Source organism: Daucus carota, chromosome 2, assembly GCF_001625215.2.
Source record: "Daucus carota subsp. sativus chromosome 2, DH1 v3.0, whole genome shotgun sequence".
NCBI lineage: Eukaryota > Viridiplantae > Streptophyta > Magnoliopsida > Apiales > Apiaceae > Daucus > Daucus carota.
Window position 1 is genome coordinate 20,855,139 of NC_030382.2, and position 72,089 is coordinate 20,927,227.

At 32.2% G+C, this 72,089-nt stretch overlaps 1 long non-coding RNA gene across 1 annotated transcript; it reads left to right on the plus strand.

Annotated features, from left to right (window-relative positions):
* Positions 1–37,703: 37,703 nt before the first annotated feature.
* LOC135150146 (uncharacterized) lies at positions 37,704–48,989 on the plus strand. The gene is made up of 4 exons (XR_010288443.1): positions 37,704–37,856; positions 38,458–38,555; positions 48,552–48,621; positions 48,704–48,989. It is a non-coding gene; the product is annotated as an uncharacterized LOC135150146 (long non-coding RNA).
* The last annotated feature ends 23,100 nt before the right edge of the window (positions 48,990–72,089 follow it).

Genomic DNA, 72,089 nt, shown 5'->3' on the forward strand with positions numbered 1-72,089 from the left:
TAAAACTAATATGTTAACATTGTTAAAGTTGTTTTCTTCTCAATCATGTCTAAATAATTGTTTGTTACTTATGAGAATATGTCTTCCAAAAAGACCACCATGTCTATGCTCAAACTTTAGAGTCTAATAAGACTCCATCTAATCCACCTGGACCAGTTGATCCAGCGATTACTCAGATGCTACAAATGTTAGTTCAACAAACTGCTATGTTAGCTTAGCTGCAGCAGTTTCAAGAGCAACAGAACCAGCAAGAGTAAGAACGAGGAAAGTAGCAACGACATAAGACATATATACATATGATAACTTTTAAGGCATTCCAAGCGGTGAATTCTCCTGATTATAATTGTTTTACTTAATTCCATTTAATTGTCTTATTAGCATAACTGTTATATTATTCGCACCTATTTTACACTTACATTCTACATGTTGTACTCAATTCATTTTGTCATATCTTGTACAGAAAAATTTGATCTGATGAAAAGTTTTCATTTGTTTTGTAAAACTAATATGTTAACATTGATAAAGTTGTTTTCTTCTCAACCATGTCTAAATAATTGTTTGTTACTTATGAGAATATGTCTTCCAAAAAGACCACCATGTCTATGCTCAAACTTTAGAGTCTAATAAGACTCCATCTAATCCACCTGGACCAGTTGATCCAGCAATGCTACAAATGTTAGTTCAACAAACTTCTATGTTAGCTAAGCAGCAGCAGTTTCAAGAGCAACAGAACCAGCAAGAGTAAGAACGAGGAAAGTAGCAACGACATACGACATATATACATATGATAACTTTTAAGGCATTCCAAGCCGTGAATTCTCCAGATTTTAAGTGGTCACCACATCCGAATGATGCCAAGATATGGCCAAAGACAGAATTTGCCGGTTATTTTCTAAAACATGAAGCATATTATTGGTGGGATTCGGTGTAGGCAATGGTAGGTACGACGGAAGTTTCATGGGAAAGATATAAGGAATTTCTGGAAAAAAAGTTTCCTCATTATATGCAAGATCAAATGGGGATAAATTTTTTGGAGCTCAAGCCAGGTAACGGGATTGTTGAAGAATACGAAGCTAAATTTATAGAAATGGCAAGGCTTGTGCCAGCGTATGTGAGTACTCAAAGACAAAAAGGCAAAGAGGTTTTAACATGGGCTAAAGGCATGACGAGCTATTTTAGAGTTAGATAACCATGTTGCATTAGTTCAAAAAGTGATGATCATAGAAGTGGAGAAAGAGAGAGATGGGAAAAAGAGAAAGCCACAGGCCGTTGAAGGCGAGGCTACGTTAGGAAGGTACCAAGGGTCATTATCTATTAATATGATTTATCATATTGTTATTGTGATATAAGGTTGGTGATGACCAAATCTTTGACCCGGATTTGGAGGGCGTCACATTTAACAAAGGTGACCCAAACAAAGTATGAAATTTTAACCACATCAGCATATCTAGACAAATGCCATACCATGTACCTATATATAATATCTTCATAAATCTACACAACAAAGTATGTATACTATTAAGGAATGAAAAAATATATTTATGTTATAATGTTATAACTAAAAGTTTATGTTATACTACCTGGAGGATATAAATTTAGAGAAAATTGGAGCATTTTCTTCATTGTTTATCATCACAAATAAGAGGATAGTTGCTGCAAAAAAGCAATGAGCCACATGTATATTAAAATGTTTAAGGTGTAATATTCAAATGTAATGGTACAAAGTTTAAACACAATAAAAATAAGTGAAAAATTAATAAATAACCTATATAACACATTGATAGACTCCTTATTTACTTATGCTATCTATTTTGCTTGCATAGTGGACATAAAAATAAAAAGTTTATACCACTATTGCAGTTTTGGATATTGTATAATGATGCAAAGAAGCATTATTCATATTCTTTTACCGATTTTTTTTCATACTAATAAGAATCAAACACATATTTATAATAAATTTATAAATATAATATATTAAAACTAAAATTTAGAAAAATCAAGTTCTTATATGAATATATCAGGAGTAGATCTAGATCACAACAAAATCATCACATATGTATAGGGTAAATATACAATTATTAAGTAAGAGATACACCAAAGGTGATATATCTAGCTACTAAAATGAAGAACAACTAACAGGCATATTTACCAAGCATGAGGACCATATATATTATATGTGTTCATGTGGTACATTTAAAATTGTAAAGAGTATATACGTATACCTGTATAACAAGGAGCAGCACAGTGAGATGGAACCCATGAGAGGAGAAGAGATCTGGAGGGGCCTCTGTGAAGAGATCTGGAGAAGGATTAAGGTCAGATGGAACCCATAAGATGATGAGAAGGGATGTGGAGAGGCGGGCTGCTACTTAGATTAGGGTTTTCCTCTCCTAGGTAATTATAAGTACCTCCCAAGGTGGGCTGGGCCTAGTCACAAAAAAGTTTGTACTTAGTTATATTATTTAATAATAAAAACCCAAATAATGTCCAATTAGATTAATTAAGTGTCAATGCAAACTATTGGCAAATTTTCTGCTTTATAAACCATCTATTTTATATAAGTGTCAAACTATCCAAACAATCATAAATTAATATTGATTAATAGAAAATAAACTATATGTTTATTATTAATAATTTTTAAAAAAAATTAAAATAACCTTATAGGTTAAAGTTCGTATTGGTTAGTAATAATATGTTACTATTTTTGAAGATACAAATAAATTATATTGTAGAAATTTTATCATTTAAATTTTAATATATTCGATTTATGGAAAATTTAATTTGAAAATTAAGTTCTTATAAAATATGATAACAAGTTAATCAATAATTAATAATACATAATGTTCATTACATAAAAAAAAGTCTATTACTAGTTAAATTCAACTAAAACTTATATTAGAATTATTCTCTCTCTATCTATCTATCTATCTATCTCTCACATACATATATATAAATATCATTAAGTTATATATAATTAGGCTCATGATCAAATAGAAACCACTCTTAAAATAAAAACTAGAAATAAGTTTTCCTACCACTATTTATAACTACGAGTATCACTAATTTATACGGCACTAATCACTGTTTTTATACAGTATGTGAACCGCGATTTTTATTATCAAAATTGAGAAAATCTACTTATCTAAACTATTGATAATCGATTATAGATGATCAATTTCAACAGTAGTAAGGTTCTTGGTGGTAGGAAGCCGCAAGAGAAGTTGTATGATGATGGTAAGTAGTCGTTAGTTTTGTAAGTTATGATAGAAAGTGTATGTGATTATTGGTGATGATAGACAATGGTGGCAAGTCATAGAAAGGTGTTGTAATGGTGGTAAGAGGTCCATTACTACGATTTGGGTGAAAATGATGGTCATATACGTTGCATATATGTGTATATATATATTTATATTCGTGAGATATGCTATATATAAATTAGAGATATATTATCTACAAATTAGTGATTTTGTAGTTAAAAATAGTGATAAAAACTTGTCCAGAAACTGGTTTTTAGTTTTTAGGCTAATTTGGTTTCTATTAGAGTAGGACTCTATATAATTAAATAATCATAATTTTTTTTAAAATAACAAAGAGAAAATGAAATATTTTCAAGTAATAAATAATGTAACTACAACATATTTACAATGGTCAGAAATACCTTACAAAATGGTTATAATACCATCTATAATACAATTTTAGATTAATAAATTATATTGTTTTTGGATTTTGAATTTAAATTTAATATTTCGAAAAGTGGGGATGTTAGTTTCACAAGCTAAGCACTTGGCTTCATCTCTACATAATAAAATGCCTACGTTTGAATACATATCCCAAGTTTGGAAAGCCCCTCTAGACAAAAAGAGTTGGACTTCTGAATTTCTACTTTTTTGTGCAAAACATGAAGATTTATTTTAAAAAATTTATATTTGTGGTATGGAGATATAGAATGGTATAAAGGATTATGATTAATTTAGAAGTAAGATTTAAAAAGGTAATCATAGATTTATGAAAATTCTTTCAAATAAATTTATGATAATATTTAAAAAAAGGAAAGGATTAAGATTATTTAACTCGAATTTTAATGGATTGGTAATAATCCATAGATTTTAATGAATTATATCTGATTTTAATTTTATGCGGATTTTTGAATACTCAAAATCTCAAAAATTATGATGGAATTTCAAACACTATAAAATAGCCCGAACAATCTCATAAAATTCATGTTTTTTAAGTATAATGAAAATTATAATAGAATATAACTAGATTTTATTGGATATAATAAGATCCCAATTGAATACCCCCAAGATTTAGATGCAATTTTAAAAATTCGAGTTAAATATACCAAGATTATGAATGATTTTTTCTTAATCTCAATTGAATAACCCTATTTAATTCTAAAAGTAAGATTTTTAGAAGGAAATTAAAGATTTTGGAAGCATTTTTGAAATAATTTTAAAGATAATGTTTAGGAAAAAGAATAAAAGATTAAGGGGGTGTATTAAGATGAAAGAAAGTTGTTTTTTCTATTGAGACATTTTTTCACGAGTTTTCAATTTTAGATTAAGTGATTTGTTATTTTTTGCTTAATATATATTCAGTTTATTTCATTTGAGTCGGATCATAAATTTTGACGAGGTCCTATTATGGACCACTTTATATATTGACAACTTTTCTCCAAAATAGAAATTTTTTTAATTAATTTTAGACCGCATATTCAATTAAGATTTTAAATGTACGAGAGTAATTTATTTTTTTTGCCACTAAATGTAAAAGAATATTGGACGTATTTAATTGGGATTCTATATTATGCAACAAAATCTACCGGTATTCATTAACGATTTTAAATTTTCCTTAAAAATTTATGATATTTAGTTGAGATTGTTTTAAATCCATCAAAATCTGTTGGTGAAATTATACAATATATTTTAAGATTTGTAAATGTTGTACCATATTTTATCAAAAAAACATACAAACTCAAATCAGATACAATTTCTTAAAATTCATAGATTAAAAATAATCTATGAAATCCTACTTGAATACACCCTCTTCATACTGCACCCTTAAGATGTTGGTGTGCCAACTGCACCCAATGCTAACTTTATTTTTTGGCATTTGTCTTTATTAAGTATGCCAAGAGTTTCACCGGAGCCCCATACACGTCCAACGGAAATACTGTGAAACCTTATAACCTAGGTCTCCCCTGGTTATTATCCAATTCATTGCCTCATTTTCGACAAGGCCAAACACCATATGTGATGCTACTCAATCACTCCAACTTTCCTGCACTAGTAGCTTTTGCCGATTGTGCAATTTTTCAAAATTTAGTCATAGTTTGATAATAACAAATAACAAAGATTATTCTATACTTGTACTTACCAAAATTTCAAATACGGTTACACCACTTCTAGGTTCTCGGTGAAGAGGAGTGTCGTGTATGGGATCATATGCATTCCCCTTTGCAAACAAGTCCCACTGTTGATCATCAAATATATGGATTCAGACTGAATGTCTTATAATTTTGTAAATAATCTTCGACATTGAGATTTGAGACTCGTGCACCACTAATGACAAACAAAAAACTCTGAAACAATCATAGTACAAATATACTTACCTCCGTTCGTGATCTGTTACTGCTGAAGAAATTAAACACCATTTTAGGTGGAATTGGTAGGAAAAAAGAGCTCGAATCACTTAGCAGGTTGCCATGTGGTAGGCCAGGATCATCGATGAATCTTCTGCTCATCAACTTCACGTTTTCACCAAAATTGCCCTGCAACTCAGTCAATTTACCAGCCTTTGGACCGGTAATCCCAAAATTGCACTGTTATCAGAGATCTTGTTTGAATACTTTTACATAATTGTGGAATATATAATTTTATTTTAAAAGAAGCCAATAACTAGAGAAAGTAGGAAGGAGAGAACCGTGCATTTTAAACTGTATCTACACCTAACAAGTGATGTAACTAGATGGAAGAACCCTGCATTTTAAACTGTATCTACACCTAACAAGTGATGTAACTAGATGGAAGTCATAAAGCCATTGTTGTTTTATGAGGTGATCTCCTCTATCTGCAAATGAAGAGGGTTTATAACCAACTACATAACTGATATTATCTTCTCAAGTCCAGCTTTTAATATTTACAATGATTGCCAATTAACAACCAAGTATAGAACTACAAAATCCATTACTGTATGGTTATGTAAAATTTTAGGCAGTATCTCTCCAATAAGTGACTATACAGATATTGTAATTACAAATATAAAGACAAATGATTAATTAATAATTTATTGGACACAGAGTGTAATTTTGCTCAGTGTAGTTTTACTAAACTAACTAGCATCAAATCCGTAATTACAAATATAAAGACAAATGATTAATTAATAATTTATTGGACACAGAGTGTAATTTTGCTCAGTGTAGTTTTACTAAACTAACTAGCATCAAATCCTGCAGAGACTTCTGAGTCTAGTTTTACTAGTTTTGGATTTCAAGTTTTTAAATTATTTAAAAATATAATTATTTAATAAATTTTATATTTGAAAAGATTATTCAATTTTAGTATTATTATTTTGTTCAAAATTAATTAGTTTCAAATTTATTACTTTCATAAGAATAAATTATTCTAAAAAGATGATATAAAAATTAATATTTTTTCCCAAATTTAGTGTTTTCATGTTTAATAGATTAATTTTATAAATTAATAATTTAGAATTAATTATTATAATATTGTTTTCTTCTCAACCATGTCTAAATAATTGTTTGTTTCTTATGAGAATATGTCTTCCAAAGAGAGCACCATGTTATAGAGTCTAATGAGACTACATCTAATCCCCATGGACCAGTTGATCCAACCATTAATTACTCAGATGCTAACAACTGCTATGTTTGCTTAGCCGCAGCAGTTTCAACACCAACATAACCAACAAGAGCAAGAACAGAGTAAAGCAACAACGACAGAAGACATATATACATATGGTAACTTTTAAGGCATTCCAAGCCGTGAGTCCTCCTGTTTAACCGGTCACAGATCCGGTAGATCCCAAAATATGGCCAAATGAAATGGAGATGTCCTTTGCCCTACTGAAGGAGGGATAATCAAAAGACAGAATTTGCGAGTTATTTTCTAAAACATGAAGCATATAATTGGTGGGAGTCGGTGTATGCAATGGAAGGTACGACCGAAGTTTCATGAGATAGATATAAAGAATTGATGTAGAAATATTTTCCTCATTATATTCAAGATCAAATGGGGATAAATATTTTGGAGCTTAAGCAAGGTAACGGATTGTGGAAGAATACGAAGCTAAATTTACAGAACTTGTAAGGCTTGTGCTTGTGAGTACTGGAAGACAAAAAGGCAAAGAGGTTTTAGCACCGGTTAAAGGCGCCATGAATTAACGGGTTAAACCTTGCATATATATATATATATATATATATATATATAAAATCTTTCTTGTGCAATTATAATTGTTTTACTTCCATTTAATTGTCTTATTAGCATAACTGTTATATTATTCGCACCTATTTTACTCTTACATTCTACATGTTGAAATCAATTCATTTTGTCATATCTTGTACAGAAAAATTTGATCTGATGAAAATTTTTCATTTGTTTTGTAAAACTAATATGTTAACATTGTTAAAGTTGTTTTCTTCTCAATCATGTCTAAATAATTGTTTGTTACTTATGAGAATATGTCTTCCAAAAAGACCACCATGTCTATGCTCAAACTTTAGAGTCTAATAAGACTCCATCTAATCCACCTGGACCAGTTGATCCAGCGATTACTCAGATGCTACAAATGTTAGTTCAACAAACTGCTATGTTAGCTTAGCCGCAGCAGTTTCAAGAGCAACAGAACCAGCAAGAGTAAGAACGAGGAAAGTAGCAACGACATAAGACATATATACATATGATAACTTTTAAGGCATTCCAAGCGGTGAATTCTCCTGATTATAATTGTTTTACTTAATTCCATTTAATTGTCTTATTAGCATAACTGTTATATTATTCGCACCTATTTTACACTTACATTCTACATGTTGTACTCAATTCATTTTGTCATATCTTGTACAGAAAAATTTGATCTGATGAAAAGTTTTCATTTGTTTTGTAAAACTAATATGTTAACATTGATAAAGTTGTTTTCTTCTCAACCATGTCTAAATAATTGTTTGTTACTTATGAGAATATGTCTTCCAAAAAGACCACCATGTCTATGCTCAAACTTTAGAGTCTAATAAGACTCCATCTAATCCACCTGGACCAGTTGATCCAGCAATGCTACAAATGTTAGTTCAACAAACTTCTATGTTAGCTAAGCAGCAGCAGTTTCAAGAGCAACAGAACCAGCAAGAGTAAGAACGAGGAAAGTAGCAACGACATACGACATATATACATATGATAACTTTTAAGGCATTCCAAGCCGTGAATTCTCCAGATTTTAAGTGGTCACCACATCCGAATGATGCCAAGATATGGCCAAAGACAGAATTTGCCGGTTATTTTCTAAAACATGAAGCATATTATTGGTGGGATTCGGTGTAGGCAATGGTAGGTACGACGGAAGTTTCATGGGAAAGATATAAGGAATTTCTGGAAAAAAAAGTTTCCTCATTATATGCAAGATCAAATGGGGATAAATTTTTTGGAGCTCAAGCCAGGTAACGGGATTGTGGAAGAATACGAAGCTAAATTTATAGAAATGGCAAGGCTTGTGCCAGCGTATGTGAGTACTCAAAGACAAAAAGGCAAAGAGGTTTTAACATGGGCTAAAGGCATGACGAGCTATTTTAGAGTTAGATAACCATGTTGCATTAGTTCAAAAAGTGATGATCATAGAAGTGGAGAAAGAGAGAGATGGGAAAAAGAGAAAGCCACAGGCCGTTGAAGGCGAGGCTACGTTAGGAAGGTACCAAGGGTCATTATCTATTAATATGATTTATCATATTGTTATTGTGATATAAGGTTGGTGATGACCAAATCTTTGACCCGGATTTGGAGGGCGTCACATTTAACAAAGGTGACCCAAACAAAGTATGAAATTTTAACCACATCAGCATATCTAGACAAATGCCATACCATGTACCTATATATAATATCTTCATAAATCTACACAACAAAGTATGTATACTATTAAGGAATGAAAAAATATATTTATGTTATAATGTTATAACTAAAAGTTTATGTTATACTACCTGGAGGATATAAATTTAGAGAAAATTGGAGCATTTTCTTCATTGTTTATCATCACAAATAAGAGGATAGTTGCTGCAAAAAAGCAATGAGCCACATGTATATTAAAATGTTTAAGGTGTAATATTCAAATGTAATGGTACAAAGTTTAAACACAATAAAAATAAGTGAAAAATTAATAAATAACCTATATAACACATTGATAGACTCCTTATTTACTTATGCTATCTATTTTGCTTGCATAGTGGACATAAAAATAAAAAGTTTATACCACTATTGCAGTTTTGGATATTGTATAATGATGCAAAGAAGCATTATTCATATTCTTTTACCGATTTTTTTTCATACTAATAAGAATCAAACACATATTTATAATAAATTTATAAATATAATATATTAAAACTAAAATTTAGAAAAATCAAGTTCTTATATGAATATATCAGGAGTAGATCTAGATCACAACAAAATCATCACATATGTATAGGGTAAATATACAATTATTAAGTAAGAGATACACCAAAGGTGATATATCTAGCTACTAAAATGAAGAACAACTAACAGGCATATTTACCAAGCATGAGGACCATATATATTATATGTGTTCATGTGGTACATTTAAAATTGTAAAGAGTATATACGTATACCTGTATAACAAGGAGCAGCACAGTGAGATGGAACCCATGAGAGGAGAAGAGATCTGGAGGGGCCTCTGTGAAGAGATCTGGAGAAGGATTAAGGTCAGATGGAACCCATAAGATGATGAGAAGGGATGTGGAGAGGCGGGCTGCTACTTAGATTAGGGTTTTCCTCTCCTAGGTAATTATAAGTACCTCCCAAGGTGGGCTGGGCCTAGTCACAAAAAAGTTTGTACTTAGTTATATTATTTAATAATAAAAACCCAAATAATGTCCAATTAGATTAATTAAGTGTCAATGCAAACTATTGGCAAATTTTCTGCTTTATAAACCATCTATTTTATATAAGTGTCAAACTATCCAAACAATCATAAATTAATATTGATTAATAGAAAATAAACTATATGTTTATTATTAATAATTTTTAAAAAAAATTAAAATAACCTTATAGGTTAAAGTTCGTATTGGTTAGTAATAATATGTTACTATTTTTGAAGATACAAATAAATTATATTGTAGAAATTTTATCATTTAAATTTTAATATATTCGATTTATGGAAAATTTAATTTGAAAATTAAGTTCTTATAAAATATGATAACAAGTTAATCAATAATTAATAATACATAATGTTCATTACATAAAAAAAAGTCTATTACTAGTTAAATTCAACTAAAACTTATATTAGAATTATTCTCTCTCTATCTATCTATCTATCTATCTCTCACATACATATATATAAATATCATTAAGTTATATATAATTAGGCTCATGATCAAATAGAAACCACTCTTAAAATAAAAACTAGAAATAAGTTTTCCTACCACTATTTATAACTACGAGTATCACTAATTTATACGGCACTAATCACTGTTTTTATACACTATGTGAACCGCGATTTTTATTATCAAAATTGAGAAAATCTACTTATCTAAACTATTGATAATCGATTATAGATGATCAATTTCAACAGTAGTAAGGTTCTTGGTGGTAGGAAGCCGCAAGAGAAGTTGTATGATGATGGTAAGTAGTCGTTAGTTTTGTAAGTTATGATAGAAAGTGTATGTGACTATTGGTGATGATAGACAATGGTGGCAAGTCATAGAAAGGTGTTGTAATGGTGGTAAGAGGTCCATTACTACGATTTGGGTGAAAATGATGGTCATATACGTTGCATATATGTGTATATATATATTTATATTCGTGAGATATGCTATATATAAATTAGAGATATATTATCTACAAATTAGTGATTTTGTAGTTAAAAATAGTGATAAAAACTTGTCCAGAAACTGGTTTTTAGTTTTTAGGCTAATTTGGTTTCTATTAGAGTAGGACTCTATATAATTAAATAATCATAATTTTTTTTAAAATAACAAAGAGAAAATGAAATATTTTCAAGTAATAAATAATGTAACTACAACATATTTACAATGGTCAGAAATACCTTACAAAATGGTTATAATACCATCTATAATACAATTTTAGATTAATAAATTATATTGTTTTTGAATTTTGAATTTAAATTTAATATTTCGAAAAGTGGGGATGTTAGTTTCACAAGCTAAGCACTTGGCTTCATCTCTACATAATAAAATGCCTACGTTTGAATACATATCCCAAGTTTGGAAAGCCCCTCTAGACAAAAAGAGTTGGACTTCTGAATTTCTACTTTTTGGTGCAAAACATGAAGATTTATTTTAAAAAATTTATATTTGTGGTATGGAGATATAGAATGGTATAAAGGATTATGATTAATTTAGAAGTAAGATTTAAAAAGGTAATCATAGATTTATGAAAATTCTTTCAAATAAATTTATGATAATATTTAAAAAAAGGAAAGGATTAAGATTATTTAACTCGAATTTTAATGGATTGGTAATAATCCATAGATTTTAATGAATTATATCTGATTTTAATTTTATGCGGATTTTTGAATACTCAAAATCTCAAAAATTATGATGGAATTTCAAACACTATAAAATAGCCCGAACAATCTCATAAAATTCATGTTTTTTAAGTATAATGAAAATTATAATAGAATATAACTAGATTTTATTGGATATAATAAGATCCCAATTGAATACCCCCAAGATTTAGATGCAATTTTAAAAATTCGAGTTAAATATACCAAGATTATGAATGATTTTTTCTTAATCTCAATTGAATAACCCTATTTAATTCTAAAAGTAAGATTTTAGAAGGAAATTAAAGATTTTGGAAGCATTTTTGAAATAATTTTAAAGATAATGTTTAGGAAAAAGAATAAAAGATTAAGGGGGTGTATTAAGATGAAAGAAAGTTGTTTTTTCTATTGAGACATTTTTTCACCAGTTTTCAATTTTAGATTAAGTGATTTGTTATTTTTTGCTTAATATATATTCAGTTTATTTCATTTGAGTCGGATCATAAATTTTGACGAGTTCCTATTATGGACCACTTTATATATTGACAACTTTTCTCCAAAATAGAAATTTTTTTAATTAATTTTAGACCGCATATTCAATTAAGATTTTAAATGTACGAGAGTAATTTATTTTTTTTGCCACTAAATGTAAAAGAATATTGGACGTATTTAATTGGGATTCTATATTATGCAACAAAATCTACCGGTATTCATTAACGATTTTAAATTTTCCTTAAAAATTTATGATATTTAGTTGAGATTGTTTTAAATCCATCAAAATCTGTTGGTGAAATTATACAATATATTTTAAGATTTGTAAATGTTGTACCATATTTTATCAAAAAAACATACAAACTCAAATCAGATACAATTTCTTAAAATTCATAGATTAAAAATAATCTATGAAATCCTACTTGAATACACCCTCTTAATACTGCACCCTTAAGATGTTGGTGTGCCAACTGCACCCAATGCCAACTTTATTTTTTGGCATTTGTCTTTATTAAGTATGCCAAGAGTTTCACCGGAGCCCCATACACGTCCAACGGAAATACTGTGAAACCTTATAACCTAGGTCTCCCCTGGTTATTATCCAATTCATTGCCTCATTTTCGACAAGGCCAAACACCATATGTGATGCTACTCAATCACTCCAACTTTCCTGCACTAGTAGCTTTTGCCGATTGTGCAATTTTTCAAAATTTAGTCATAGTTTGATAATAACAAATAACAAAGATTATTCTATACTTGTACTTACCAAAATTTCAAATACGGTTACACCACTTCTAGGTTCTCGGTGAAGAGGAGTGTCGTGTATGGGATCATATGCATTCCCCTTTGCAAACAAGTCCCACTGTTGATCATCAAATATATGGATTCAGACTGAATGTCTTATAATTTTGTAAATAATCTTCGACATTGAGATTTGAGACTCGTGCACCACAAATGACAAACAAAAAACTCTGAAACAATCATAGTACAAATATACTTACCTCCGTTCGTGATCTGTTACTGCTGAAGAAATTAAACACCATTTTAGGTGGAATTGGTAGGAAAAAAGAGCTCGAACCACTTAGCAGGTTGCCATGTGGTAGGCCAGGATCATCGATGAATCTTCTGCTCATCAACTTCACGTTTTCACCAAAATTGCCCTGCAACTCAGTCAATTTACCAGCCTTTGGACCGGTAATCCCAAAATTGCACTGTTATCAGAGATCTTGTTTGAATACTTTTACATAATTGTGGAATATATAATTTTTTTTTAAAAGAAGCCAATAACTAGAGAAAGTAGGAAGGAGAGAACCGTGCATTTTAAACTATATCTACACCTAACAAGTGATGTAACTAGATGGAAGAACCCTGCATTTTAAACTGTATCTACACCTAACAAGTGATGTAACTAGATGGAAGTCATAAAGCCATTGTTGTTTTATGAGGTGATCTCCTCTATCTGCAAATGAAGAGGGTTTATAACCAACTACATAACTGATATTATCTTCTCAAGTCCAGCTTTTAATATTTACAATGATTGCCAATTAACAACCAAGTATAGAACTACAAAATCCATTACTGTATGGTTATGTAAAATTTTAGGCAGTATCTCTCCAATAAGTGACTATACAGATATTGTAATTACAAATATAAAGACAAATGATTAATTAATAATTTATTGGACACAGAGTGTAATTTTGCTCAGTGTAGTTTTACTAAACTAACTAGCATCAAATCCGTAATTACAAATATAAAGACAAATGATTAATTAATAATTTATTGGACACAGAGTGTAATTTTGCTCAGTGTAGTTTTACTAAACTAACTAGCATCAAATCCTGCAGAGACTTCTGAGTCTAGTTTTACTAGTTTTGGATTTCAAGTTTTTAAATTATTTAAAAATATAATTATTTAATAAATTTTATATTTGAAAAGATTATTCAATTTTAGTATTATTATTTTGTTCAAAATTAATTAGTTTCAAATTTACTACTTTCATAAGAATAAATTATTCTAAAAAGATGATATAAAAATTAATATTTTTTCCCAAATTTAGTGTTTTCATGTTTAATAGATTAATTTTATAAATTAATAATTTAGAATTAATTATTATAATATTGTTTTCTTCTCAACCATGTCTAAATAATTGTTTGTTTCTTATGAGAATATGTCTTCCAAAGAGAGCACCATGTTATAGAGTCTAATGAGACTACATCTAATCCCCATGGACCAGTTGATCCAACCATTAATTACTCAGATGCTAACAACTGCTATGTTTGCTTAGCCGCAGCAGTTTCAACACCAACATAACCAACAAGAGCAAGAACAGAGTAAAGCAACAACGACAGAAGACATATATACATATGGTAACTTTTAAGGCATTCCAAGCCGTGAGTCCTCCTGTTTAACCGGTCACAGATCCGGTAGATCCCAAAATATGGCCAAATGAAATGGAGATGTCCTTTGCCCTACTGAAGGAGGGATAATCAAAAGACAGAATTTGCGAGTTATTTTCTAAAACATGAAGCATATAATTGGTGGGAGTCGGTGTATGCAATGGAAGGTACGACCGAAGTTTCATGAGATAGATATAAAGAATTGATGTAGAAATATTTTCCTCATTATATTCAAGATCAAATGGGGATAAATATTTTGGAGCTTAAGCAAGGTAACGGACTGTGGAAGAATACGAAGCTAAATTTACAGAACTTGTAAGGCTTGTGCTTGTGAGTACTGGAAGACAAAAAGGCAAAGAGGTTTTAGCACCGGTTAAAGGCGCCATGAATTAACGGGTTAAACCTTGCATATATATATATATATATATATATATATATATAAAATCTTTCTTGTGCAATTATAATTGTTTTACTTCCATTTAATTGTCTTATTAGCATAACTGTTATATTATTCGCACCTATTTTACTCTTACATTCTACATGTTGAAATCAATTCATTTTGTCATATCTTGTACAGAAAAATTCGATCTGATGAAAATTTTTCATTTGTTTTGTAAAACTAATATGTTAACATTGTTAAAGTTGTTTTCTTCTCAATCATGTCTAAATAATTGTTTGTTACTTATGAGAATATGTCTTCCAAAAAGACCACCATGTCTATGCTCAAACTTTAGAGTCTAATAAGACTCCATCTAATCCACCTGGACCAGTTGATCCAGCGATTACTCAGATGCTACAAATGTTAGTTCAACAAACTGCTATGTTAGCTTAGCCGCAGCAGTTTCAAGAGCAACAGAACCAGCAAGAGTAAGAACGAGGAAAGTAGCAACGACATAAGACATATATACATATGATAACTTTTAAGGCATTCCAAGCGGTGAATTCTCCTGATTATAATTGTTTTACTTAATTCCATTTAATTGTCTTATTAGCATAACTGTTATATTATTCGCACCTATTTTACACTTACATTCTACATGTTGTACTCAATTCATTTTGTCATATCTTGTACAGAAAAATTTGATCTGATGAAAAGTTTTCATTTGTTTTGTAAAACTAATATGTTAACATTGATAAAGTTGTTTTCTTCTCAACCATGTCTAAATAATTGTTTGTTACTTATGAGAATATGTCTTCCAAAAAGACCACCATGTCTATGCTCAAACTTTAGAGTCTAATAAGACTCCATCTAATCCACCTGGACCAGTTGATCCAGCAATGCTACAAATGTTAGTTCAACAAACTTCTATGTTAGCTAAGCAGCAGCAGTTTCAAGAGCAACAGAACCAGCAAGAGTAAGAACGAGGAAAGTAGCAACGACATACGACATATATACATATGATAACTTTTAAGGCATTCCAAGCCGTGAATTCTCCAGATTTTAAGTGGTCACCACATCCGAATGATGCCAAGATATGGCCAAAGACAGAATTTGCCGGTTATTTTCTAAAACATGAAGCATATTATTGGTGGGATTCGGTGTAGGCAATGGTAGGTACGACGGAAGTTTCATGGGAAAGATATAAGGAATTTCTGGAAAAAAAGTTTCCTCATTATATGCAAGATCAAATGGGGATAAATTTTTTGGAGCTCAAGCCAGGTAACGGGACTGTGGAAGAATACGAAGCTAAATTTATAGAAATGGCAAGGCTTGTGCCAGCGTATGTGAGTACTCAAAGACAAAAAGGCAAAGAGGTTTTAACATGGGCTAAAGGCATGACGAGCTATTTTAGAGTTAGATAACCATGTTGCATTAGTTCAAAAAGTGATGATCATAGAAGTGGAGAAAGAGAGAGATGGGAAAAAGAGAAAGCCACAGGCCGTTGAAGGCGAGGCTACGTTAGGAAGGTACCAAGGGTCATTATCTATTAATATGATTTATCATATTGTTATTGTGATATAAGGTTGGTGATGACCAAATCTTTGACCCGGATTTGGAGGGCGTCACATTTAACAAAGGTGACCCAAACAAAGTATGAAATTTTAACCACATCAGCATATCTAGACAAATGCCATACCATGTACCTATATATAATATCTTCATAAATCTACACAACAAAGTATGTATACTATTAAGGAATGAAAAAATATATTTATGTTATAATGTTATAACTAAAAGTTTATGTTATACTACCTGGAGGATATAAATTTAGAGAAAATTGGAGCATTTTCTTCATTGTTTATCATCACAAATAAGAGGATAGTTGCTGCAAAAAAGCAATGAGCCACATGTATATTAAAATGTTTAAGGTGTAATATTCAAATGTAATGGTACAAAGTTTAAACACAATAAAAATAAGTGAAAAATTAATAAATAACCTATATAACACATTGATAGACTCCTTATTTACTTATGCTATCTATTTTGCTTGCATAGTGGACATAAAAATAAAAAGTTTATACCACTATTGCAGTTTTGGATATTGTATAATGATGCAAAGAAGCATTATTCATATTCTTTTACCGATTTTTTTTCATACTAATAAGAATCAAACACATATTTATAATAAATTCATAAATTTATAAATATAATATATTAAAACTAAAATTTAGAAAAATCAAGTTCTTATATGAATATATCAGGAGTAGATCTAGATCACAACAAAATCATCACATATGTATAGGGTAAATATACAATTATTAAGTAAGAGATACACCAAAGGTGATATATCTAGCTACTAAAATGAAGAACAACTAACAGGCATATTTACCAAGCATGAGGACCATATATATTATATGTGTTCATGTGGTACATTTAAAATTGTAAAGAGTATATACGTATACCTGTATAACAAGGAGCAGCACAGTGAGATGGAACCCATGAGAGGAGAAGAGATCTGGAGGGGCCTCTGTGAAGAGATCTGGAGAAGGATTAAGGTCAGATGGAACCCATAAGATGATGAGAAGGGATGTGGAGAGGCGGGCTGCTACTTAGATTAGGGTTTTCCTCTCCTAGGTAATTATAAGTACCTCCCAAGGTGGGCTGGGCCTAGTCACAAAAAAGTTTGTACTTAGTTATATTATTTAATAATAAAAACCCAAATAATGTCCAATTAGATTAATTAAGTGTCAATGCAAACTATTGGCAAATTTTCTGCTTTATAAACCATCTATTTTATATAAGTGTCAAACTATCCAAACAATCATAAATTAATATTGATTAATAGAAAATAAACTATATGTTTATTATTAATAATTTTTAAAAAAAATTAAAATAACCTTATAGGTTAAAGTTCGTATTGGTTAGTAATAATATGTTACTATTTTTGAAGATACAAATAAATTATATTGTAGAAATTTTATCATTTAAATTTTAATATATTCGATTTATGGAAAATTTAATTTGAAAATTAAGTTCTTATAAAATATGATAACAAGTTAATCAATAATTAATAATACATAATGTTCATTACATAAAAAAAAGTCTATTACTAGTTAAATTCAACTAAAACTTATATTAGAATTATTCTCTCTCTATCTATCTATCTATCTATCTCTCACATACATATATATAAATATCATTAAGTTATATATAATTAGGCTCATGATCAAATAGAAACCACTCTTAAAATAAAAACTAGAAATAAGTTTTCCTACCACTATTTATAACTACGAGTATCACTAATTTATACGGCACTAATCACTGTTTTTATACACTATGTGAACCGCGATTTTTATTATCAAAATTGAGAAAATCTACTTATCTAAACTATTGATAATCGATTATAGATGATCAATTTCAACATTTCAACAGTAGTAAGGTTCTTGGTGGTAGGAAGCTTGTATGATCATGGTAAGTAGTCGTTAGTTTTGTAAGTTATGATAGAAAGTGTATGTGACTATTGGTGATGATAGACAATGGTGGCAAGTCATAGAAAGGTGTTGTAATGGTGGTAAGAGGTCCATTACTACGATTTGGGTGAAAATGATGGTCATATACGTTGCATATATGTGTATATATATATTTATATTCGTGAGATATGCTATATATAAATTAGAGATATATTATCTACAAATTAGTGATTTTGTAGTTAAAAATAGTGATAAAAACTTGTCCTGGTTTTTAGTTTTTAGGCTAATTTGGTTTCTATTAGAGTAGGACTCTATATAATTAAATAATCATAATTTTTTTTAAAATAACAAAGAGAAAATGAAATATTTTCAAGTAATAAATAATGTAACTACAACATATTTACAATGGTCAGAAATACCTTACAAAATGGTTATAATACCATCTATAATACAATTTTAGATTAATAAATTATATTGTTTTTGAATTTTGAATTTAAATTTAATATTTCGAAAAGTGGGGATGTTAGTTTCACAAGCTAAGCACTTGGCTTCATCTCTACATAATAAAATGCCTACGTTTGAATACATATCCCAAGTTTGGAAAGCCCCTCTAGACAAAAAGAGTTGGACTTCTGAATTTCTACTTTTTGGTGCAAAACATGAAGATTTATTTTAAAAAATTTATATTTGTGGTATGGAGATATAGAATGGTATAAAGGATTATGATTAATTTAGAAGTAAGATTTAAAAAGGTAATCATAGATTTATGAAAATTCTTTCAAATAAATTTATGATAATATTTAAAAAAAGGAAAGGATTAAGATTATTTAACTCGAATTTTAATGGATTGGTAATAATCCATAGATTTTAATGAATTATATCTGATTTTAATTTTATGCGGATTTTTGAATACTCAAAATCTCAAAAATTATGATGGAATTTCAAACACTATAAAATAGCCCGAACAATCTCATAAAATTCATGTTTTTTAAGTATAATGAAAATTATAATAGAATATAACTAGATTTTATTGGATATAATAAGATCCCAATTGAATACCCCCAAGATTTAGATGCAATTTTAAAAATTCGAGTTAAATATACCAAGATTATGAATGATTTTTTCTTAATCTCAATTGAATAACCCTATTTAATTCTAAAAGTAAGATTTTTAGAAGGAAATTAAAGATTTTGGAAGCATTTTTGAAATAATTTTAAAGATAATGTTTAGGAAAAAGAATAAAAGATTAAGGGGGTGTATTAAGATGAAAGAAAGTTGTTTTTTCTATTGAGACATTTTTTCACGAGTTTTCAATTTTAGATTAAGTGATTTGTTATTTTTTGCTTAATATATATTCAGTTTATTTCATTTGAGTCGGATCATAAATTTTGACGAGGTCCTATTATGGACCACTTTATATATTGACAACTTTTCTCCAAAATAGAAATTTTTTTAATTAATTTTAGACCGCATATTCAATTAAGATTTTAAATGTACGAGAGTAATTTATTTTTTTTGCCACTAAATGTAAAAGAATATTGGACGTATTTAATTGGGATTCTATATTATGCAACAAAATCTACCGGTATTCATTAACGATTTTAAATTTTCCTTAAAAATTTATGATATTTAGTTGAGATTGTTTTAAATCCATCAAAATCTGTTGGTGAAATTATACAATATATTTTAAGATTTGTAAATGTTGTACCATATTTTATCAAAAAAACATACAAACTCAAATCAGATACAATTTCTTAAAATTCATAGATTAAAAATAATCTATGAAATCCTACTTGAATACACCCTCTTAATACTGCACCCTTAAGATGTTGGTGTGCCAACTGCACCCAATGCCAACTTTATTTTTTGGCATTTGTCTTTATTAAGTATGCCAAGAGTTTCACCGGAGCCCCATACACGTCCAACGGAAATACTGTGAAACCTTATAACCTAGGTCTCTCCTGGTTATTATCCAATTCATTGCCTCATTTTCGACAAGGCCAAACACCATATGTGATGCTACTCAATCACTCCAACTTTCCTGCACTAGTAGCTTTTGCCGATTGTGCAATTTTTCAAAATTTAGTCATAGTTTGATAATAACAAATAACAAAGATTATTCTATACTTGTACTTACCAAAATTTTAAATACGGTTACACCACTTCTAGGTTCTCGGTGAAGAGGAGTGTCGTGTATGGGATCATATGCATTCCCCTTTGCAAACAAGTCCCACTGTTGATCATCAAATATATGGATTCAGACTGAATGTCTTATAATTTTGTAAATAATCTTCGACATTGAAATTTGAGACTCGTGCACCACTAATGACAAACAAAAAACTCTGAAACAATCATAGTACAAATATACTTACCTCCGTTCGTGATCTGTTACCGCTGAAGAAATTAAACACCATTTTAGGTGGAATTGGTAGGAAAAAAAAGCTCGAACCACTTAGCAGGTTGCCATGTGGTAGGCCAGGATCATCGATGACTCTTCTGCTCATCAACTTCACGTTTTCACCAAAATTGCCCTGCAACTCAGTCAATTTACCAGCCTTTGGACCGGTAATCCCAAAATTGCACTGTTATCAGAGATATTGTTTGAATACTTTTACATAATTGTGGAATATATAATTTTTTTTTAAAAGAAGCCAATAACTAGAGAAAGTAGGAAGGAGAGAACCGTGCATTTTAACTGTATCTACACCTAACAAGTGATGTAACTAGATGGAAGAACCCTGCATTTTAAACTGTATCTACACCTAACAAGTGATGTAACTAGATGGAAGTCATAAAGCCATTGTTGTTTTATGAGGTGATCTCCTCTATCTCCAAATGAAGAGGGTTTATAACCAACTACATAACTGATATTATCTTCTCAAGTCCAGCTTTTAATATTTACAATGATTGCCAATTAACAACCAAGTATAGAACTACAAAATCCATTACTGTATGGTTATGTAAAATTTTAGGCAGTATCTCTCCAATAAGTGACTATACAGATATTGTAATTACAAATATAAAGACAAATGATTAATTAATAATTTATTGGACACAGAGTGTAATTTTGCTCAGTGTAGTTTTACTAAACTAACTAGCATCAAATCCGTAATTACAAATATAAAGACAAATGATTAATTAATAATTTATTGGACACAGAGTGTAATTTTGCTCAGTGTAGTTTTACTAAACTAACTAGCATCAATTCCTGCAGAGACTTCTGAGTCTAGTTTTACTAGTTTTGGATTTCAAGTTTTTAAATTATTTAAAAATATAATTATTTAATAAATTTTATATTTGAAAAGATTATTCAATTTTAGTATTATTATTTTGTTCAAAATTAATTAGTTTCAAATTTACTACTTTCATAAGAATAAATTATTCTAAAAAGATGATATAAAAATTAATATTTTTTCCCAAATTTAGTGTTTTCATGTTTAATAGATTAATTTTATAAATTAATAATTTAGAATTAATTATTATAATATTGTTTTCTTCTCAACCATGTCTAAATAATTGTTTGTTTCTTATGAGAATATGTCTTCCAAAGAGAGCACCATGTTATAGAGTCTAATGAGACTACATCTAATCCCCATGGACCAGTTGATCCAACCATTAATTACTCAGATGCTAACAACTGCTATGTTTGCTTAGCCGCAGCAGTTTCAACACCAACATAACCAACAAGAGCAAGAACAGAGTAAAGCAACAACGACAGAAGACATATATACATATGGTAACTTTTAAGGCATTCCAAGCCGTGAGTCCTCCTGTTTAACGGGTCACAGATCCGGTAGATCCCAAAATATGGCCAAATGAAATGGAGATGTCCTTTGCCCTACTGAATGAGGGATAATCAAAAGACAGAATTTGCGAGTTATTTTCTAAAACATGAAGCATATAATTGGTGGGAGTCGGTGTATGCAATGGAAGGTACGACCGAAGTTTCATGAGATAGATATAAAGAATTGATGTAGAAATATTTTCCTCATTATATTCAAGATCAAATGGGGATAAATATTTTGGAGCTTAAGCAAGGTAACGGACTGTGGAAGAATACGAAGCTAAATTTACAGAACTTGTAAGGCTTGTGCTTGTGAGTAGTGGAAGACAAAAAGGCAAAGAGGTTTTAGCACCGGTTAAAGGCGCCATGAATTAACGGGTTAAACCTTGCATATATATATATATATATATATATATATATATATATATATATATATATATATATATATATATATATATATATATATATATATATAAATCTTTCTTGTGCAATTATAATTGTTTTACTTCCATTTAATTGTCTTATTAGCATAACTGTTATATTATTCGCACCTATTTTACTCTTACATTCTACATGTTGAAATCAATTCATTTTGTCATATCTTGTACAGAAAAATTTGATCTGATGAAAATTTTTCATTTGTTTTGTAAAACTAATATGTTAACATTGTTAAAGTTGTTTTCTTCTCAATCATGTCTAAATAATTGTTTGTTACTTATGAGAATATGTCTTCCAAAAAGACCACCATGTCTATGCTCAAACTTTAGAGTCTAATAAGACTCCATCTAATCCACCTGGACCAGTTGATCCAGCGATTACTCAGATGCTACAAATGTTAGTTCAACAAACTGCTATGTTAGCTTAGCCGCAGCAGTTTCAAGAGCAACAGAACTAGCAAGAGTAAGAACGAGGAAAGTAGCAACGACATAAGACATATATACATATGATAACTTTTAAGGCATTCCAAGCGGTGAATTCTCCTGATTTTAAGGGGTCACCACATCCGGAAGATGACAAGATATTGCCAAAGCCAGAATTTGCTGGTTATTTTCTAAAACATGAAGCATATTATTGGTGGGATTCGGTGTACGCAATGGTAGGTACGACGGAAGTTTCATGGGATAGATATAAGGAATTGCTGGAGAAAAATTTTCCTCATTATATGCAAGATCAAATGGGGATAAATTTTGTGGAGCTCAAACCAGGTAACGGGATTGTGGAAGAATACGAAGCTAAATTTATAGAAATAGCAAGGCTTGTGCCAGCGTATGTGAGTACTCAAAGACAAAAAGGCAAAGACGTTTTAACATGGGTTAAAGGCATGGATTAAGGGAAAGCGAGCTATTTTAGAGTTAGATAACCATGTTGCATTAGTTCAAAAAAGTGATGATCATAGAAGTGGAGAAAGAGAGAGATGGGAAAAAGAGAAAGTCACAGGCTGTTGAAGGCCAGGCTACGTTAGGAAGGTACCAAGGGTCATTATCTATTAATATGATTTATCATATTATTATTGTGATGGTTGGTGACGACCAAATCTTTGACCCGGATTTGGAGGGCGTCACATTTAACAAAGGTGACCCAAACAAAGTATGAAATTTTAACCACGTTACCATATCTAGACAAATGCCATACCACGTACCCATATATAATATCTTCATAAATCTACACAACAAAGTATGTATACTATTAAGGAATGAAAAAATATATTTATGTTATAATGTTATAACTAAAAGTTTATGTTATAGTACCTGGAGAATTAATTTAGAGAAAATTGGAGCATTTTCTTCATTGTTTATCATCACCAATATGAGGATAGTTGCTGCAAACAAGCAATGAGCCACGTGTATATCAAAATGTTTAAGGTGTAATATTCAAATGTAATGGTGCAAAAATAAGTGAAAAACTAATAAATAACCTATATAACACATTCATAGACTCCTTATTTACTTATGCTATCTATTTTGCTTGCATAGTGGACATAAAAATAAGAAGTTTATACCACTATTGCAGTTTTGGATTTTGGATATTGTATAATGATGCAAAGAAGCATTATTCATATTCTTTTACCGATTTTTTTTCATACTAATAAGAATCAAACACATATTTATAATAAATTCATAAATTTATAAATATAATATATTAAAACTAAAATTTAGAAAAATCAAGTTCTTATATGAATATATCAGGAGTAGATCTAGATCACAACAAAATCATCACATATGTATAGGGTAAATATACAATTATTAAGTAAGAGATACACCAAAGGTGATATATCTAGCTACTAAAATGAAGAACAACTAACAGGCATATTTACCAAGCATGAGGACCATATATATTATATGTGTTCATGTGGTACATTTAAAATTGTAAAGAGTATATACGTATACCTGTATAACAAGGAGCAGCACAGTGAGATGGAACCCATGAGAGGAGAAGAGATCTGGAGGGGCCTCTGTGAAGAGATCTGGAGAAGGATTAAGGTCAGATGGAACCCATAAGATGATGAGAAGGGATGTGGAGAGGCGGGCTGCTACTAGGGTTTTCCTGTCCTAGGTAATTATAAGTACCTCCCAAGGTGGGCTGGGCCTAGTCACAAAAAAGTTTGTACTTAGTTATACTATTTTATTATAAAAACCCGAATAATGTCCAATTAGATTAATTAAGTGTCAATGCAAACTAGAGATCAGTCAAAACCGAATACATATACAGCAACTCACCGGTCAGCAATTCTCTTTCTCTTTTACGGGTTTTTCATCTTGTAATATATTGTTTAAGATTATTTGTTTTCAATTTTTTATGTTAATATGTCAACTAGTCCTTATAATTTTGTGATCATTCATTTAATATGCACACACCATATTCATATCGACATTTTTGTAACAGAAAGTTTTATTTTCATAAGATTGCGTTTAGAGCATGTTTTTTGTTTTCAAATTTTGGATTTCAAATATTATGATTTGATGTGTCATTTCAAATTCTAAACTTTACATTAGTGTTTGAATGTCGTGGATTTTAAATGAAATTCAAATATAACTTTTTTCTTTTATGTGTATTTACTTCTGCTGATGGATATACTTCGGGTTGTAATCGTCCTCTTCGCGATCGTGTGTGGGAGAGACAACGTAGCGATGGTGGCTGAGGTGGCTGAGGTTTGTGGCAACGGCGGTTCCACGATCAGTCCAGTTTCAGAAAGGAAGACGTTAATTGTGCCTCTTAATTGAGAGCGTTTATTGTGCCTCGTAATTGAGAGCGTAATTTGTGCCTCTTAATTGAGGACGTTTATTGTGCCTCATAATTGAGGACGTAATTGGTGCCTCCTAATTGAGGACGTTAATTGTGCCTTATATGAGTGCGTTAATTGTGTCTTAATTGAGAGCGTTAATATTTTATTAATTGTGCCTTAATTAAGAGTTTAATTGTCTCAGTTATGAGTTATCATAATTGTGTGAATATTTTGATCAGCATATACACATGCATTTTATAAATAATTAATTATTGGATATATTTTTTTATTTTTAAAATATATATAATCTGTATATATATCGACTTATATTTGTTCTTGTTTCCTTTGTTTCATTTTCAGGATGCTCGGAGGAAGACGGATTTTTCTTTTCAGACATTTAAGTTTTATTGTCTAAATTTCCCCTGTCATCTTGCATGTCCGACGGTTAGATAATAAGCTTTCTTGAATGAAAGAATTATCACGGTGAATTGCCAATTCATATTTGTGAGAATTATTCTCATTTTCAAAAAAAAAAAAAAAGTGTCAATGCAAACTATTGGCAAATTTTTTGCTTTATAAACCATCTATTTTATATTAGTGTCAAACTATCCAAACACTCATAAATTAATTTTGATTAATAGAAAATAAACTATATGTTTATTATTAATAATTTTTAAAAAAATAAATTAAAATAACCTTATAGGTTAAAGTTCGTAGTGGTTAGTAATAATATGTTACTATTTTTGAAGATACAAATAAATTATATATTAGAAAATTTATCATTTAAATTTTAATATATTCGATTTATGGAAAATTTAATTTTAAAATTAAGTTCTTATAAAATATGATAACAAGTTAATCAATAATTAATAATACATAATGTTCATTACATAAAAAAAAGTCTATTACTAATTAAATTCAACTAAAACTTATATTAGAATTATTCTCTCTCTCTCTCACACACAGATATATATATATATATATATATATCATTAAGTTATATATAATTATATAATCATAATTTTTTTTGAAATAACAAAGAGAAAATGAAATATTTTCAAGTAATAAATAATGTAACTACAACATATTTACAATGGTCAGAAATACCTTACAAAATGGTTATAATACCATCTATAATAGAATTTTAGCTTAATAAATTATATTGTTTTGGAGTTTGAATTTAATTTTAATATTCCGAAAAGTGGGATGTTAGTTTCACAAGCTAAGATTTGAATTCATATCCCAAATTTGGAAAGCCCCTATAGACAAAAAGAGTTGGACTTCTGAATTTCTACTTTTTGGGGCAAAACATGAAGATTTATTTTAAAAGATTTATATTTGTGGTATAGAGATATAGAATGGTATAAAGGATTATGATTAATTTGGAAGTAAGATTTAAAAAGGTAATCATAGATTTATGAAAATTCTTTCAAATAAATTTATGACAATATTTAGAAAAAGGAAAGGATTAAGATTATTTAACACGGATTTTAATGGATTGGTAATAATCCATAGATTTTAATGGATTATATCTGATTTTGATTTTATGCGGATTTTTGAATACTCAAAATCTCAAAAATTATGATGGAATTTCAAACACTATAAAATAGCCCGAACAATCTCATAAAATTCATGTTTTCTAAGTATAATTAAAATTATAATAGAATATAACTAGATTTTATTGGATATAATAAGCTCCCAATTGACTACCCGCAAGATTTAGATGCAATTTTAAAAATTCGAGTTAAATATACCATGATTATGAATGATTTTTTCTTAATCTCAATTGAATAACCCTATTTAATTCTAAAAGTAAAATTTATAGAGGGAAATTAAAGATTTGGGAAGCATTTTTGAAATAATTTTAAAGATAATGTTTAGGAAAAAGAATAAAAGATTAAGGGGGTGTATTAAGATGAAAGAAAGTTGTTTTTTCTATTGAGACATTTTTTCACCAGTTTCAATTTTAGATTAAGTGATTTGTTATTTTTTGCTTAATATATATTCAGTTTATTTCATTTGAGTCGGATCATAAATTTTGACGAGGTCCTATTATGGACCACTTTATATATTGACAACTTTTCTCCAAAATAGAAATTTTTTTAATTAATTTTAGACCGCATATTCAACTAAGATTTTAAATGTACGAGAGTAATTTATTTTTTTTGCCACTAAATGTAAAAGAATATTGGACGTATTTAATTGGGATTCTATATTATGCTACAAAATCTACCGGTATTCATTAAGGATTTTAAATTTTCCTTAAAAATTTATGATATTTAGTTGAGATTGTTTTAAATCAATCAAAATCTGTTGGTGAAATTATACAATATATTTTAAGATTTTTGAAATCGTTGTACTTAAATCCTAAAGAATCTGCCATATTTTATCAAAAAACCATACAAACTCAAATCAGATACAATTTCTTAAAATTCATAGATTAAAAATAATCTATGAAATCCTACTTGAATACACCCTCTTAATACTGCACCCTTAAGATGTTGGTGTGCCAACTGCACCCAACGCCAACTTTATTTTTTGGCATTTGTCTTTATTAAGTATGCCAAGTGTTTCAGCGGAGCCCGATACACGTCCAACGGAAATACTGTGAAACCTCAACGAATAACAGGTATATAACCTAGGTCTCCCCTGGTTATTATCCAATTCATTGCCTCATTTTCGACAAGGCCAAACACGATATGTGAAGCTACAGGATCACTCCAACTTTCCTGCACTAGTAGCTTCTGCCGTTGTGCAATTTTTCAAAATTTATTCATAGTTTGATGATAACAAATAACAAAGATTCTTCTATACTTGTACTTACCAAAATTTTAAATACGGTTACACCACTTCTAGGTTCTCGCTGAAGAGGAGTGTCGTGTGTCGGATCACATGCATTCCCCTTTGCAAGTCCCACTGTTGATCATCAAATATATGGATTCAGACTGAATGTCTTATAATTTTGTAAATAATCTTCGACATTGAGATTTGAGACTCGTGCACCACTAATGACAAACAAAAAACTCTGAAACAATCATAGTACAAATATACATACCTCCGTTCGTGATCTGTTACTGCTGAAGAAATTAAACACCATTTTAGGTGGAATTGGTAGGAAAAAAGAGCTCGAACCACTTGGCAGGTTGCCATGTGGTAGGCCAGGATCATCATGACTCTTATGCTCATCAACTTCACGTTTTCACCAAAATTGCCCTGCAACTCAGTCAATTTACCAGCCTTTGGACGGGTAATCCCAAAATTGCACTTTTATCAGAGAGATCTTGTTTGAATACTTTTACATAATTGTGGAATATATAATTATTATTTTTTTAAAGAAGCCAATAACTAGAGAAAGTAGGAAGGAGAGAACCCTGCATTTTAAACTGTATCTACACCTAACAAGTGATGTAACTAGATGGAAGTCATAAAGCCATTGTTGTTTTATGAGGTGATCTCCTCTATCTGCAAATGAAGAGGGTTTATAACCAACTACATAACTGATATTATCTTCTCAAGTCCAGCTTTTAATATTTACAATGATTGCCAATTAACAACCAAGTGTAGAACTACAAAATCCATTACTGTATGGTTATGTCAAATTTTAGGCAGTATCTCTCCAATAAGTGACTATACACATTTTGTAATTTCAAATATAAAGACAAATGATTAATTAATAATTTATTGGACACAGAGTGTAGTTTTGCTTAGTGTAGTTTTACTAAACTAACTTGCATCAAATCCTGCAGAGACTTCTGAGTCTTGTTTTACTAGTTTTGGATTTCCAGTTTTTAAATTATTTAAAAATATAATTATTTAATAAATTTTATATTTGAAAAGATTATTCAATTTTAGTATTATTATTTGGTTCATAATTAATTAGTTTCAGATTTACTACTTTTATAAGAATAAATTATTCTAAAAAGATGATATAAAAATTAATATTTTTTCCCAAATTTAGTGTTTTCATGTTTAATAGATTAATCTTATAAATTAATAATTTAGAATTAATTATTATAATATTGTTTTCTTCTCAACCATGTCTAAATAATTGTTTGTTTCTTAGGAGAATATGTCTTCCAAAGAGACCACCATGTCAGAGTCTAATGAGACTACATCTAATCCCCATGGACCAGTTGATCCAACCATTAATTACTCAATGCTAACAACTGCTATGTTTGCTTAGCCGCAGCAGTTTCAACAGCAACATAACCAACAAGAGCAAGAACGAATAAAGCAACAAGGACAGAAGACATATATACATATGGTAACTTTTAAGGCATTCCAAGCCGTGAGTCCTCCTCTTTAAGGGGTCACAGATCCGGTAGATTTCAAGATATGGCCAAATGAAATGGAGATGTCCTTTGCCCTACTGAAGGAGGGATAATCAAAAGACAGAATTTGCGAGTTATTTTCTAAAACATGAAGCATATAATTGGTGGGAGTCGGTGTATGCAATGTAAGGTACTACGGAAGTTTCATGGGATAGATATAAGGAATTGCCGGAGAAAAATTTTCCTCATTATATGCAAGATCAAATGGGGATAAATTTTTTGGAGCTCAAGCCAGGTAACGGGATTGTGGAAGAATACGAAGCTAAATTTATAGAAATAGCAAGGCTTGTGCCAGCGTATGTGAGTACTCAAAGACCAAAAGGCAAAGAGGTTTTAACATGGGTTAAAGGCATGGATTAAGGGAAAGCGAGCTATTTTAGAGTTAGATTACCATGTTGCATTAGTTCAAAAAGTGATGATCATAGAAGTGGAGAAAGAGAGATGGGAAAAAGAGAAAGCCACAGGCCGTTGAAGGCGAGGCTACGTTAGGAAGGTACCAAGGGTCATTATCTGTTAATATGATTTATCATATTGTTATTGTGATATAAGGTTGGTGACGAGCAAATCTTTGACCCCGATTTGGAGGGCGTCACATTTAACAAAGGTGACCCAAACAAAGTATGAAATTTTAACCACGTCACCATATCTAGACAAATGCCATACCATGTACCTATATATAATATCTTCATAAATCTACACAACAAAGTATGTATACTATTATAAGGAATGAAAAAATATATTTATGTTATAATGCTATAACTAAAAGTTTCTGTTATACTACCTGGAGAATATAAATTTAGAGAAAATTGGAGCATTTTCTTCATTGTTTATCATCACCAATATGAGGATAGTTGCTGCAAACAAGCAATGAGCCACGTGTATATTAAAATGTTTAAGGTGTAAATTTCAAATGTAATGGTACAAAGTTTAAACACAATAAAAATAAGTGAAAAATTAATAAATAACCTATATAACACATTCATAGACTCCTTATTTACTTATGCTATCTATTTTGTTTGCATAGTGGACATAAAAATAAGAAGTTAAACCACTATTGCAGTTTTGGATATTGTATAATGATGCAAAGAAGCATTATTCATATTCTTTTACCGATTTTTTTTTTCATATTAATAAGAATCAAACACATATTTATAATAAATTCTTAAATTTATAAATATAATATATTAAAACTAAAATTCAGAAAAATCAAGTTCTTATACGAATATATCAGGAGTAGATCTAGATCACAACAAAATCATCACATATGTATAGGGTAAATATACAATTATTAAGTAAGAGATACACCAAAGGTGATATGTCTAGCTACTAAAATGAAGAACAACTAACAGGCATATTTACCAAGCATGAGGACCATATATATTATATGTGTTCATGTGGTACATTTAAAATTGTAAAGAGTATATACGTATACCTGTATAACAAGGAGCATCACAGTGAGATGGAACCCATGAGAGGAGAAGAGATCTGGAGGGGCCTCTGTGAAGAGATCTGGAGAAGGATTAGGCTCAGATGGAACCCATAAGATGATGAGAAGGGATGTGGAGAGGCGGGCTGCTACTTAGATTAGGGTTTTCCTGTCCTAGGAAATTATAAGTACCTCCCAAGGTGGGCTGGACCTAGTCACAAAAAAGTTTGTACTTAGTTATATTATTTTATAATAAAAACCTGAATAATGTCCAATTAGATTAATTAAGTGTCAATGCAAACTATTGGCAAATTTTTTGCTTTATAAACCATCTATTTTATATAAGTGTAAAACTATCCTAACACTCATAAATTAATTTTGATTAATAGAAAATAAACTATTTGTTTATTATTAATAATTTTTTTAAAAAAATTAAAATAACCTTATAGGTTAAAGTTTGTAGTGGTTAGTAATAATATGTTACTATTTTTGAAGATACAAATAAATTATATTGTAGAAATTTTATCATTTAAATTTTAATATATTCGATTTATGGAAAATTTAATTTGAAAATTAAGTTCTTATAATATATGATAACAAGTTAATCAATAATTAATAATACATAATGTTCATTACATAAAAAAAGTCTATTACTAATTAAATTCAACTAAAACTTATATTAGAATTATTCTCTCTCTCTCTGTCACACACACAGATATATATATCATTAAGTTATATATAATTATATAATCATAATTTTTTTTGAAATAACAAAGAGAAAATGAAATATTTTCAAGTAATAAATAATGTAACTACAACATATTTACAATGGTCAGAAATACCTTACAAAATGGTTATAATACAATCTATAATAGAATTTTAGATTAATAAATTATATTGTTTTTGAGTTTTGAATTTAATTTTAATATTCCGAAAAGTGGGAGGTTAGTTTCACAAGCTAAGCACTTGGCTTCATCTCTACATAATAAAATGCCTACGTTTGAATCATCACATATGTATAGGGTAAATATACAATTATTAAGTAAGAGATACACCAAAGGTGATATATCTAGCTACTAAAATGAAGAACTAACAGGCATATTTACCAAGCATGAGGACCATATATATTATATGTGTTCATGTGGTACATTTAAAATTGTAAAGAGTATATACGTATACGTGTATAACAAGGAGCAGCAGTGAGATGGAACCCATGAGAGGAGAAGAGATCTGGAGGGGCCTCTGTGAAGAGATCTGGAGAAGGATTAGGCTCAGATGGAACCCATAAGATGATGAGAAGGGATGTGGAGAGGCGGGCTGCTACTTAGATTAGGGTTTTCCTGTCCTAGGTAATTATAAGTACCTCCCAAGGTGGGGTGGCCCTAGTCACAAAAAAATTTGTACTTAGTTATATTATTTTATAATAAAAACCCAAATAATGTCCAATTAGATTAATTAAGTGTCAACGCAAACTATTGGCAAATTTTCTGCTTTATAAACCATCTATTTTATATAAGTGTCAAACTATCCAAACACTTATAAATTAATTTTGATTAATAGAAAATAAACTAATGTTTATTATTAATAATTTTTAAAAAAAATTAAAATAACCTTATAGGTTAAAGTTCGTAGTGGTTAACAATAATATGATACTATTTTTGAAGATACAAATAAATTATATTGTAGAAATTTTATCATATAAATTTTAATATATTCAATTTATGAAAAATTTAATTTGAAAATTAAGTTCTTATAAATTATGATAACAAGTTAATCAATAATTAATAATACATAATGTTCATTACATAAAAAAAAGTCTATTACTAATTAAATTCAACTAAAACTTATATTAGAACTATTCTCTCTCTCTCACAAACACAGATATATATATCATTAAGTTATATATAATTATATAATCATAATTTTTTTTTTGAAATAACAAAGAGAAAATGAAATATTTTCAAGTAATAAATAATGTAACTACAACATATTTACAATGGTCAGAAATACCTAACAAAATGGTTATAATACAATCTATAATAGAATTTTAGATTAATAAATTATATTGTTTTTGAGTTTTGAATTTAATTTTAATATTCCGAAAAGTGGGATGTTAGTTTCACAAGCTAAGCACTTGGCTTCATCTCTACATAAAAAAATGCCTACGTTTGAATTCATATCCCAAGTTTGGAAAGCCCCTCTAGACAAAAAGAGTTGGACTTCTGAATTTCTACTTTTTGGTGCAAAACATGAAGATTTATTTTAAAAGATTTATATTTGTGGTATAGAGATATAGAATGGTATAAAGGATTATGATTAATTTGGAAGTAAGATTTAAAAAGGTAATCATAGATTTATGAAAATTCTTTCAAATAAATTGATGATAATATTTAGAAAAAGGAAAGGATTAAGATTATTTAACTCGGATTTTAATGGATTGGTAATAATTCATAGATTTTAATGGATTATATCTGATTTTGATTTTATGCGGATTTTTGAATACTCAAAATCTCAAAAATTATGATGGAATTTCAAACACTATAAAATAGCCTGAACAATCTCATAAAATTCATGTTTTTTAAGTATAATTAAAATTATAATAGAATATAACTAGATTTTATTGGATATAATAAGATCTCAATTGACTACCCCCAAGATTTAGATGCAATTTTAAAAATTCGAGTTAAATATACCAAGATTATGAAAGATTTTTTTTTAATCTCAATTGAATAACCCTATTTAATTCCAAAAGTAAGATTTATAGAAGGAAATTAAAGATTTGGGAAGCATTTTGAAATAATTTTAAAGATAATGTTTAGGAAAAAGAATAAAAGATTAAGGGGATGTATTAAGATGAAAGAAAGTTGTTTTTTCTATTGAGACATTTTTTCACCAGTTTTCAATTTTAGATTAAGTGATTTGTTATTTTTTGCTTAATATATATTCAGTTTATTTCGTTTGAGTCGGATCATAAATTTTGACGAGGTCCTATTATGGACCACTTTATATATTGACAACTTTTCTCCAAAAAATTTTAATTAATTTTAGACCGCATATTCAATTAAGATTTTAAATGTACGAGAGTAATTTATTTTTTTTGCCACTAAATGTAAAAGAATATTGGACGTATTTAATTGGGATTCTATATTATGCTACAAAATCTACCGGTATTCATTAAGGATTTTAAATTTTCCTTAAAAATTTATGATATTTAGTTGAGATTGTTTTAAATCCATCAAAATCTGTTGGTGAAATTATACAATATATTTTAAGATTTTTGAAATCGTTGTACTTAAATCCTAAAGAATCTGCCATATTTTATCAAAAAACCATACAAACTCAAATCAGATACAATTTCTTAAAATTCATAGATTAAAAATAATCTATGAAATGCTACTTGAATACACCCTCTTAATACTGCACCCTTAAGATGTTGGTGTGCCAACTGCACCCAATGCCAACTTTATTTTTTGGCATTTGTCTTTATTAAGTATGCCAAGAGTTTCACCGGAGCCCCATACACGTCCAACGGAAATACTGTGAAACCTCAACGAATAACAGGTATATAACCTAGGTTTCCCCTGGTTATTATCCAATTCATTGCCTCATTTTCGACAAGGCCAAACACGATATGTGATGCTACTGGATCACTCCAACTTTCCTGCACTAGTAGCTTCTGCCGTTTGTGCAATTTTTCAAAATTTAGTCATAGTTTGATAATAACAAATAACAAAGATTCTTCTATACTTGTACTTACCAAAATTTTAAATACGGTTACACCACTTCTAGGTTCTCGCTGAAGAGGAGTGTCGTGTGTCGGATCACAAGCATTCCCTTTTGCAAACAAGTCCCACTGTTGATCATCAAATATATGGATTCAGACTGAATGTCTTATAATTTTGTAAATAATCTTCGACATTGAGATTTGAGACTCGTGCACCATTAATGACAAACAAAAAACCTCCGTTCGTGATCTGTTACTGCTGAAGAAATTAAACACCATTTTAGGTGGAATTGGTAGGAAAAAAGAGCTCGAACCACTTAGCAGGTTGCCATGTGGTAGGCCAGGATCATCGATGACTCTTCTGCTCATCAACTTCACGTTTTCACCAAAATTGCCCTGCAACTCAGTCAATTTTCCAGCCTTTGGACGGGTAATCCCAAAATTGCACTTTTATCAGAGATCTTGTTTGAATACTTTTACATAATTGTGGAATATATAATTATTTTTTTTAAAAGAAGCCAATAACTAGAGAAAGTACGTAGGAAGGAGAGAATCCTGCATTTTAAACTGTATCTACACCTAACAAGTGATGTAACTAGATGGAAGTCATAAAGCCATTGTTGTTTTATGAGGTGATCTCTCTATCTGCAAATGAAGAGGGTTTATAACCAACTACATAATTGATATTCTCTTCTCAAGTCCAGCTTTTAATATTTACAATGATTGCCAATTAACAACCAAGTGTAGAACTACAAAATCCATTACTGTATGGTTATGTCACATTTTAGGCATTATCTCTCCAATAAGTGACTATACACATTTTGTAATTACAAATATATAGACAAATGATTAATTAATAATTTATTGGACACATAGTGTAGTTTTGCTTAGTGTAGTTTTACTAAACTAACTTGCATCAAATCTTGCAGAGACTTCTGAGTCTAGTTTTACTAGTTTTGGATTTCCAGTTTTTAAATTATTTAAAAATATAATTATTTAATAAATTTTATATTTGAAAAGATTATTCAATTTTAGTATTATTATTTTGTTCATAATTTATTAGTCTCAGATTTACTACTTTTATAATAATAAATTATTCTAAAAAGATGATATAAAAATTAATATTTTTTCCCAAATTTAGTGTTTTCATGTTTAATAGATTAATTTTATAAATTAATAATTTAGAATTAATTATTATAATATTGTTTTCTTCTCAACCATGTCTAAATAATTGTTTGTTTCTTATGAGAATATGTCTTCCAAAGAGACCACCATGTCAGAGTCTAATGAGACTACATCTAATCCCCATGGACCAGTTGATCCAACCATTAATTACTCAGATGCTAACAACTTCTATGTTTGCTTAGCCTCAGCAATTTCAACAGCAACATAACCAACAAGAGCAAGAACGAGTAAAGCAACAAGGACAGAAGACATATATACATATGGTAACTTTTAAGGCATTCCAAGCCGTGAGTCCTCCTGTTTAAGGGGTCACAGATCCGGTAGATCCCAAGATATGGCCAAATGAAATGGAGATGTCCTTTGCCCTAATGAAGGAGGGATAATCAAAAGACAGAATTTGCGAGTTATTTTCTAAAACATGAAGCATATAATTGGTGGGAGTCGGTGTATGCAATGGAAGGTACGACCGAAGTTTCATGAGATAGATATAAAGAATTGCTCTAGAAATATTTTCCTCATTATATTCAAGATCAAATGGGGATAAATTTTTTGGAGCTTAAGCAAGGTAACGGACTGTGGAAGAATATGAAGCTAAATTTACAGAACTAGTAAGGCTTGTGCTTGTGAGTACTGGAAGACAAAGTTTTAGCACGGGTTAAAGGCTCCATGAATTAACGGGTTAAACCGTGCATATATATATATATATATATATATAATCTTTCTTTTGCAATTATAATTGTTTTACTTCCATTTAATTGTCTTATTAGCATAACTGTTATATTATTCGCACCTATTTTACTCTTACATTCTACATGTTGTACTCAATTTATTTTGTCATATCTTGTACAGAAAAATTTGATCTGATGAAAAGTTTTCATTTGTTTTGTAAAACTAATATGTTAACATTGATAAAGTTGTTTTCTTCTCAACCATGTCTAAATAATTGTTTGTTACTTATGAGAATATGTCTTCCAAAAAGACCACCATGTCTATGCTCAAACTTTAGAGTCTAATAAGACTCCATCTAATCCACCTGGACCAGTTGATCCAGCAATGCTACAAATGTTAGTTCAACAAACTTCTATGTTAGCTTAGCAGCAGCAGTTTCAAGATCAACAGAACCAGCAAGAGTAAGAACGAGGAAAGTAGCAACGACATACGACATATATACATATGATAACTTTTAAGGCATTCCAAGCCGTGAATTCTCCAGATTTTAAGTGGTCACCACATCCGAATAATGCCAGATTGGCTTTCGCAACCAGATTTCAAAAAATTCTTTAAAAAATGTTGCTATTAGGACATGAATTCATATCTATTGCAAGGGGTTTTAAAAACATTACAACTGAACCAACAAATTTCAGGGGTGTTACAAAATGCATGCTATTGCAATGCTTTACATTACGGTTGCAATACATAGAAGATTTGGGCCAAAGAATTAAGCGGGCTTTCTGAAAATTTTAGTGGACTTGCAAAATTTTAAGCGGGATTTATATATTTTCCCCCCGCTAAACAGAAAAAGTAATAACCAAATAAAACACACACTCAAACACAAATATCACTCTAACTCCCCCGATACCCACACAATCTCAGACACACAAACACACACTCGAACACACAAACTGAGAAGAACACGACGGAGGAGGATATGAGATTTAAAGCTTGGTGGAGATAACACGCAGCTCGGAGAAGTTTAAAGCTCGAAAGGTTCGTTTTTCCCCAAATTTTCTTCTGTAAAAATGTTCATTTTTTGTAGATGGGTGTTCGATTAGTGCTAGATGGGTGTCAATTCATGCTTCTTTATTTATGTTTTCACTCAATTGAGTGTTAATTAGGGTTTAATTGACTGTCAGTTATTGATTCTTGCATTTCATTTTACATGTATATGGTAATTAGGGTTTATTCGGGAATTTTCAAATTTTTGTACTCTTGGTGGTTCTTTCTTATTCTAATAATGATGAATGCTATCATTGAAACAATATGTAATTTGTGCTATATGGATTACGAGAATTTCTCCCGGTATAGTGACATCAAACAAGCTTATAATATAATGATGATAGGTCAAGATTGACAAACTTGATTTTCCTATGCTATATCCATCATTATAATTTTTCTGCTCCATTTTTTTGTCCATCTTCTGATTGTGGAAACACAAGGGGATTTCATTAGGTTCTTGATCAGAGAAGTTGAAAATGAGAATTTACAAACATTCAAGATATTGTGCTTTTATCAAGTGGCATGATATAGTTTTCGTTTGCAGGTTGACGAAAGAGTAGTGCTTAAGCTCATTAAATGTGTTGTTTTGTAGATGATTTTAGGTTATTTTCCGGTGATCTTGGAAATGAGATGAATGATGATGTTCTCTCAAAAGCATTCTCACGATTTCCTTCTTTTAATATGGCTAGGGTATGTTTTCTGTACTTAATATATTTATCTTATAGTTGATGGATGTTGGAAGCCATATTGTCTTTTTTTTACTTTGTTTCTGTTTCTTTTTTGGTTTGTTACCGCTTGATTTTCAAACGTTTAAGCTCTCCTTTTAGACAACTCTATATGCTGATGTAAAAGTTAGAAGTTGCTGTGTCTACTTAGTGGATTAGTCTTTCTTTAGTTTTTTTAGTATGTAAAGAAGAACTAAGGTAATTATCGCACCATGACACAGTTTGTTTTAAAGTGAGGTATCAACCAGGCTTGATGACAATATGTAAGGATTTAAATTGAAGAGGTCTATAGATGGAAGGACTATATTTAGTCTGGAATGAAGTTTTGTTTATTGCTCGTGTGACTCATTTTGTTCCTCTTCTTGTGTTATGACCTTACACCTTGCATTTAGCTGGTGTAAAGATTATCAGTCTCACAACTTCATCTCAAAACTCATGCTTGAATTGTATCTATACTTTAGTACTGAACCTTAAAACTGTTACAATGAGCTCACCTTATGGTGTTTGGTCTTAAGTTTGCCTTAGGATGGGTATATGATTGAAAGTTTTTACCCTATAGGCAAGTTTGCTTTAACTTCTTTTTCCACCTGATAACGCGATGGATTGCAAAAAAGCCTGCTTTGCTTACACTACGCCAAAAGTGGGCTATTGTAATGCCACTTTTGCTGTTACAATAGGCCAAAAAAGTGTTACAATCCGTCTATTGTAACACTAGGGGGCGTTACATCTGCGAGCATTACAATAGACTGTCTATTGTAACACTTGCTTGATCTATTGTAACAGCAGTAAAAGTATTACAATAGCGTCCTCTTGTAACATCAGAATGTCCAAATGTAACACCTGAAAAGATGTTACCATAGCCAGACTGATATTTTTTAAAAGTGGGCCCCACATGTGGGACCCACGTGTGGGACCCACACCTGCGTCCCACATGCGGGGCCCACACAACCTATTGTAACACTATAATTGTTTATTGTAACACCAAAGTTCAGAATAATTTAACATCAGGTAGAAATAATGTAACACTGTGATTTTGTAACAGTAAACAAGGCTAATGTAACACTTAATATATAAAATTTTGAAATGTCATTTCTGTTTGCAGAAGAATCCCATAATCACAAATCAAATTATAGCAAACTACCCAAAAACAGCTCCAATTACACCAAACTCAATCCAACTACACCAAAACAACTCCAAGTCCAACCTCCATCAACCAACCAAAACAAACACAACTACATAACTATTAAAATATGGAACTAGAGTGTACAATATAAGAAATTCGATATATTACATAACCATTAAAATACGGAACCTCCCCGGAACTAGATTGTGTTGCGTTCACTGCCTTCACCTTGAGTTCCACTGGGAAAAGGAGTAGCTTGAGTTCCACTGGCCAAAGGAGTGACTTGAGTTCCACTGCCAAAAGGAGTCCCATTCTCATCATGATCACTTGACTCAGCGGCACAAAAGTCCCCAATATCTATTTTCATCCCCGGATTCGCCTCAGCTAGTTTTTTTAACATCCAAGCCATATTACCTTGAAGCTTTCTGTTAAACTTGGCCTCTAGCTCTTGAGTTATCTGCTTCAAATCAGCAACAGAAGGTTGTGGAGTAGTAGGATTGTTTTCAGAGCTAGGCATGTCACCTTTCCTTCCCACGAGCCACTCTGCTCCATGTTCGCCACTGGGAAGCAACTCGTTTGCATCATTCCCTTTTTTCAGCACCTCGTCAATGGAATCCTACAATATAATATTGCAATATATTTGGTCAAGGTAGAACATGTTCAGGGTTTATATTCACCACTTGAAATATGCTTACCAATCGTTTTTGAATGACTTCGGTATTTGATTTGTACGTGACCTTTGGGTTGCGCTTGCGGCTTCTAAAATACACTTTAGCATTTGATGGAGATTGAAGATTAGGGTCTGTGTTTTTCTAGTGTACAAAAAAATTATATATACCAATGTCAGACTAGCTAGTGTGGCAACTAAATTGAATACTTTTACTGTAAAAATTTAAATGATGCCATACCAAATTTTGTCTAACTTGAACAAGAGGTGTACGACCGAGAGTATGTGGGTCAGCATATGAATTACGATGGGATGTATTATCCCTTGCAAGTTTCTGTTAAAAAACAATTTAATTCTCTACTTAGAATGTATTTATGTGTCTCTAATACATGAAGCAAATTGACAATTCTAGTATAATTTAATTTTTTATATGCGTGTTAGGGTGTTAGGAGTACCTGAACTCCTTCATCTGCCCAATACTTCAGCAACAACTTAAAATCCTCAAGAGGTATTTCAAGAGGTCTGTTTTCAAGCCTTTGCTCATCGGTGTCATATTTTGTGTAATGCTCCTTCTTGACCCGGGACTTATGCACTCTCCAGCAAGTATTTAGTGTCTTGTTTATCCACTTCAAACCTCCATCAGGGATATCATACCTTTCCTAGAATGTATCAAACATAAAATACATTATTTCAATGCAAACAAATGAAAAAGAAAAAGCTTGTCAGGTTTAGGTAAAAATGTCTACCAGAGTGTAGTCCACCATTTTCTGCTTTAGGTCTTCTGGAACAACATGCCAGTTAACATGAGTAATGGACACATGATCCTTAACCAGCGTACCAAGAAAGTTACTTAACTCAGATGTAACCTTCTTATCTCCAATTGGCTGATTTTGTTTGTTCAATGTAATGACCACCTTTTCATTAGCAGTCCTACCGTGAACTTTATACATTTTTGATCTTCCTCTAAACCTTTTAGGAGCTATCCAGGTATAAACATGATATAGAAATATCAGTAAAAAATTTTGGCCCTATTAATGCTAATTATCTCGCAAATATAGAAATTATCGTGCTTGTACATTAATTACCTGGTTCGCCTTCTTCAACTTCATTTGGTAAACTTGATTCACCAGCATCCTCAATCCTTGGGTCAAGTTCCAGATTTTGCTTTTGACGTTCGCGCAATGCGACATAGGCAGCAATAGAACCACTTTGAATATCACCACACTGTTTTAACAGTTTACTACATGTCGGATTTAGAAGCTTTGGAGCAGTTGAACTTTCAACTCCCTCCTTGGCGGGGACCTTTTTACTTGCTTTTTTGCGCGTAGCATGCAAGGGATCCTTCTCACATAAATTCGCATCATTTGCTCGGGAACGGGTCCTGGGGCCAGGTGCTATTTTCTTTTTCTTCGGAGACTAATGAAAGTAAAATTAGTACAAATTGTAAAATGCTAAGTGAATAGATGCAACAATAATAATGATGAAACAAGCCTATCAGTTTTAACCATAATAACGATGAAACAAGCTTTACCTTTGATGAATCTTCACTATCTTCTTCCTCGCTCTCATTTTCCAAGATATATTCATCTGATTCCTCTTGGACTTTATCTTTTTCCTTGTTTATCTTTACTGCTGGTGGATTAGGATTAGGCAAAAATTTATCCAAGCCAAGTTCTTTAAACTTTTCTCTGTTTTCGAGCACTTGCTTGTTTCTCCTTTCCTCGTAAGGATTCTTTGTTGGTGTTGTTTGTGCTGGTACCTGCAAGAAATCAATAGTACCAATTGAGTATACTAGACATCATTATAACCACTTAAAAAGCATGCTAGCATGAAAAACACAAAGCAGCTGATAAAATATTTATCTATGCAGGGGCATTATTTTGGTTAATATTGTAAGCAAAGTTTCACTAATGTGCAAGTTCTGGTACATTATATGAAAGATATATACTAGACATCATAATTATTAAAATATTATTACCTCAACATCGGTGCCTTCATGTAAATTCAATTTTCTCCTCACTGAACCATTTTTATTGACCACCGGTTCTTTCTTTTCTGGAGTCCCTGCAGCTTGCTTTTTACATTGTCGTGGTGATAAAATCCTCCTCGGCGGCTCAGGTGCTTTTTTATTTGCCTTCTTTTTCTTTTCTTGTTGCTGTTGGAGCTGGTGAGTAGTCACGAATGTGCGCTTCACTCCCTCCTTGGTTGGCCCTATAATACCTGTAATAATGCTCTTCCTCGGTCGTACAATTACATGTGGCTGCATTTGTACCGAGGGCTCGACTCCTTTATCAACCACAGTGTCCACATAGAGATCCATCTCTCCATCATTTTCGCATCGATCAACAAGCTCTAGCAGTTCTTTATCTTTGGTCAGAAGCCTCCAACTATTGCCATCTCTCGTATATACCCCTCCAATTTCCGTCAAATGCAAATAATCCTTGACGTATTCCATAAGAACTGAATAAGAAAATTCTTCGGTTGGTACTTTCGCTACTGGCAAGGTCTTTCCAGGGGAAAATCCACTCCTCCTGAAGATTCCATCATAGTGCAGTACTATAGTTATCAGTTTCTCGTCCATCCTGTGCAAATTTAAAAGAAGATGATTAGACGCGGCACAAGTAATTGCAAATTAGACCTGTATTTTCTGCACCAAAATTTGAGTAACAACAGATATAAAGCACTACAATAATGCAAGAAAATTAACTAAATTTGGACAATAAAATAATTAAACAACAGATAGGACACATCAACTAAATTAGGACTAAAAATTAAGGCAAAAATAAAACAACATCAACTAATTAAGTAGAGCAACATCTGATATAAAGCACTACAATAAGGGAACCAATTATCAAACTAACTAAAATACAACATTATCAAACTACAGGTCTTCTTGATTTTGTTCAATGGGAAATTCTATTTTAGGGATATCATCCCTGAACCAACTAAATTCACCATCTTTACTATGAATTTCATGCCCAGGTTCGATATCATGACTGTCATCAATCTGATCATATGCATTTTCTTGTTCAGCATCACACCACTCCCTTGGTAATTTTTTTATGACATAATACACCATCTTTTCAATCGGATCTTCCACGTAAAATACTTGTTGCACCTGGGATGCAATGACATAAGGTTCTGATCTGCAGATGGTCTTCTTAAAATTCACCTTGGTAAGACCATATGGATCCTTCTCTTCTTGGTACCAAGTGCACCTGAAAAGAACCACTGCAAAAACTCCCCAGTAATCAACTTTAACAATCTCTTCAACTGATCCATAGTAATTGACAGCCCCGACTTTTGGATTATCATCTTTCGAACTTGCAAAACTTGTCGTTTCAGCAGTCAAAAATACACCGCTGTTTTGGGTTGTGCATTTTGAATCTCTGCTCTTCGTGTGAAAACGATATCCATTTACCACGTAGCCACTGAACCTCCTGGCCATTCGATTAGGACCCAAAGCAAGGACACGTAAATCAGATGAAACTTCCACCCTTTTTCCCACCACCTCTGTTAACCACTTCCAGAAATCTTCAGAGTGTGCTTGCTCTTTCTTGTATTTTTTTGATTTTGAATGAGCTTCCACTAACGCACGGTGATCCCTAAGAAAATATTAGGTGAACAATTAATTCAAATAGTTTACGAGGAAAACAAGTTCATATATACTAGTACTCGACAAATGAATGAGGGAGTAAATAACTTACTCGATCAATGTCTCAATTTCCTTATTACCGCAATTGAAAAGAATGTAAGTATGACAAGCTTTCCAAACTGAATCTGCTAGCTGAATAACTTTGCCATCTTTATTCTTTCTGCCTCCAATATGATATTCCGCATTTGTTGGACATTTTGAAAAATCAGTTAATGGTTCACCACCCAAAAATCTTGAACAGAATGTAACGCACTCCTCTGCCAAATAGCCTTCTGCAATTGAACCTTCGGGTCTAGACCTATTACGGACATAGTTTTTCAATTTACAAAGATATCGCTCAATAGGATACATGCAGCGAAGGTGCTCGGGTCCACCGTATTCAATCTCTCTACTCAAATGAACGGGGAGGTGCACCATGACATCAAAAAAAGCAGGTGGGAAAATTATCTCAAATTCACATAAGATGTTGACAATTTCGTCTTGCAGCCTCCGGATATCATCCAAGTGAATGGCCTTACTCCACAAACCTCGAAGAAATGCACTGAATTTTATCAGCGGCTTCGCAACATCAGCTTTGACTGATTTCTTCACAGCAAATTGCAACAAGTAATGAAGTATAAAATGCGCATCATGGCTCTTATACCCCAATATCTTCCTCTCGTTTGTGTGCACATAACGACTAATATTAGAGGCACAACCGTAAGGTAATTTTGCATTCTTTAATACCTTGCAAAATATGTCTTTCTCCTTGTTTGACATGTCAAATAAGGCTGCATTAATTTCATAAGATTTCCCATCAGCAGATTCCATCGGATGAAGGGACTTCCGTATTCCCATTTCTTGTAAATCAAATCGAGCTGCCAAATGATCTTTTGACTTCCCACTAATATTAAGCAAGGTACCTAATATACTATCGCAAATGTTTTTTTCGATGTGCATGACATCGAGGTTGTGTCTTAATGGATTATGCTTCCAATAAGGTAAATCGAAAAAAATAGACCTCTTTTTAAAAGGGATGCCACTTTCACGCTTTCTTTTTTTATTTTCTCCAAACTGATTTTTAAACCCAAACAGCAGTTGTTCAACCTCTGTTCCCGTCAACGGTTCTGCACTCTGCCTCGTCTCAATTGCCCCGTTAAAATTTTTCTTGTCAAACCTCCATTTGTGGGAAGGATCAAGAAACCTACGATGACTCATATAGCACATCTTACGGCTGTGTTTCAAATATTCTGAGCAGGTTTCGTAATGGCACACCGGGCATGCTAACTTGCCTTTTGTGCTCCAACCGGACAACATAGCATAGCCCGGAAAGTCGCTAATGGTCCAGAGTACCCCTGCCCGTAAATTGAAGTTCTGATCAGTCATGGCATCATAGGTTTGGATGCCAATATCCCACAACTCATTCAACTCAGCGATTAATGGTTGCATATATACGTCGATACTATTTGAAGGGGAATTTGGACCCGATATCAACGTCGAAAGAATTAAATTTTCTTGTTTCATGCAAATCCAAGGTGGGAGGTTGTAGTTTACTAGTACTATAGGCCATGTACTATGAGAAACACTCATCGTACGATACGGAGAGAATCCATCAGCAGCTACACCTAGTCTTACATTTCGAATTTCCGAAGAAAATTCAGGATAGTTAGCATCCATCATCTTCCAAGCTAAGGCATCAGCCGGATGCCTAAGCTTACCATCTTCTACCCGTCCCGTTGCATGCCAAGTCATGAGTTTAGAAAACTCTTTGCACATGAAAATTCTTTGCAACCTAGGTTTAAGGGGAAAGTATCTCATGACGTTTGCAGGTACTTTGCTAATAATTCTCTCTGAATCATCATTAACAGCAGACCCTTTCTTTTCTTGTATAACCCACCTCGAAACCCCACAATTATCACAAACTATTTTATCCTTATTATTGCCCCAATACAGCATGCAACTGTTAGGGCAGGCATGTATTTTCTGATAATCAAGACCTAAGTCCTTGATTATATTTTTAGCAGCAGTGAAAGATATAGGCACATTGGCTTCAGGAAAGGCTTCTTTAATCAGAATTAATAAATCACTGAAGCCCGACTCGGTTATACCATGGACACACTTCAAATGGTAAAGACGGATGATAAAACTTAGCATAGAAAAATTTGTGCAGCCCGGATATAGCGGTTTTTTTCCCTCCTCGACAAGGCGATAAAATTTTTTAGCCTCCGCATTTGGTCCTACTTCTACATTCTGAAACCTCCTACCTGTACAATCGAACATATCTTGTAAATTATCCCCGAAGGCAGCCCCCGCTTCACAGTCCTTAAAATCTGTCGTATCTCTTATTTTGGCTCCTGAAATCCTATAAATCCACTGGACATGCGACATAGAAGGTCCCCTGCAAATTAGATGATCATAAATTACATCTGCACGATGCCACTTACGATCATCACAATCTTTGCAGGGGCACTTTAATTCATCACCAACAGAAAAAAGGGCAAATGCCTTCTCAACAAAAGCTTTTATCCCCTTTTCATATTCTTCGTGGTATCGTGGAAGTCCTATCCAGCTTTTATTACCATAATCACTTTCCATTTCTAAAACTAGTCGGTAACAGATTCAACACGTTGCACCTATAAAGTCAGCGTAATATGAATATACTTGTCTAGGTGCCAATCTCAAAACCATTTGTTTAAACTAATACTCAGCCTACACAATTATTTATGAGATTATAGAATGTACAGATTCACTAACAGCACAGTAATCATCAAAGCAGCGCGAAAATGACATAACTACTGGATTTCAGCACATATCATCAAAACATAGAGTCAAGTCAGCATAATATTAATATCTATTATATCATCAGACACCAAAACTACTGGATTTCAGCACATTAAACCAGTCACATGTCAATTATGTAGCACATGCTAACATAAAAATAAAATATAAAAGTTGTACCATATCATGTAACAAAAAATTAGAAAAACAATTAGTGTATCATGCATAAACAGAAAAACCTATCATAACACATGGCAACCACAATATCATAACAAAGAAGGTTGTCACAAAATTTACAAAAAACATAGCATATCATATCACTATATTAACCCATACACAAATATCATGCAAAAACCCACTGATACTCAAAATAAACCCAATCAAAAACAGAATAGCCCAATCGAATACAAAATAAACCCAATCGAGCAAATACAAAAAATTAAAATTAAACACATACACATATAAAGACATAAACCCAGTGAAAGCTTTTTACCTTAATCAAAGCAGCTGTTTACCCAATGAAACCCCTAAAATGTATGAAACTTCAATCCCTCAAAAAGTTAATCCCCTCAGAAACTTCAATCCCCTGAAATGCATGATATGAACTGTTAGTAAACAGTTTATACTAGATATACAACTAAATGCAAGATTAAAAACTAAAAATAGAAGATGTATTACAAGTTAATCGAAGAACCCCCAAATCGGAGTACCCTAATTACCTACAACTGAAAAATCGATGTGTTAGTAACTAAATCGAACAATGTGTGTGTGTTTGTGTATTCAGGTACCTAATTGATGCTTGAATCCATGCTTGAATCGAAGAAGAAAGAGTGCCGAGAGAGTGTGTTCGAGAGAGAAAGAGAGGGTCGAGAGAGTGTGTTCGAGAGAGAGAATGGGTTTGTGATGTGAGTGTATCTTGACTTAGGCTTTTTTTAGTGGGGGGAAAACTACCGCCGAGACAATTCACCTCGGTAATAGCAATTTAAATTTACTTTATATTAATAAATTAACATATTATTTAATTAGTAAAAACTATCTTTTTTAATTTTATATATAACTATTTGTTTTTTAAATAAGATGTAATAATTTTTAAAAAAGTTAAAATATTAAATATAATATTTTATAGTAATGAATAGTCCAGAATATAATTTAAAAGGTAATTTTATGATAAATATTTACTTTAATCGGAAAAAAATAAACATAATATCTATTGTAACACCAGATGCTAGTGTTACATATCGTGTAACACCGTCATATTCATGTAACACTAGGTTAACGGCTATTGTAACAACAATTTCAGGGTGTTACAATAGACCTCAGCTTTCTGAGCTACCGCAACGAAATGCTTGTAACACTTATAAAATACCATTGCAGTAGCCCACTTATGGCGTAGTGTTAGTTTCTAATAAAATCTGTAAGTTAACATGAAATGAGAATGTTTTAGGCTATTGCCATATATGCAGCACTTCAGATAGACCTAATGGTGATTGCTTTACTCCTGCTTTTAATTATTGTATCTCTGTACTTCTTACATCTGCTTTCTGTATTTTTTAAGGAATATATATTTTTCAGAAATGCTTTGTTCTGATCCATATTACATATGATGTATTTCTCAATAAAATACGTCAACTTATTGTCACCCAAAATTCAAGTGTTCATTTTTGTTATATCTCTGATGTCTCTAGTCAATATGGGTCATGATTTTCTTTAGCTCTTGAGATGCTTATTTGTTATAACTTTTTCATATTATGGGGATCAGGCAAAATTATGGATGACAAGAGCTGCTTGAGTTCGATCTTTAGTTTGGAAAGTTAGTGAGAAACGACCTGGTAATCCTACTATAAGCCTCTGTATTATTGACAGGTTTATAGGTTCATCAAATACTAAACCACCTATGATTTTCCCTTTCAGGTTACAATGCAAGTGAATCTGATTCAGATGATATGTTAGATGGCTGCAATGGGAATGGAAAAGACAAAATCTGCAGAAGTACTACCAAAGTTAAGAGATGAGTTAGCTTCTCAAACGGAGGACAAAATGAAGAAGAAGTTGGAGCACTTTAGCCTTATTTTGCTTGAAATTTTGTGTTTCTATTAGACTTGGTTATGTTCTTATGTAAAACAACAGTAATAAGACTATAATACTACTTGTTGATTTTTTGGATTGGTGAATGTTGGATTGTGTTTTGATATACCAATTAAATTTGGTGACTGTCAATGAAATGTAAAGGTCATGCCAATTTTTTTCTAAATTAGCGTTATGGTAGAGGAGTAAATGGTTGCTATATAATTGAAATTGGTTAATAAAAGTTGTTGCAATCAACTCACAATACGTTGCCACTGCACATAATATGTTGCCATCGATATACTAGGTATAGCAATGCTACTATATGTGTTGCTGTATTATTAAAAATGTTGCCATAAGCTGATTTTGCAACTCCAAAACTATGTTGCAATATGGCCCCAAATTAGTTGCCATAAGGCCCTATGGCAACCAGACCAAACATAACGCCTAATTTTTGCATATTCGTTGCCATATACCTTATTGCAATGGATCTGTGCCATATAGCAATGAGTTTTTAGAGTTGCAATAGTCAATCTATGGTGTAGTGGTACGACCGAAGTTTCATGAGATAGATATAAAGAATTGCTCTAGAAATATTTTCCTCATTATATTCAAGATCAAATGGGGATAAATTTTTTGGAGCTTAAGCAAGGTAACGGACGGTGGAAGAATACGAAGCTAAATTTACAGAACTAGTAAGGCTTGTGCTTGTGAGTACTGGAAGACAAAGTTTTAGCACGGGTTAAAGGCTCCATGAATTAACGGGTTAAACCGTGCATATATATATATATATATATATATATATATATATAATCTTTCTTTTGCAATTATAATTATTTTACTTCCATTTAATTGTCTTATTAGCATAACTGTTATATTATTCGCACCTATTTTACTCTTACATTCTACATGTTGTACTCAATTCATTTTGTCATATCTTGTACAGAAAAATTTGATCTGATCTATGAAAAGTTTTCATTTGTTTTGTAAAACTAATATGTTAACATTGATAAAGTTGTTTTCTTCTCAACCATGTCTAAATAATTGTTTGTTACTTATGAGAATATGTCTTCCAAAAAGACCACCATGTCTATGCTCAAACTTTAGAGTCTAATAAGACTGCATCTAATCCACCTGGACCAGTTGATCCAGCAATGCTACAAATGTTAGTTCAACAAACTTCTATGTTAGCTTAGCAGCAGCAGTTTCAAGAGCAACAGAACCAGCAAGAGTAAGAACGAGGAAAGTAGCAACGACATACGACATATATACATATGATAACTTTTAAGGCATTCCAAGCCGTGAATTCTCCAGATTTTAAGTGGTCACCACATCCGAATGATGCCAAGATATGGCCAAAGACAGAATTTGCCGGTTATTTTCTAAAACATGAAGCATATTATTGATGGGATTCGGTGTATGCAATGGTAGGTACGACGGAAGTTTCATGGGAAAGATATAAGGAATTTCTGGAAAAAAAGTTTCCTCATTATATGCAAGATCAAATGGGGATAAATTTTTTAGAGCTCAAGCCAGGTAACGGGATTGTGGAAGAATACGAAGCTAAATTTATAGAAATAGCAAGGCTTGTGCCAGCGTATGTGAGTACTCAAAGACAAAAAGGCAAAGAGGTTTTAACATGGGTTAAAGGCATGACGAGCTATTTTAGAGTTAGATAACCATGTTGCATTAGTTCAAAAAGTGATGATCATAGAAGTGGAGAAAGAGAGAGATGGGAAAAAGAGAAAGCCACAGGCCGTTGAAGGCGAGGCTACGTTAGGAAGGTACGGAGGGCGTCACATTTAACAAAGGTGACCCAAACAAAGTATGAAATTTTAACCACATCAGCATATCTAGACAAATGCCATACCATGTACCTATATATAATATCTTCATAAATCTACACAACAAAGTATGTATACTATTAAGGAATGAAAAGATATATTTATGTTATAATGTTATAACTAAAAGTTTATGTTATACTACCTGGAGGATATAAATTTAGAGAAAATTGGAGCATTTTCTTCATTGTTTATCATCACCAATATGAGGATAGTTGCTGCAAACAAGCAATGAGCCACATGTATATTAAAATGTTTAAGGTGTAATATTCAAATGTTATGGTACAAAGTTTAAACACAATAAAAATAAGTGAAAAATTAATAAATAACCTATATAACACATTGATAGACTCCTTATTTACTTATGCCATCTATTTTGCTTGCATAGTGGACATAAAAATAAAAAGTTTATACCACTATTGCAGTTTTGGATATTGTATAATGATGCAAAGAAGCATTATTCATATTCTTTTACCGATTTTTTTTTCATATTAATAAGAATCAAACACATATTTATAATAAATTCATAAATTTATAAATATAATATATTAAAACTAAAATTCAGAAAAATCAAGTTCTTATATGAATATATCAGGAGTAGATCTAGATCACAACAAAATCATCACATATGTATAGGGTAAATATACAATTATTAAGTAAGAGATACACCAAAGGTGATATATCTAGCTACTAAAATGAAGAACAACTAACAGACATATTTACCAAGCATGAGGACCATATATATTATATGTGTTCATGTGGTACATTTAAAATTGGAAAGAGTATATACGTCTACCTATATAACAAGGAGCAGCACAGTGAGATGGAACCCATGAGAGGAGAAGAGATCTGGAGGGGCCTCTGTGAAGAGATCTGGAGAAGGATTAAGGTCAGATGGAACCCATAAGATGGTGAGAAGGGATGTGGAGAGGCGGGCTGCTACTTAGATTAGGGTTTTCCTGTCCTAGGTAATTATAAGTACCTCCCAAGGTGGGCTGGGCCTAGTCACAAAAAAGTTTGTACTTAGTTATATTATTTTATAATAAAAACCCAAATAATGTCCAATTAGATTAATTAAGTGTCAATGCAAACTATTGGCAAATTTTCTGCTTTATAAACCATCTATTTTATATAAGTGTCAAACTATCCAAACAATCATAAATTAATATTGATTAATAGAAAATAAACTATATGTTTATTATTAATAATTTTTAAAAAAAATTAAAATAACCTTATAGGTTAAAGTTCGTATTGGTTAGTAATAATATGTTACTATTTTTGAAGATACAAATAAATTATATTGTAGGAATTTTATCATTTAAATTTTAATATATTCGATTTATGGAAAATTTAATTTGAAAATTAAGTTCTTATAAAATATGATAACAAGTTAATCAATAATTAATAATACATAATGTTCATTACATAAAAAAAAGTCTATTACTAGTTAAATTCAACTAAAACTTATATTAGAATTATTCTCTATCTATCTATCTATCTATCTATCATTAAGTTATATATAATTAGGCTCATGATCAAATAGAAACCACTATTAAAATAAAAACTAGAATTAAGTTTCTCTACCACTATTTATAACTACGAGTATCACTAATTTATACGGCACTAATCACTGTTTTTATACCGTATGTAAACAGCGATTTTTATTATCAAAATTGAGAAAATCTACTTATCTAAACTATTGATAATCGATTATAGATGATCAATTTCAATAGTAAGGTTCTTGGTGGTAGGAAGCCGCAAGAGAAGTTGTATGATGATGGTAAGTAGTCGTTAGTTTTGTAAGTTATGATAGAAAGTGTATGTGACTATTGGTGATGATAGACAATGGTGGCAAGTCATAGAAACGTTGTTGTAATGGTGGTAAGAGGTCCATTACTACGATTTGGGTGAAGATGATGGTCATATACGTTGCATATATGTGTGTATATATATATATATATATATATATATATATATATATATATATATATATATTCGTGAGATATGCTATATATAAATTAGAGATATATTATCTACAAATTAGTGATTTTGTAGTTAAAAATAGTGATAAAAAACTGTCCATAAACTGGTTTTTAGTTTTTAGGCTAATTTGGTTTCTATTAGAGTAGGACTCTATATAATTATATAATCATAATTTTTTTTAAAATAACAAAGAGAAAATGAAATATTTTCAAGTAATAAATAATGTAACTACAACATATTTACAATGGTCAGAAATACCTTACAAAATGGTTATAATACCATCTATAATACAATTTTAGATTAATAAATTATATTGTTTTTGAGTTTTGAATTTAATTTTAATATTCCGAAAAGTGGGATGTTAGTTTCACAAGCTAAGATTTGAATTCATATCCCAAGTTTGGAAAGCCCCTATAGACAAAACGAGTTGGACTTCTGAATTTCTACTTTTTGGTGCAAAACATGAAGATTTATATTTGTGGTATAGAGATATAGAATGGTATAAAGGATTATGATTAATTTTGAAGTAAGATTTAAAAAGGTAATCATAGATTTATGAAAATTCTTTCAAATAAATTTATGATAATATTTAGAAAAAGGAAAGGATTAAGATTATTTAACTCGGATTTTAATGGATTGGTAATAATCCATAGATTTTAATGGATTATATCTGATTTTGTTTTTATGCGGATTTTTGAATACTCAAAATCTCAAAAATTATGATGGAATTTCAAACACTATAAAATAGCCCGAACAATCTCATAAAATTCATGTTTTCTAAGTATAATTAAAATTATAATAGAATATAACTAGATTTTATTGGATATAATAAGCTCCCAATTGACTACCCCTAAGATTTAGATGCAATTTTAAAAATTCGAGTTAAATATACCAAGATTATGAATGATTTTTTCTTAATCTCAATTGAATAACCCTATTTAATTCTAAAAGTAAGATTTATAGAAGGAAATTAAAGATTTGGGAAGCATTTTTGAAATAATTTTAAAGATAATGTTTAGGAAAAAGAATAAAAGATTAAGGGGGTGTATTAAGATGAAAGAAAGTTGTTTTTTCTATTGAGACATTTTTTCACCAGTTTCAATTTTAGATTAAGTGATTTGTTATTTTTTGCTTAATATATATTCAGTTTATTTCATTTGAGTCGGATCATAAATTTTGACGAGGTCCTATTATGGACCACTTTAAATATTGACAACTTTTCTCCAAAATAGAATTTTTTTTTAATTAATTTTAGACCGCATATTCAACTAAGATTTTAAATGTACGAGAGTAATTTATTTTTTTTGCCACTAAATGTAAAAGAATATTGGACGTATTTAATTGGGATTCTATATTATGCTACAAAATCTACCGGTATTCATTAAGGATTTTAAATTTTCCTTAAAAATTTATGATATTTAGTTGAGATTGTTTTAAATCCATCAAAATCTGTTGGTGAAATTATACAATATATTTTAAGATTTTTGAAATCGTTGTACTTAAATCCTAAAAATCTGCCATATTTTATCAAAAAACCATACAAACTCAAATCAGATACAATTTCTTAAAATTCATAGATTAAAAATAATCTATGAAATCCTACTTGAATACACCCTCTTAATACTGCACCCTTAAGATGTTGGTGTGCCAACTGCACCCAATGCCAACTTTATTTTTTGGCATTAGTCTTTATTAAATATGCCAAGAGTTTCAGCGGAGCCCGATACACGTCCAACGGAAATACTGTGAAACCTCAACGAATAACAGGTATATAACCTAGGTCTCCCCTGGTTATTATCCAATTCATTGCCTCATTTTCGACAAGGCCAAACACGATATGTGAAGCTACTGGATCACTCCAACTTTCCTCCACTAGTAGCTTCTGCCGATTGTGCAATTTTTCAAAATTAGTCATAGTTTGATAATAACAAATAACAAAGATTCTTCTATACTTGTACTTACCAAAATTTTAAATACGGTTACACCACTTCTAGGTTCTCGCTGAAGAGGAGTGTCGTGTGTCGGATCACATGCATTCCCCTTTGCAAGTCCCACTGTTGATCATCAAATATATGGATTCAGACTGAATGTCTTATAATTTTGTAAATAATCTTCGACATTGAGATTTGAGACTCGTGCACCACTAATGACAAACAAAACACCATTTCAGGTGGAATTGGTAGGAAAAAAGAGCTCGAACCACTTGGCAGGTTGCCATGTGGTAGGCCAGGATCATCATGACTCTTCTACTCATCAACTTCACGTTTTCACCAAAACTGCCCTGCAACTCAGTCAATTTACCAGCCTTTGGACGGGTAATCCCAAAATTGCACTTTTATGAGAGAGATCTTGTTTGAATACTTTTACATAATTGTGGAATATATAATTTTTTTTTTTTAAAGAAGCCAATAACTAGAGAAAGTAGGAAGGAGAGAACCCTGCATTTTAAACTGTATCTACACCTAACAAGTGATGTAACTAGATGGAAGTCATAAAGCAATTGTTGTTTTATGAGGTGATCTCCTCTATCTGCAAATGAAGAGGGTTTATAACCAACTACATAACTGATATTATCTTCTCAAGTCCGGCTTTTAATATTTACAATGATTGCCAATTAACAACCAAGTGTAGAACTACAAAATCAATTACTGTATGGTTATGTCAAATTTTAGGCAGTATCTCTCCAATAAGTGACTATACACATTTTGTAATTTCAAATATAAAGACAAATGATTATTTAATAATTTTTTGGACACATAGTGTAGTTTTGCTTAGTGTAGTTTTACTAAACTAACTTGCATCAAATTCTGCAGAGACTTCTGAGTCTAGTTTTACTAGTTTTGGATTTCCAGTTTTTAAATTATTTAAAAATATAATTTGTTAGGAATCAATAATTTTTGATGATAACATAAACATTTTTGTAACATGTCTTACTTAGAATCTTTATCAAATTTCAGTTGTAATTGTTATATTTCTTATCTTTGGGAATTATCAACGGATGGGTAGAATAGGATGGCTAATTGTAAATATCCAATGCCATGTAATTTTATCTAAGTGAAGGATATTCAACTGATGAGATGTAACTATTCAACTGATGAAGACTGGATGATGTTTCAACTGATGAAAATCAAGCATTCAACTGAAGACAAAGTGTTCAACGGATGATGCTGAGGAATTCAACTGATGAGACTGGAACAGCATTCAACTGATGGAGTTTGTAATTCATTCAACCGATGAGCCGGGCATTCAACTGATAAAGTCAAGAGCAGTTGAAAGCAACTAGAACTTTCAACTGATGAAGCTAAGAGCAGTTGAAAGTGACTAGAGCTTAAGTCTGACAAATCACATGGATCGAATTACACTAAAATAGACATGGAAGCCTAATTAGGAAAATAAAGAAGAAGCAGAAACATACTTATCTCATGCAGTGCAATCTGGATCAAATCAAGATGATGGTCAAAGATGAAGACATCTCAGAAAGCATGCATAAGACAAAGTTGTGCAGCATTGTTTTTAGATTAGAGTGCATTTTGTAATCTAGCTAAAAGCTTTGTAAAACTTGGAGTATATAACCAAGTTAGTAGCATCAGTTGAACTTGTTCAAATTACTTGAGAGAAAAATCTGAGAGATAGAACTTGTTTTGAGTGATGAACCAGCAGCTGTGCGAATTGTAAACAATCCACAGATTCTTCTATATAAAATCTCACGGGTGGATCATTCAATCCACCCGTATTTTTAATACTTGGTGTTTTTCTGTTTACTGTGTTCTTAGTGTGTTATTCTTGAATCTTTTAAATTTGTAAAAGATTGTATTCAACCCCCCTTCTACAATCTTTCTCATAGTTGGTGTAAAATAACAATTGGTATCAGAGCGAGGTTCCCAACAAACAGGGAAAAAGATCAACACTGCTAGAGAAAGATGGGAAAGAAGGATGCTGGAGTGAAGATTCCTGTTCTTGACAAAGACAACTATTTTCACTGGAAAGTGAGAATGCATCTGCATCTGTTGTCCATTGATGAAAGCTATGTGAACTGCATTGAAAAAGGACCTCATGTCCCAATGAAGGTCTGCACAAGTATGGGAGCTGATGGTGAAGACATGGTAGGAAAGATGATTCCAAAACCTATCCATGAATATTCTCAAGAAGATACTGAAGAAGTGCACAAGGACAAGAAAACCATGAATCTTCTGTTCAATGGTTTGGATCAAGAAATGATTGATAGTGTAATCAGCTGCACAAGTGCCAAAGAAGTTTGGGACACCATCAGGACCATCTGTGAAGGGAATGAGCAAGTGAGAGAGAACAAAATGCAGCTTCTGATTCAACAATATGAGTCATTCCATTTCAAGGCTGGTGAAAGTTTGAGTGATACATTTAACAGATTTCAAAAACTGTTAAATGGTCTAAAGCTCTTTGGAAGAGTATATCAAGTTAAGGATTCAAACTTGAAATTCTTAAGAGCTCTTCCCAAAGAATGGAAACCCATGACAGTCTCTCTCAGAAATACACAAGAATTTAAAGATTATACTCTAGAGAGACTGTATGGAACCTTGAAGACTTATGAGCTTGAAATGGAGCAAGATGAAGAGATTGAGAAAAGCCAAAAGAAAGGGCATTCATCTGTGGCTCTAGTTGCATCTCTGGAGGATACTGTCAAGGACAAGGGAAAGTCTCAAGTTGAAGAAACTGAGAAGTTGGTCAAAGAGGAGAGCTCAGAGTCAAGCAAAGGAAAAAGAAAAGAGAAAGAAGTAGCTGATTCTGGTGAAGAAAGTGATGGAATTGATGAGCATCTATCCTTCCTGTCAAGAAGATTCTCCAAACTAAAATTCAAAAAGAATTTTAACTCTGCAAAATCATTTAAAGGCAATCCCAAGTCTGATAGAAGCATGGTAGACAGATCAAAATTCAAGTGCTTCAACTGTGGGAATGCAGGTCACTTTGCAAATGAGTGCAGAAAGCCTAAAGTTGAGAAGAAGTCAAGTGAAAACATTGACTACAAAAAGAAATATTATGAACTTCTCAAACAAAAGGAAAGAGCATTCATCACAAAGGATGATTGGGCAGCTGGAGATGATTCTGATGAAGAGGAGGAGTTTGTCAATCTAGCTCTAATGGCCAACTCCACAGATCAAGAAGAAAACACTGGAAGCAGTAGTCAGGTATTCACTACAAACCTAGTTGAGTTAACTAAAGATGAATGCAATGCTACTATTAATGAAATGTCTACAGAATTATATCATTTGCATGTTTCTTTAAAATCTCTTACTAAGTAAAATAGTAGAATTAAGGAAGCTAACACCTTTCTTAGTGATAGAAACAGTGCCTTAGAAGCTCAATTTATTGAGTTTGAGAAGCTGAAAATTGAGTGTCAGACAGCCAAGGATGATCTCTTGGTTGTTCTGAAGAGAGAAGAGATCATAAGAAAGCAGCTTGATAAGGAACAAGAGATTATTGCCAAATGGAAATCTTGTAGGGATGTTTCCACAAATATCATTAACATGCAAGGTAGAGAGACCTTTGTAGAAAATGAATGGAAGAGGAATAAGAAAGTGCTTGAGATATCTGAGAACAGTTCAGGTGATGAGAATACTGATGATGATCATCAGTTGAAGAGCAAAGTCTCAACTGATGAGAGTCATCAGTTGAACAAAAACTCATCAGTTGACAAGAGTGTTCTCAAGAAGCTTAACAAGAAATATGGTCCTGTTAAAAAGAATTTTGTTAAAGGTGAGAATAGTTCTTCTGAGACCAGTGATAGTGTTAATAACACTCTTAATTCCAGTAACAAGAACAAGAAGAAAGGAAATAGAAATGGCAAAATAGGAGTTAACAAGCACACCAATTACACTCCCAATGCTAGTGCTCTTAGGAAAACCTGCAGCAAGTGTGGTAGTGTAAATCATTTATCTGCCAATTGTAAAACTGTGATTGCTCCTAATTTGTCTTTGCCTATTCCTATGACATCTGTTCCTCACATGAATTTATCTGCTATGAATATGATGCCTGGTTTATTGCCTCACAATCCTTATTCTCAGCCTAACATTCCATATATGTCCAATCCTTATTTTAATGCCTTTAACATGCCTCAATTTCATTCAAATTTGCATGGAATGAACAATGTATGCATGCCTCAAAGGCCTGTGTTTGAAAACAGAGTTGATATTCCAATTTCTCAACCAAAACCAAAGATTGAACCAATTCAATCCAAGGAAAAGGTTGAGAAAGTGGAAAAGACTGCTAAGACTAACAAATCTGGACCCAAAGCAATTTGGGTACCAAAATCAACTTGATCTGTTTGTGAAATGTGTGCAGGGAAACCACAAGAAGAATTTGTGGTACTTGGATAGTGGATGCTCCAGGCACATGACTGGTGATTCCTCCCTGCTCACAAAGTTTGTGGAGAAAGCTGGCCCTAGCATCACCTTTGGAGATGACAGCAAAGGATATACTATGGGATATGGCTTGATTGCAAAAGAGAATGTCATCATTGATGAAGTTGCATTGGTGTCTGGTCTTAAGCACAACTTGCTTAGCATCAGTCAGCTCTGTGACAAAGGTTACAAAGTTAATTTCACTCCTGCAGCCTGTGTTGTCACCAAAGAAGATGACAACAATGTGGTTCTGATTGGACAAAGGAAAGGAAATGTGTATGTAGCTGACTTCAATTCTGTAAAGTCTGAATCTATCACTTGCCTTCTCAGCAAAGCAAGCTCAGATGACAGTTGGCTATGGCATAAGAGATTGTCTCATCTAAATTTCAAAACCCTGAATGAGTTAGTAAAGAAGGACTTGGTAAGAGGTCTACCCAAGCTGGAATTCTCCAAAGATGGATTATGTGGAGCCTGTCAGCTAGGAAAGCAAAAGAGAAGCTCTTTCAAAAGCAAAACTCTTTCATCAATTGTGAAGCCCCTTCAGCTCTTGCATATGGATTTGTTTGGACCAGTCAACATAATGTCTATTTCAAAGAAGAAATATTGCCTAGTGATTGTTGATGATTTTTCAAAATTCACTTGGACTTTCTTCCTGCATTCTAAGGATGAAGCTGGGAAAATCATCATCAATCATATCAAGGCATTAAACAACAATCCAGATGTCAAAGTTGGAAGGATAAGAAGTGACAATGGGACAGAATTCAAGAACTCTGTGATGAAAGAATTTTGTGAAGAAGAGGGAATTATTCATGAGTTCTCTGCACCAAGAACTCCACAACAAAATGGTGTTGTTGAAAGGAAGAATAGAACTCTTATTGAGGCTGCAAGAACCATGATTAATGAAGCTCAGCTGCCAACCTATTTTTGGCTGAAGCTGTGAACACTGCTTGCTTCACTCAAAACATTTCACTAATTACCAAACCTCATAATCTAACTCCCTTTCAACTCTTCAAAGGAAAGAAGCCAACAATTAGCTTTCTTCATGTATTTGGATGCAAGTGTTATGTTCTAAGAAATCAAGGTGAAAATCTTGGAAAATTTGAGGCCAAGGCAGATGAAGCTATTTTTGTTGGATACTCTGATGGGAAATCATTTAGAGTGTATAATCTGAGAGCCAACATTGTTATGGAATCAATCCATGTAGTGTTTGATGATAAGAAGATTCAAGGATTCTCAGATGAAGGATTTCATGATAATCTCAGATTTGAGAATGAAGGTGAAGGTGATCTGTATGACAGTGATGATGATGATGACATTATTCAAAATGTTGGAATTAATCCTGGAATTAATGTTCCAACTGATGACTCTCTGGTGCAAGAAACAACTGCTATTGGAAATTCAACTGAAGCATCAGTTGAAACTACTTTGGAAGGATCAGTTGAAACACCTCAAGGATCATCAGTTGAAAGAATGTCTCAAAGTTTCAATCAGTCTAGAAATAATGAGATGTCAAATTTAGGGGGAGCTTTCCAACATGGAAACCTGAACTTCAATAATGAAGCCACATCATCAAGACAATCACTTCCACCACAAAGAAAGTGGACAAGGGATCATCCTTTTGAACTAATTATTGGAGATGCAAATGCATCTGTACAAACAAGAAGAGCAACTCAAGATGAGTGTTTGTATAGTGCATTCCTTTCACAGGATGAACCTAAAGTCATAGAAGATGCTCTCAAAGATGCTGATTGGGTTCTTGCTATGCAAGAAGAATTAAATCAATTTGAGAGAAACAATGTATGGAAGCTGGTACCCAAACCTAAAAACAGAACAATTGTAGGAACAAGATGGGTATTCAGAAACAAGGTGGATGAAAATGGAGTTGTCACCAGAAACAAGGCAAGGCTTGTTGCTAAAGGATACTCTCAATCTGAAGGAATTGATTTTGATGAGACCTTTGCACCAGTTGCAAGACTGGAAGCAATAAGAATCTTCGTGGCCTATGCTGCTCATGCAAACTTTAAAGTTTATCAAATGGATGTCAAGAGTGCTTTTCTAAATGGTGAACTGGAAGAGGAGGTATATGTCAGTCAGCCTCCTGGTTTTGAAGATCCATAATTTCCAGAGTATGTTTACTTTTTATTAAAAGCACTCTATGGACTAAAGCAAGCACCAAGGGCATTGTATGACACTCTGTCTCAATTCTTGTTAGATAATCATTTTTCCAGAGGAACTGTGGATAAAACACTATTTTACAGAAATGTAAATGGTGCCTTTATTCTGGTTCAAATTTATGTAGATGATATAATTTTTGGTTCTACAGATGAGAAACTTTGCAAAAAGTTTGCTAATCTAATGAAAAGTCAGTATGAAATGAGCATGATGGGAGAGCTCACCTACTTTCTTGGTTTACAAGTTAAACAAGTAAAGGAAGGTATATTCATAAATCAAACTAAGTACATCTATGATCTACTTAAAAAGTTTGATTTATTGGATTGCAAAGAAGCTAAGACTCCCATGCCAACAGCCACCAAATTAGAGTTAAGTCCTAATGAGAAATCTGTGGACATCTCTAATTATAGAGGCATGGTTGGTTCTCTTTTATATTTGACAGCTAGTAGACCAGATATTATGTTTTCTACATGCCTCTGTGCTAGATTTCAATCTGATCCTAAAGAATCACATCTTGTTGCTATAAAAAGAATATTCAGATATCTTAAGGGAACACCAAATCTTGGTATTTGGTACCCTAAAGACTCTGGATTTGATCTAATTGGATATTCAGATGCTGATTTTGCAGGATGCAAAATTGATAGAAAAAGTACAACAGGCACCTGTCAATTTCTTGGTGACAGATTGATTTCTTGGTTTAGCAAAAAGCAAAATTCTGTATCAACCTCTACAGCTGAGGCTGAGTACATTGCAGCTGGAAGTTGTTGTGCACAATTGTTGTGGATGAGAAATCAATTACTTGACTATGGATTAAATCTCTCAAAAATTCCAATATTTTGTGACAACACCAGTGCTATTGCTATAACTGAAAATCCAGTACAACACTCAAGAACCAAGCACATTGACATCAAATACCACTTCATTAGAAAACATGTGATGGATGGTACTGTTGAAATGCATTTTGTTCCAAGTGAAGAACAAATTGCAGATATTTTCACAAAGCCTCTTGATGAATCCACATTCACAAGGTTGGTAAGTAAATTAGGTATGTTAAATTTCTCCTAATTTAGAGTGAATTTTTCTGTAATTTGGCAGCCAGAATTTGATTAATTTTGATTTATCAAAATTGAATTAGTTATAATTCTGGATAAAGTCTATAATATTTCAACTGATGAACTAGTGAAATTGTTTCAACTGATGTTTGAAACAATATCCTCTTGTTTTGTTTCTTATTCAACTGATGACATCAGTTGAAGACGCTTTCAACTGATCTTCATCAGTTGAATAGGAAGTTTAAAGAGGTGCTTATTCCATCCGTTGAAAGTATTATCAGATCTGAGCCGTTGAAATTTCTTTTGTCTCTCTCCTACTTTATACACACGATCGTGTGTGTAATTTTTGTAGAGATAAATAAGAGTAATTTCTTCTCAACGGTAATTTCTCAGCCAATCACAGCAATTTTCTGAGAAAGTATTTTAGTGTTTTAATTTATTTTCATCTCTTTTCATCTCACTCTTTCGAATTCTCAAAGCTCTCTTCTCTCTCTGTGCAAAAGCTAGCTCTAATCTTTCTTCAAGTTTTCTCTGTAACTGCAATGGCACCAATGAAGAAGTATACTGCACCAAGTGGGTTCATTTATGAGAAGAACAACTTCGCATCATTTGTGGATACCAAGGCTGTAGAGGAGAAGGAGTATCACAAGATGATGGAGTTCATCAAGTCAAGCCAGCTCTCTTATGCTATGACTGAAGCTCCTACCATCTACCATGAAATAGTGGAGGAGATGTGGACCTCTGCAGAGTTTAATAGTGAGAATGAAACTCTAACTTTCTCTATTAAAAATGAAACTCATTCTGTTAATGCTGATATTATGAAAGCATGCTTTAAGATTCCTGAAGATACTGTTTTATCTTTGCCTAGTGATGTTCAGTTGGTTAATTTACTTTATGCCATGAATTATGTTTTACCAACTGATGCCTTAGGTAAAATAGAGAGAAGGGGTCTTAGGAGAGAATGGAGTTATTTATGTGATGCATTTATTAAAGCATTTTCTGGTAAAATTAGTAATTTCAATGCTCTTACTTCCCAGATTTTACAAATGCTTTACATGTACCTGACTAATGAATATTTCAACTTTGGTGGTTTGATGATCCAAGAAATTGGGGAGAAACTAGGTGATAAAACTGATAGACCTAGGAATATTTATTATGTCAGATTTCTTATGATGCTAGCTAATCATCTCAATGATAAGCTAGTTATTACTAACAAGGAAGCCAAGCTTCCCAGTTTTGTGCAGGAAAAGAGAGTCTTTAAAGACCTCTTTAGGATGAATTTATACCCCTCCTTGGAGGTGGTGTACCTGCCAATAATGGAGGCTGGAAAGCAAAAAGAGGTACATGGCTTTCCTACTACTCTCTCTCAACCCTCCACTTCTTTGCTTTCTGCCATCAGGGCTGTTGAAGAGGCCCATCAACAGTCCACACAAGTGGCAAAACCTTCTAAAACCAAGTCTTCTAAACCAACCTCAGATGCCTCCCAAAAGGCATCTGTTGTAAAATCCAAGAAACACAAACCTGAGGGGAGTGTGATTGGAGGATGTGAGGGGGAGGGAAAGGGTGAACATAAAAGAAGCCCTAAGAATAAGGTTGGAAAGGTGTGTGCTGACCAGCCTGGCCACTCTGTAGTCTCCCAAAAGACTGTAGATGTTAATATGGAATTAAACTCATCCCTAGCAGCATCCTCCCAAAAGGATGTTGCTTTTTGAAAATAGTCCTCAACCAGGGACACAGTTAAAAAGGGGGAGGGACACCACTTCTTCACCAATAAAAGCTTATGGGAGAAAGAAGATGAGAAGTGACAAAGTTAAGCACTCTGCACACACACAGGCATCCATTCTGGATTTTATGCCTTTAACTTCTCAAAGTCAGATTGATGTGACTCCAATAAATGTGGAGTCACAGCCCCCTTCTTCATCTCAACCAATCACCCATATTTATGATCTTACCATCTCTACTACTCAAACACAATCCCCAACCTCTTCTGTGGATGTGGAATTAATTCACACCACACTTGTAAATTCTCCATCTTTGGATTTCATGGAGAAGCCCCCATCTGAGATTGATCATCATCATTTTGATGATTTGTTGGATCTTTCTCTTCCATTTCCTTCTTCTGTGACAGTGTGTTCTGTGGATTTTCCTTTAAAATCAATCACCACAGACTCAACTATCACATCCTCTAAACCTATTTCTTCATTTTCTTCAACTGATCTCCCTCATCAGTTGACAAGTGTTTGTCCTTCAACTGATCTGCTTAACAGCTCTCATCAGTTGAATGCCTCCTCTACTTATGTTTCAACTGATGTCCCTCATCAGTTGACAACTGCTGCTACTTCAATTAATTTACCTCTTTCTACAGCAGTTGATCACATGGTAGCACAAACACTTCTAGGATTGAGTGAAGTGAGCTATGGAGTGGAGAGGCAGCCTAGTGAGCTGGCAAAAGGAGAGGGTGTGGAGAGTCTGGCATTTTCTTCTAGCCAGGAAAAAGGAGAGGATAAGAGTGACCCTTTAGTAAGGGTAAGTGAGGGAGAGGTGAGTGGTGTGGTGAGCCAAGGGGAGCCCTTGATGCAAGAAAAGAGAGAAATTGAGAGAAATGCAGGTGTCAATGAAGGGTTTAGTGAACAAGAGTTTCAAGCTGAATACAGATCCATATTGGATGGTGTTTCACTAGACCCTGAGACTTTTACTCATGGGATGTCTTCCATTCAAGATTTTGCCAGATTGGACAATCAAGCAGCTGAGAGGCACCTCAATCTGATTCACACTACATCTTCCATGCTTAGAGCAAAGGAGGCATTTACAGCTCTGCCTGCCAATGCTGGAGATGATTTTCATTATGATGATAGTGATGAAGACCTCAATGATGCTCTTGAGGAATCCCTTGTTGAACAACCTACAACTTCTCTACCTTCATGGCTCTCCATGCAGTCTGCCAATGCAACTGTTGTTAGCATGGAGCTGGAAAGGCAAGCCTCCACCATTCTTCAATCACAACCTGGAAGTTCATCCTCCTCTCCAGCCATCTCTGCCACCATTGCCAGTCAAGCTCTGGACAATCTCAAGCTTCACAAATATCAATCTCTCCATTTTCAGCATGAGATAGAGCATCTCAATTCTCTTATTGCCTCTGTTAAGACTGATCTGACCAAACAAATTGATGAAAAGCTTCCAGCTCAGGTCAAATCAGCTCTTTCTGCATCTGAGCAAAAACAACTACAATTGGAAAAGCAAGTGGAAGCTTTGGAAGGAAATGTCTATATCTTAAACTCTAGAATGGATGAGATGTTGCAGCATCAAAGAATTCAGACTGGACTTCTTCAACATCTTCTTCTTGCCTCTGGTGTTTCACTTCCCAGTCCAACCCCTACACTTGCTGCTAACAAAAAGGGGGAGAAAGAATTACCAACTCCTGCAGAATTGATCAGTCAAATTCCTCCTCCTTTCCACACTGAAAGGGAAAAGCAGAAGATTGCAAGGATGAAAGAATTGGACTCTATTGCAAAGAGAGTGGCTCAACTGGGCAAGAAATCTTCCACATCTTCTACAGCCACCACAGCTCAAATCTCTTTTCCAACCACAACCACAATTCTCAGGGTGATTACACCTGAGATTGTTATCCCTTCCAAGACAGAAAAGGGTGAGCCATCATTTTTGAATGAGTTCAAGCCCATTCTGTTTCCAAACAATTGTGGTTACTCCAAGCCTGGAAAAGACTCAAGCTCAATCTACTTTCCACTAGCCAGGCCTGACAAAAATGAATACAAGCTTTTGGGCCAAGAAATCAAAAGTTATAAAGACTGTGCAGATGTGGCCTTAAAAGCTCATTTTGCCATAATCTACAGAGAAGGCCAGAAGCTGTTTATTGGAACTGGCCATCCTCACTACTCATTTGCAAAAGCTGAAGAGGTGGCCAGAGAATGTGAAAAAGAGGAGTTTGAATCCCAACTCTCCTTGAACCAAATAGAGGTTGATGAAAGGTATGCTATTGAGCTGGAAGAGGAGTTGACAGCTGAGCTTCTAAATGAGAAAAGATTGCCTCTTGAATCTTCTCCAAAGAAAAAGAGAGTCAAATCTAAAACTAAGATGCCTGAGGCAGCCAAGAGAAGAGAAGAAGTGCCAGAAAAGCCTATCTCAAAGCCTTCTTCTCCAATCAAGGATACCACAGTAGTACATCCAGATGTCAACTTCCATGATGAGCCAATAATGCCAAAGGAGGAGCCAATTGACTTGGAAGATATCCCAATTCCAGCTTTTCTTGTTCAAGAATCTTCCAAGCCAAAGAAGAAAGTCAAGTCTGTGGCTAAGAGGATGGCTAACCCTCCTAAACCTCCAAAAGAACCTGAAAATCGTGATGACTATCTGATCATTGCTAACATTGAAGAAATTTCTGAGTTGGAGCTGGAGCTGGATGATCTTCAAGAAGTAAGAGGAATAGAAGCAACTTCAAAATTACCTGAAAGATTGGTATTATCTTACAAAAACAAGGGTGATGTCATCTGGCCTCTTCACAGAGTTCTGAATTCTGAGGGATTCAGTTCTCTAACAAAAATATATGGATCTATGAAGAGGACTGGAGGATTTACACCACCTGCAAAGCAAATGGTACTAAAGAGAATCCTTGAAATCAGGAAGGAATGGAACTCAGATGCTAGTCTACAAAGAAGGCTGAAAATTCCCTACACTGGAAAGAAAATTCATCATGAACCTACTCCAGTCATGGAATTTAGGGACAATCAAGGTGTTAGGAGATTTTTCAGACCTAAAGATCAACTCAAGGTTGCTAGCCTGAATACTCTGAAGACTCTCCAATCCAAGCTCAACAGACAAGATAGTGATGAAGAATGGTTCTACAGGATCTTCCAGAAGCAAATTAATATTCTTGAAGAAAAACTTAAGTCCAGAAGAAGAAGATCTTCTAGGAACAAGTAACTGCTCAGTCTAGAGGAGCATAATCATCTGTAATCTTTTCTAACTCTAGTATTTAAATTCTGCATTTTATTTTATTAATGTTTTGTTATCATCAAGTGTAGAATTTATGTCTGCATCTTCTCCAGTCATAAATTGGGGGAGATTGTTAGGAATCAATAATTTTTGATGATAACATAAACATTTTTGTAACATATCTTACTTAGAATCTTTATCAAATTTCAGTTGTAATTGTTATATTTCTTATCTTTGGGAATTATCAACGGATGGGTAGAATAGGATGGCTAATTGTAAATATCCAATGCCATGTAATTTTATCTAAGTGAAGGATATTCAACTGATGAGATGTAACTATTCAACTGATGAAGACTGGATGATGTTTCAACTGATGAAAATCAAGCATTCAACTGAAGACAAAGTGTTCAACGGATGATGCTGAGGAATTCAACAGATGAGACTGGAACAGCATTCAACTGATGGAGTTTGTAATTCATTCAACTGATGAGCCGGGCATTCAACTGATAAAGTCAAGAGCAGTTGAAAGCAACCAGAACTTTCAACTGATGAAGCTAAGAGCAGTTGAAAGTGACTAGAGCTTAAGTCTGACAAATCACATGGATCGAATTACACTAAAATAGACATGGAAGCCTAATTAGGAAAATAAAGAAGAAGCAGAAACATACTTATCTCATGCAGTGCAATCTGGATCAAATCAAGATGATGGTCAAAGATGAAGACATCTCAGAAAGCATGCATAAGACAAAGTTGTGCAGCATTGTTTTTAGATTAGAGTGCATTTTGTAATCTAGCTAAAAGCTTTGTAAAACTTGGAGTATATAACCAAGTTAGTAGCATCAGTTGAACTTGTTCAAATTACTTGAGAGAAAAATCTGAGAGATAGAACTTGTTTTGAGTGATGAACCAGCAGCTGTGCGAATTGTAAACAATCCACAGATTCTTCTATATAAAATCTCACGGGTGGATCATTCAATCCACCCGTATTTTTAATACTTGGTGTTTTTCCGTTTAGTGTGTTCTTAGTGTGTTATTCTTGAATCTTTTAAATTTGTAAAAGATTGTATTCAACCCCACCTTCTACAATCTTTCTCATAGTTGGTGTAAAATAACATAATTATTTAATAAATTTTATATTTGAAAAGATTATTCAATTTTAGTATTATTATTTGGTTCATAATTAATTAGTTTCAGATTTACTACTTTTATAAGAATAAATTATTCTAAAAAGATGATGTAAAAATTAATATTTTTTCCCAAATTTAGTGTTTTCATGTTTAATAGATTAATTTTATAAATTAATAATTTAGAATTAATTATTATAATATTGTTTTCTTCTCAACCATGTCTAAATAATTGTTTGTTTCTTATGAGAATATGTCTTCCAAAGAGACCACCATGTCAGAGTCTAATGAGACTACATCTAATCCCCATGGACCAGTTGTTCCAACCATTAATTACTCAGATGCTAACAACTGCTATGTTTGCTTAGCCGCAGCAGTTTCAACAGCAACATAACCAACAAGAGCAAGAACGAGTAAAGCAACAAGGACAGAAGACATATATACATATGGTAACTTTTAAGGCATTCCAAGCCGTGAGTCCTCATGTTTAAGGGGTCACAGATGGGGTAGATCCCCAAAATATGGCCAAATGAAATGGAGATGTCCTTTGCCCTACTGAAGGAGGGATAATCGAAAGACAGAATTTGTGAATTATTTTCTAAAACATGAAGCATATAATTGGTGGGAGTCGGTGTATGCAATGGAAGGTACGACCGAAGTTTCATGAGATAGATATAAAGAATTGCTCTAGATATATTTTCCTCATTATATTCAAGATCAAATGAGGATAAATTTTTTGGAGATTAAGCAAGGTAACGAACTGTGGAAGAATACGAAGCTAAATTTACAGAACTAGTAAGGCTTGTGCTTGTGAGTGCTGGAAGACAAAGTTTTAGCACGGGTTAAAGGCTCCATGAATTAACGGTTTAAAACTTGCATATATATATATATAATCTTTCTTGTGCAATTATAATTGTTTTACTTGCATTTAATTGTCTTATTAGCATAACTGTTATATTATTCGCACCTATTTTACTCTTACATTCTACATGTTGAAATCAATTCATTTTGTCATATCTTGTACAGAAAAATTTGATCTGATGAAAAGTTTTCATTTGTTTTGTAAAACTAATATGTTAACATTGTTAAAGTTGTTTTCTTCTCAACCATGTCTAAATAATTGTTTGTTACTTATGAGAATATGTCTTCCGAAAAGACCACCATGTCTATGCTCAAACTTTAGAGTCTAATAAGACTCCATCTAATCCACCTGGACTAGTTGGTCCAGCGATTACTCAGATGCTACAAATGTTAGTTCAACAAACTGCTATGTTAGCTTAGCAGCAGCCGTTTCAAGAGCAACAGAACCAGCAAGAGTAAGAATGAGGAAAGTAGCAACGACATAAGACATATATACATATGATAACTTTTAAGGCATTCCAAGTCGTGAATTCTCCTGATTTTAAGGGGTCGCCACATGCGGAAGATGCCAAGATATGGCCAAAGACAGAATTTGCCGGTTATTTTCTAAAACATGAAGCATATTATTGGTGGGATTCCGTGTATGCAATGGTAGGTACGACGGAAGTTTCATGGGATAGATATAAGGAATTGCTGGAGAAAAATTTTCCTCATTATATGCAAGATCAAATGGGGATAAATTTTTTGGAGCTCAAGCCAGGTAACGGGATTGTGGAAGAATACGAAGCTAAATTTATAGAAATAGCAAGACTTGTGCCAGCGTATGTGAGTACTCAAAGACCAAAAGGCAAAGAGGTTTTAACATGGGTTAAAGGCATGGATTAAGGGAAAGCGAGCTATTTTAGAGTTAGCTAACCATGTTGCATTAGTTCAAAAAGTGATGATCATAGAAGTGGAGAAAGAGAGAGATGGGAAAAAGAGAAAGCCACAGGTCGTTGAAGGCGAGGCTACGTTAGGAAGGTACCAAGGGTCATTATCTGTTAATATGATTTATCATATTGTTATTGTGATATAAGGTTGGTGACGAGCAAATCTTTGACCCGGATTTGGAGGGCGTCACATTTAACAAAGGTGACCCAACCAAAGTATGAAATTTTAACTACATCACCATATCTAGACAAATGCCATACCATGTACCTATATATAATATCTTCATAAATCTACACAACAAAGTATGTATACTATTATAAGGAATGGAAAAATATATTTATGTTATAATGTTATAACTAAAAGTTTATGTTATACTACCTGGAGAATATAAATTTAGAGAAAATTGGAGCATTTTCTTCATTGTTTATCATCACCAATATGAGGATAGTTGCTGCAAACAAGCAATAAGCCACGTGTATATTAAAATGTTTAAGGTGTAAATTTCAAATGTAATGGTACAAAGTTTAAACACAATAAAAATAAGTGAAAAATTAATAAATAACATATATAACACATTCATAGACTCCTTATTTACTTATGCTATCTATTTTGCTTGCATAGTGGACATAAAAATAAGAAGTTTATACCACTATTGCAGTTTTGGATATTGTATAATGATGCAAAGAAGCATTATTCATATTCTTTTACCGATTTTTTTTTCATATTAATAAGAATCAAACAAATATTTATAATAAATTCATAAATTTATAAATATAATATATTAAAACTAAAATTCAGAAAAATCAAGTTCTTATATCAATATATCAGGAGTAGATCTAAATCACAACAAAATCATCACATATGTATAGGGTAAATATACAATTATTAAGTAAGAGATACACCAAAGGTGATATATCTAGCTACTAAAATGAAGAACAACTAACATGCATATTTACCAAGCATGAGGACCATATATATTATATGTGTTCATGTCGCACATTTAGAATTGTAAAGATTATATACGTATACCTGTATAACAAGGAGCAGCACAGTGAGATGGAACCCATGAGAGGAGAAGAGATCTGGAGGGGCCTCTGTGAAGAGATCTGGAGAAGGATTAGGCTCAGATAGAACCCATAAGATGATGAGAAAGGATGTGGAGAGGCGGGCTGCTACTTAGATTAGGGTTTTCCTGTCCTAGGTAATTATAAGTACCTCCCAAGGTGGGCTGGGCCTAGTCACAAAAAAGTTTGTACTTAGTTATATTATTTTATAATAAAAACCCAAATAATGTCCAATTAGATTAATTAAGTGTCAATGCAAACTATTGGTAAATTTTCTGCTTTATAAACCATCTATTTTATATAAGTGTCAAACTATCCAAACACTCATAAATTAATTTTGATTAATAGAAAATAAACTATACGTTTATTATTAATAATTTTTAAAAAAAAATTAAAATAACCTTATAGGTTAAAGTTCGTAGTGGTTAACAATAATATGTTACTATTTTTGAAGATACAAATAAATTATATTGTAGAAATTTTATCATTAAATTTTAATATATTCAATTTATGAAAAATTTAATTTGAAAATTAAGTTCTTATAAAATATGATAACAAGTTAACCAATAATTAATAATACATAATGTTCATTACATAAAAAAAGTCTATTACTAATTAAATTCAACTAAAACTTATATTAGAATTATTCTCTCTCTCTCTCTCTCTCACACACACACACACACACATATCATTAAGTTATATATAATTATATAATCATAATTTTTTTTAAAATAACAAAGAGAAAATGAAATATTTTCAAGTAATAAATAATGTAACTACAACATATTTACAATGGTGAGAAATACCTTACAAAATGGTTATAATACCATCTATAATAGAATTTTAGATTAATAAATTATATTGTTTTTGAATTTTGAATTT